This window comes from Hordeum vulgare, chromosome 7H (assembly GCF_904849725.1).
Source record: "Hordeum vulgare subsp. vulgare chromosome 7H, MorexV3_pseudomolecules_assembly, whole genome shotgun sequence".
NCBI classification, from domain to species: Eukaryota; Viridiplantae; Streptophyta; class Magnoliopsida; order Poales; family Poaceae; genus Hordeum; species Hordeum vulgare.
Window position 1 is genome coordinate 413,515,578 of NC_058524.1, and position 72,089 is coordinate 413,587,666.

A 72,089-nucleotide genomic window follows, 5' to 3' on the forward strand; every position below is an offset into this window, starting at 1 on the left:
AACTTCTGGGCTCCCTATTGAGGCACACAATGTAAAGTTTCTCGTTAGCGTGGAACTTGCCCCGGAACTTTCCTGGAACTTCTGCCCCTCGGAACTTTCGGGAGGCCCAAAACTTCTGCCCGCCGGAACTTCTGGGCTCCCTTTGGGCCAGATTTTCGCAAACTTTTCGTTTAGCCCAGAACTTTTCCCGAAACCTTCCTAGAACTTCCGCCCTCCAATAAACAGCGAGCATACCAATAGTAAAACATGCGTAACTTTTACATACGAACTCCGATTTTGATGATCTTGGGCTCATTTTGTAGCTATCTAAAAGCTCCACGTCCTCACATAGAGAACCATCCAATATCAAACAAATTGGATGATGCAAATGCTTGAGTATATAATTTGGCGAACCCTTTTTGGCTAATTGTTTTACTTTGGAATATATGATAGGAGTGGGATTTTTGTCGGGGGGATAACCCCGGGGTAGGCTCAACGAGCCTACTCCTTTATCTCCGCCCCCAAAGGAATGACCAGAAACCATTCTGCAAGGCTCAAGTCCTGTGGCCAGCTAGGCCACACCTACCGTCTAGGGGGTGAGACGGCTAACTCTCTGGACGGCCAGGCAACACCTGCCGGCTAGAGGTGAGACGACTACCTTTTCCTGACTGCCTAGGCCAAGCCAGCCGGCTAGGGACGAGGCGGCCGTGCCCAAGACGGCTAGCCAAGAGGGCTAGCCGACCGGGGATCTCAAGTCACATCAGATCGTAGGTCATGATGAGACCCTACGGTTAAAGGTGGCTACGAGTCGGCAAAGGTACTAGCGTCGGCAGCCACGCCGCTGGCCTACCCCGGCTCTGATCCATCACCCAGCATAGTGTCAGCCGTCAAACTCCCACTCCATTACTGCACTCGGCGTGGGAATAGTGGAGGCAACCGTACCATCTGCCCATGACGAATCTCGCAAGACGACGCTAGACGTACCGCTTGTGCCCTGCGTCAACCTTACGCGAGAGCTCCATTGGCTAGCCGGTGGGTCCCACAGCCAGACGGGACCTCGCAGTCGGCGGGCCCCTCAAGCGACAAGACAAGACCCTCGTGGGCCCCCTGTTCAACCGGCGAGGCTGCGAGCCGGGTCCCACTCTTGTATCCATTATCCATATTGTAGGCCAGTGGGTTCGTCTATAAAACCCCCCGGCCCCCCTCGATGCAGAGGGTCGGTCAACAGATTACACACACACACTCACCAACCACATAGGAGAGGCAGACACGAGCCGGTTGCTTCCCTCTTCCTCCTCCGCATCATAGCTCCAGGAGCAACCTTGTAATCCATCCATATACATCATACACTCCGGCAGGACTAGGGGTATTGTCTCTACGGAGAGTCGTGAACCTGGGTACATCATGCCTTCCATGCTTGTACCAACCTCGCCCCCAGCACCCTCCGTTGCCACTTTGGTTCTCACCGACTTTAGCCTACCTATGGCATATGTTGTGAGTATTCGCCGACATTTGGCGCCCACCGTGGGGCCGATCGCGACATCGGCTGGCTTTACGCATTGAGCGGGGGCCCGCACCTACACCACGGGATGCATCGTGTCCGGATCGATTTGCATGCCCATGGAGCCTGCCTTCGATGAGGCAATGCCAATGATGATCGACGTCTCGGTCCGCCATGCGGATTCGGACAAAGATTCCGATGACGAGGCACCTCCTAGCGTCGTCGTCGCTGCTATGGAGAACCTCGGCGTTCTCTTTAGCGACGTGCGTCTCAATGATGGTCCTCGCTACTTCGGCGAGGAATACGATGTTGAGGCACTGTGCGCCAGCTTCAGTAGGCTCTCTATCGCTGAGATGCCTGCACATGACGTGTACCCCAGCAACGTACTCGTCTTCGACGGCCCTCCGCCGTCGGTGAGGTTCTTCACCCCATATCATGTCGCCATCGTCTCCAACATCGTGGAGGTGATGGTCATCGGAGCTGGCACCAGCGCGGCTCATGGCAAGGCGTCAGCAGACGCTGGTGAGCGTGCTGCTGTCACCGCTGACACTCTTCAGGATGCGCTTGCCGGGCTGAAGACGCCCATCGCCGCCTCCACGAACTCTAACGATGCCCGAGCCTCGCAGGAGGAGGCTCGCAAGCAGATCTTGGAAGAGGGCATTGCCGTCGCCTCGGCAAAGCGCCGGATGGAGGCCACACAGCGCGAGTATAACTCCGCATACGGCCTCACTCCAGTTTCCGAGGCCCCTAGCCGGCTTGGGTCGGTCCGCTGCCGCGGCCAGTTCATTGCTGAGATTCTAGGCGGCAAGCAGCCCGTCTACGAGACCCCTCCAGCCAACTTGCGGGCGGCGCAGGCGGCCATGGAAGAAATGCCAAGCTTGGAGGGTGAGGAGCGCGCCTTCCAGGAGAAGCGAGTCAAGGATCTCCTTGATGCCGCCAACGAGCAGCAGACATGACTTGACCCTGGTCAGGCCCAGTCATAGTCTCCGGGACCCAACCCCGGAGCGCACCGCAACCGTAGCGGTCATCACCATGCGGAGGGATCTTCCTCGCATCGCACCTCCGGCCGGAGGGGCGAGGGAAGTCAAGACAGGCGCTCCCAGTGCAAGAGCAAGCATACTTCAAGCAGGTGTCGGGGAGGCGACGAGAGAAACACGGTGTATGAGGTTCCTCGTCCGGGGAGGACCCATGCCACCGGTTCGCAAGGTGCACTTCCGATCGCAACTCAAATCGGCGCTCGCGTTCCCCAGGGCGACCAGGACGCCCGCAAGCATCTCAACGCCCTGGCCCAGTTGGCCCTCCTGGAGGAGGACGGCCCCATCGGTCCGGCCTGCTTCGGCCCCCGGATCCGAGGGGAGCCGTTTCCCCGAGGCTTCACCTTGCCTCGGGACACTCCCAAGTACAACGGCACCACCAAGCCAGAGGAGTGGTTGATCGACTACACCACCGCCATTGGCATTGCCAGGGGCAACAAGCGCGTAGCATTCCGCTACGTGCCACTCATGTTGGCTGGCTCGGCTCGGACTTGGCTCAACAGCCTTCCAGCCGGCAGCGTCAACTCATGGCTGGATTTCGAGGAGTCGTTCGTCCGCAACTTCACTGGTACCTACAAGCGCCCTCGCCGGCCTCGTGAGCTGGCCATGTGCGTCCATACGCCCGACGAACCTCTTCACGACTACGTCACTCGCTGGACGGAGCTTCGCAACTCCTGCGAGGGGGTGCATGAGGTACATGCCATCCAATACTTCATCGACTGTAGCCGAGACGACACCCTCCTCAAGCACAAGCTCATGTGCTCCGAGCCCACTTCTCTGGCGGTGCTCAAGGCCAAGGCGGACAAGTATGCCACGGCCGACTCCGCGATGCGGGTCAAGGTAACCGCCTCGGACAAGTCTGTCCCTACGCCGGCTACTCCCAAGCCGGCTGGAGACCGTCGAGGCGGCCAGAACAACAACAAGCGCAAGGCGGATCGGCTAGATTCACGCTCCAACAACAAGTTGGTAGCCAGCATGGAGGGTGAGGCGTCGGCTTCTCAAGCCGGCTCTCAACGGAAGCGGCCCAACAGGGGCAATACAAACTGGTTTCCCAAGCAGACATTCGAGCATCTACTTGACGCCCCCTGCAAGATACATTCTGGGGCAAAACCTTCTACCCACACCCTTCGAGAATGCAGTTTCGCATGACGGCTGTCGCAAGGGGAGAGCCTGCCGGCTACCCCAGGTGCACAGGCTGCGCCTCAAGCCCCGGCTCCTGGTCCTGCACCGGCTCCACCGACGCCGCCTCGCGATGACGGCTGCCTCCACGACGACTACCCCATCAAGACGGAGCATTCATTGTCTTCACCAGTGAGGTCGACGACAAGCATAGCCTGCGCCAGCGACGGCGTGAGGTGAATGCCACGATTCCCCCGATTCCCCAATACATGCATTGGTCGGATAGGCCAATCACATGGAGCCGTGTAGACCATCCTGCGGTGATGCCCAACCCAATCTCATACGTGCTCGTCCTCGACCCCACCTTCGCCTCCAAGAGGCTCACATGTCGGTTCTCCCGGGTGCTGGTCGATGGCGGCAGCAGCATCAACATCATCTACCTCGACACTCTCTGCAAGCTCGGGCTCAAGGAGACGGACGTCCTGCCGACCAGCACTGTCTTCCACGGCATCGTGCCTGGGCAGTCCTGCTCGCCTATCGGCAAAATCCAGCTGGACGTCCTCTTCAGCGACAAGGCTCACTTCCGCCGCGAGTCCATATGGTTCCAGGTAGTGGACCTTCGCAGCTCGTATCACGCGCTGCTGGGCAGACCGACTCTGGCCAATTTCATGGCTATCCCAAACAACGCCTACCTGAAGATGAAAATGCCGGGTCCAAAGGGCATCATCACCATTGCTGGTGACTACAAGAAGTCGCTCAAGTGCGCCCAAGACAGCAGCCGCCTGGCCGACGCCATGGAGATTGTTGAGCAGAAGAGACAGATCGACCGGCTCGTGGCTCAGGCCACCGACCAGCTGGCGATCCCTTCTCCTCCGTCCCAGTCGGCCGGCGAAGGCTCCTTCAAGCTGGCTGACTCCGTAACAACAGACCTTCCCTTGCAACGGCACGAGAAGAATGCTGCTAGCACTCTCCGGCAATCGAAACAATAAGAATGTTGTTGACGGCCCACCAGCGCGTGGGATCGTAGCAGTTTTCGAGGGTAGAGTATTCGACACAAATTTGTTGGTGCGCCTATAGGAGGTGAGAGGACACTCTCAAGTATTAGCAGCTGAATATGTCAGATTCAACCACACCTGAAGGATTAGTATCTGCAAGCAAAGTATCAGTAGCAAAGTAGTATGATAACAACGGTGTCAGAAATGATCTGTTGACATGGCAGACTATTTCTGACGATTGTATCAATGGAGCCAAGTTGCCTCGTTGATGGAAATTGTGTGTTCCCGTCAACAACCAGCGAATCAAGATTGTAACAGGTAGCAGCAGTGTAACAAGCAACAGCAGTGGCAAGGAACGACAATAGTGACAGCAGTAGCAAGTAGCAACAGTAGCAAGCAACAGTAGTAGCAATAGTAGCAGCAGAGCAAGACAAGTAATAACAGCAGAGAAAGACAAGTAACAGCAGCAGTAGGACAAACTCGTAGGCAATGGGTCGGTGATTTGTTTGGATGATATTCATCATGCAACAGTTATAACACGGATAGATATGTGGCTAGCTACTGTTCGTCAATGTGATGTAGGCATGCATTCCGTGTGTCGTCATACATGCTTAGGGAAAAGAACTTGCATGACATCTATTGTCCATCCAACCCGTGGCAGCGGGGTCCAAAAGGAAACTATGGGATATTAAGGTTCTCCTTTTAATAAAGAACCGGACCAACACATTAGCACTTGGTGAACACATGAACTCCTCAAACTATGGTCATCACCGGGAGTGGTTCCGGTTATTGTCACTCTGGGGTTTCCGGATCATAACACATAGTAGGTAACTACAGCTTGCAAGATCAGATCTAAAACACACATATATTGGTGACAACATAATAATTTTAGATCTGAAATCATGGCACTCGGGCCCTAGTGACAAGCATTAAGCATGGCAAAGTAGTAGCAACATCAATCTCAGAACATAGTGGATACTAGGGATCAATCCCCATCAAAACCAACTCGATTACATGATAGATCTCATCTTACTCATCACCACCCAGCGAGCCTACAAATAGATTACTCACGAACGACGAAGAGCTTCATGGAATTGGAGAGGGAAGAAGGTTGATGATGATGATGGCGACGATTTCCCCTCTCCGGAGCCCCAAACGGATTCCAGATCTGCCCTCCAGATAAAGAAGAGGTTGTGGTGGCGCCTCCGTATCGCAAACGCGACGAAATCTTCTCTTTTTATTTTTTCTGGGACAAAAGTGAACTTATAGAGCTGAGGTTGGGGGCGGCAGAGCTGTGTGGGCCCCACAAGCTTGCCCACCGCCACCAGGGGGTGGCGGAGGCAGGGCTTGTGGCCCACTGGCTCACCCCCTCAGGTGGATCTTGGTGCAAATATTTTTCATATTTTCCAAAAATGCTCCCTGTAAATTTTCAGGACGTTTGGAGAACTTTGATTTCTGCACAAAAACAACACCAAGGCAATTCTGCTGAAAACAGCGTTAGTCCATGTTAGTTCCATTCAAACCAAGCAAATTAGAGTCCAAAACAAGGGCAAAAGAGTTTGGAAAAGTAGATAAGATGGAGACGTATCAACTCCCCCAAGCTTAAAACCTTGCTTGTCCTCAAGCAACTCAGTTGACAAACTGAGAGAGAAAAAAAAACTTTGACAAACTCTGTTTGATCTTGTTGTTGCAACTATGTCTAACTCATAACCATAATTTCAGCAATTTCACAAGTTAACCACATAAGCAAATGACACAAAGGTCTCACGGTAAACTAATATCAATGGTATAATCAGCTAACGAGCAAATAATATGAGTTTCAAATACCAAGAGTTCAATCAAAACAAGCATGAAGCAATATGAATATGTGGTATCTCGCTAGCTCTTTCTGAGACCGCAAAACATAAATGCAGAGCACTTTCAAAGATCAAGGGCTGACTAAACATTGTAATTCATAGCAACGAAGATCCAGTCATAGTCATACTCAATATCAATCAAAAGAAAAACATAAAAATGACAGAGGTGCTCTCTAATTGGTGCATATAAAAGAGGAGGATGACTCAATAGGAAAATAAATAGACAGGCCCTTCGCAGAGGGAAGCATTGATTTGCAGAGGTGCTAGAGCTCAAGCTTTGAAAACAGAGATAATAATGTTGGGTGGCATGCTTTCATTGTCAACTCAATGACCAAGAGTTCTCAATACCTTCCATGCTACTCATGCTATAGGCGGTTCCCAAACAAAAAAGTAAAGTTTTAACTCCCCCACCACCAATCAATCACACTCCACGGCTAGCGGAATCCTCGGGTACCGTCCATACTAACATCAATCCGGGGGGAGTCTTTTTTTTATAGTTATGTTTTCGATTTAAGCATGGAACTAGGCATTCCAATTACCGACCCCTTTCTCGTGAATGATAGTGAATAAACACATCTCGAGGATAACACTCCTAGCATGGAAGATACCAATAGCCCCTGTCACCACATGAGCGGTTCGGGCATGCAAAACAGATTATTTCTTGAAGGTTTAGAGAGTGGCACATGCAAATTTACTTGGAACGGCAGGTAGATACCGCAAATAGGTAGGTATGGTGGACTCTCATGGAAAAACTTTTGGGTTTATGGAAGTGGATGCACACGCAGTATTCCGCTTAGTACAAGTGAAGGCTAGCAAAAGACTGGAAGCGACCAACTAGAGAGCGACAACAGTCATCAAGATGCAATGAGTTTGAGTAACATTGAATGCAAGCATGAACATGATATAAATCACCATGAGCACGAACATCATAGAGGCTATGTTGATTTTGTTTCAACTACATGCATGAACATGCGCCAAGTCAAGCCACTTGAAACATTCAAAGGAGAATACCATCCTATCATACTACATCATAGTCATCTCAAAATCTATGTTGGCATTCAAGACAAACCATTATAAGCTCTCAGCTAAATAAGCATGGCATCAGAAACTATGATCTCTAAGTTGTCATTGCAAGCATGGTTCTCTCACAACAAAGCTAAATCTGGGACGACAAGCTAGTCATGTTTACAAAAACAAAATAGATAGAGTTCATACCAGCTTTTCAGTCTCAGTCACTTCATCATATATCATCATTATTGCCTTACACTTGCACGATCGAACGATGTGAACAATAATAAGAGTGCTCGTGCATTGGACTAAGCTGAATCTGCAGGCAAACACAAAAGGAGAAGACAAAGTAATATGGCTCTTTGAAAGCTAAACACGTAAGCATGGAAGAACCACTAAACATTGAAACCAATATCTTCTGCCTTGACCCAAAGAAAAAGAAAACTATTTACACGGGAAAGCTCCCAACAAGCAAAAGAAGAAAGAAAAATCTTTTTGGGTTTTCTAAAAAGGACAAAAAACAAGAAAACAAAAATAAACTAGCATGTATAATATAGTGGCAAAGTGTGAACACCGGCTAACAAAGTGAAAGCATAAGCATGAATGTAAAGTCGGGGAGAACACATACTCCCCCAAGCTTAGGCTTTTGGCCTAGCTTGGTCTACTCCCATGGTGGGAAATCACCAGCTCCAGGATACTCCGGAGCAGACTGTGAATGCCACTACTGTGTGAGCTCCTCTGGCTCCCACTGATAAACTGGTGTCTGGTACTTGACTGGCGGCTCGGACACGGGCGCCTGTGGTTGGGCCAAGCCCCAATATGCGTAGATGTCCGAGGGCATAATAGTGTACCTTCCTGCATGAAGATCGAACAAAGAAGGAGCAGGAAAAGTAATAGTCTCTCGATTACCCTGACTAAATACCAGGTTATAAATCATCCGTCTACTAGCATCTCTATCCAGAAAATCATGGCGAACCATGCTGTCATAATCCAGATATTTCTGTGGGAGAAGCATCTCTCCTTCCTCTCCCAGTCTAATGGGTATCTCAAAGTGTCTGGCAAGACGGGTAGCGTAGATACCTCCATAGACGACACCCTTGGAACGGTTGATGTTCAACCGCTAGGCCACTATATCACCTAGGCTGTAAGTCTTATTGTTATAAAGGCCCTCGCGCAAAACCGCAAGGTCTAGAGAACTAAGTGATCCAGCCTCCCCACGGCCAATCAAACATTTTCCCACAAATGGTGAGAAGTACCGAAGCACAGGAAAATGTATGCTAGCAATTCTAGCGCGAGACACTCCTCTCTGCTCTCCAACAGCAATAGTACCAATGAAATCCTCCAAGTCCTGTGGACGAGGGTCACAGATATCCCCAACATAAGGTAATTTGCATACATTGCAAAAATCCTATAGTGCCATGCACCGGGGAACATCGTATATCATGAACTCAACCATGGGAGGATTCTTCTTCGGATAAAAGTTGAAGCTTTGAACGAAAATATTGGTGAGGAGGAGGTATTGTGAGCACTTATCTGCAACGAATGTAGTAAGACCCGCGTTCTCCACCAAGTAATAAAAGTCTTCATAAAGCCCAGCGGCGCGCAAGAATTCATCACTTGGCCACTCGCACGCTCGAACTTATGTGACTCGAGGGACTACGTACTTGGGGTTGTTCTTCTCATCCTCCTTGGGGTTACGGCTTGAAGAGTCTCTCAAGAACCTCTTCATCTTTTCCTTTCTCTAACTCTGAAAAATTCTGAATTTTTTAGAGACTTCGAAAGAAAAGTGAATAAAGATTAACCCAACTTCTAGCAACTACTTCTACTAGTGCCTAGAGACCGTATCACACGCTAAAACTACTTGGGACCAGCTAAAATCAACATTTCTAGCTCAAGAACAGGGTCACCAAGGTAGCAAGAATTCGCGAAGGATAAAGCACTAGAGAAAAAACTAATTGGACCAATGGAGGAGTCACTTACCAAGGAGTAATTTCCCCAAAATGGTTCGGAGAATGGTGCTTTGAGCAAGGAGATCGAAAATTACAACCAAATGAGCAAAAACACGGGTTTGAGCTGCGAAACAATTTTTTTCTGGAGGTGGAAGAATAGGCTGGGAGCTGGAATGTGTGGAGGGGGTCCCTATGGGCCCGACAAGCTTGCTCTCCGCCACCAGGGGGGTGGTGGTGGCAGGGCTTGTGGCCCACTAGTCTGGCCCCCAGGCAAGCTCTCAGGCCCAGTAATTTTCAAAAATTCCAAAAAAATCATACTAAATTTTCAGGACCATCGGAGAACTTTTATTTTCGAGGTATTTTTCTCCGGGACGCTAAAACAGAAAACAGGAAAACCTAAACTAATTCTATCATTTTTCTTCTAAGCAACAGAAAATGAAAGCTCAAAACAGAGGTATGTGACTCTTTCATTCATCCGTTTCATGGTCATCGAAAGAAATCCGTCAATGGGGTTGATCAAGTCCTCATGACAAAACCTTCTCGAATTGCAAGAGAGAACGGAGAATTTTCAAATATCCACTAAGTCACCTCAATGGGGATATGTATCTCCCCAACAAGCAAATCATACTTCATCTTGACACGAGGAATAGGGCATTCAAAGCTCCCGATCAGAATCGATGAAGTCTTTTCGATAGCATTGATGCAATGTACTTGATATCGTTTCTTCGGAAAGTGCACTGTGTGCTCCTTACCGTTGCCATGGAAAGTGACATTGCCATTGTTGCAATTTATAACAGCCCCTGCAGTGTTTTAAAAGGGTCTTCCGAGGATGACAACCATGGCATCGTCCTCGGGAATATCCAAGATAACAAAGTTTGTTAAGATAGTGGTGTTAGCAACCACAACAGGCACATCCTCGCAAATGCCGATAGGGAAAGCAATTGATTTGTCGACCATTTGCAGAGAAATTTCAGTGGGTGTCAACTTATCCAATTCAAGTATACGATAAAGAGAGAGCGGCATAACACTAACACGGGCTCCAAGGTCACATAATGCAGTTCTTACGTAGTTTCCTTTAATGGAGCAAGGTATAGTGGGCACTCCTGGATCACCAAGTTTCTTAGGAGTTCCACCCTTGAAAGTGTAATTGGCAAGCATGGTGGAGATCTCAAGATCTGGTATCTTTCGTTTATTAGTCACGATATCTTTCATGTACTTGGCATACAAAGACATCTTGAGCATATCAGTTAACCGCATCTGCAGAAAGATGTGTCTTCTCATCTCAACGAAGCGCTCAAAATCCTCATCATCCTTTTTCTTGGATGGCTTAGGAGGAAAGGGCATAGATCTCTGAACCCATAGCTCCCTTTCTTTACCATGATTCCTAGCAGTGAAGTCATTCTTGTCGTATTTCTTAGGTTGTGGGTTATCAGGATTAACCATAGGTTCAATCTCCACATCCTCATCATTGCTAGGTTGAGCATTATTATGAACATCACTCTCCATATTGTCACCAGGTTCATGTTCATCACCAGATTGGGTTTCTGCATCAGACGCAGAAATATCATTAGGTTCTTCAGGTGTGACAGTATTTGGTGAATTGGCATGTAGGTTTCTATCATCCTTCTTCTTCTCCTTAGGATGACCAGGTGTATCAGCATTGATTCCTTGAGAATCTTGATCAATTCTCTTAGGATGACCTTCGGGATAGAAAGGTTCCTGAGTCATTTTGCCTCCTCTAGTAATGACTCTGATAGAGTTGTCATTTAATTCATTGAGCAGGTCATTGTGAGCTTTAAGTACTTGTTCTACCTGAGTAGTAATCATAGAGGCATGTTTACTCAGAAGCTTCAGATCATTGACATTTCTGTCTACACAAGCACTTAAATGGCTAAGCATACGAGTACTTTGTTCCAAATGTCTGCTAACATAATCATTGAAACTCTGTTGTTTGGCAACAAAGTTGTCAAATTCATCAAAGCATAGGCTAGCAGGTTTGTCAAAAGGAATATCACTCTCATCAAACCTACGCAGAGAATTCACTTCTACTACCTGTATCGGGTTATCGAGACCATGGATCTCTTCGATAGGTGGTAGATTTTTGACATCTTCAGATCTAATGCCTTTCTCTTGCATAGATTTCTTGGCTTCTTGCATATCTTCGGGACTGAGGAATATAATACCTCATTTCTTCGGAGTTGGCTTAGGAGGTGGTTCGGGAATAATCCAAGCATTATCGTTGATCAAGATGTTATTCAGTAGGGTCTCAGCTTGTTCTACAGTTCGTTCCCTAAAACCACAACCGGCACAACTATCTAGGTGGTCTGTAGAGGCATCGGTAAGTCCGTTATAGGGGATATCAAGTATCTCGTTCTTCTTAAGAGGGTGATCAGGAAAAGCATTTTGTAGCTGGATGAGCCTCCCCCAAGCTTGTGGGAGACTCTCTTCTTGGAGTTGAGCAAAGTTGTATATTTCTACAAGGCAGCTTGCTTCTTATGGGCAGGGAAATACTTCTCACAGAAGTAATAAACCATATCCTGGGGACTACTCACACATCGAGGAGCAAGAGAGGTGAACGAGGCTTTAGCGTCATCCTTTAGAGAGAAAGGAAACAACTTAAGGATATAGTAGTGGCGGATCTTCTCCTCATTAGTGAAAAGGGTGGCTATATCGTGTAGTTTGGCAAGATGGGCTACGACTGTCTCACACTCATAACCGTGAAAAGGATCAGATTCGACTAGAGAGATTATCTCAGGATCGACAGAGAATTCATAATCCTTATCGGTGATAAAGATAGGTGAAGTGGCAAACTTCGGGTCGTATTTCATCCTAGCTTTCAGAGATTTGTCCTTTCACTTGAGAAGTAATTTCTCAGCGTCATAGGCATCCTTACACGCAAGAAAATCCTCAGCTATCTCTCCCTCCATAACGTAACCCTCAGGTATATCACGCAATTCATATCTTGGAGAGCTAGATCTAGCAGGAGCAAAAGCAGGTTCTATCTCAATAGTATCGGCAGTTTCAAAAGCATCACGAGCATTGGCCGTAAATCTAGCAATATGAGCATCAAGGAATACCCCTAGTGGAACATCAGGCAAAGTAGTATCTCTAGCAATATCAAGCATAGCACCATCAGGCAAAATAGCATCTCTAGCATCATCAGGCAAAGCAGTATCAAGCATAGCATCTCTAGCAGTATCAAGCAAAGCAGTATCAGGCATAGTATCAAGCATAGCATCTCTAGCAGTATCAAGCATAGCATCTCTAGCAGTAGCATCATAAGCATCATCAAGCACAGGCGACATATCAAGATTTCTAGCACGAGGTGATGTCGCAAACTTACTCATAACTCAAGGTGAATCAAGTGCAGAGCTAGATGGCAATTCCTTACCTCCCCTCGTAGTTGAGGGCAAGACTTTGGTTTTTGGATCCTTCAAATTCCTCATAGTGATCAGCAGATATAAATCCCAAGTAACTCACAGAATATAGCAATACCTCCCCGGCAACGGTGCTAGAAAAATGTTGACTCTGTAACAGCATACCTTCCCTTGCAACGGCACCAGAAGAATGCTGCTAGCACTCTCCGGCAATCGAAAATAGAAGAATGTTGTTGACGGCCCACTAGCGCGTGGGATCGTAGCAGTTTTCGAGGATAGAGTATTCGACACAAATTTGTTGGTGCGCCTATAGGAGGTGAGAGGATACTCTCAAGTATTAGCAGCTGAATATGTCAGATTCAACCACACCCGAAAGATTAGTATCTGCAAGCAAAGTATCAGTAGCAAAGTAGTATGATAACCACGGTGTCACAAACGATCTTTTGACACGGCAGACTATTTATAACGATTGTATCAATGGCGCCAAGTTGCCTCGTTGACGGAAATTGTGTGTTCCCGTCAACAACCAGCGAATCAAGATTGTAACAGGTAGCAGCAGTGTAACAAGTAACAGCAGTGGCAAGGAACAGCAGTAGTGACAACAGTAGCAAGTAGCAACAGTAGCAAGCGACAGTAGTAGCAACAGTAGTAGCAGAGCAAGACAAGTCACAGTAGCAGAGCAAGACAAGTAACAACAGCAGTAGGACCAACTCGTAGGCAATGGGTCGGTGATTTGTTTGGATGATATTCATCATGCAACAGTTATAACACGGATAGATATGTGGCTAGCTACTGTTCGTCAATGTGATGTAGGCATGCATTCCGTGTGTCGTCATACGTGCTTAGGGAAAAGAACTTGCATGACATCTATTGTCCATCCCTCCCGTGGCAGCGGGGTCCAAAAGGAAACTACGAGATATTAAGGTTCTCCTTTTAATAAAGAACCGGACCAACGCATTAGCACTTGGTGAACACATGAACTCCTCAAACTATGGTCATCACGGGGAGTGGTTCCGGTTATTGTCACTCCGGGGTTGCCGAATCATAACACATAGTAGGTAACTACAACTTGCAAGATCGGATCTAAAACACACATATATTGGTGACAACATAATAATTTCAGATCTGAAATCATGGCACTCGGGCCCTAGTGACAAGCATTAAGCATGGCAAAGTAGTAGCAACATCAATCTCCGAACATAGTGGATACTAGGGATCAATCCCCATCAAAACTAACTCGATTACATGATAGATCTCATCCTACTCATCACCGCCAAGCGAGCCTACGAATAGATTACTCACGAACAACGAATAACTTCATGGAAATGGAGAGGGAAGAAGGTTGATGATGACGATGGCGACGATTTCTCCTCTCCGGAGCCCAAAACGGACTCCAGATCTGCCCTCCAGATGAAGAACAGGTTGTGGCGGCACCACCGTATCGCAAACGCGACAAAATATTCTCTTTTTATTTTTTTCTGGGACGAAAGTGAACTTATAGAGCTGAGGTTGGGGGCGGCAGAGCTGTGTGGGCCCCACAAGCTTGCCCACCGCCACCAGGGGGTGGGGGAGGCAGGGCTTGTGGCCCAGTAGCCCACCCCCTCAGGTGGATCTTGGCGCAGATATTTTTCATATTTTCCAAAAATGCTCCCCGTAAATTTTCAGGACGTTTGGAGAACTTTGATTTCTGCACAACAACAACACCAAGGCAATTCTGCTGAAAACAACGTCAGTCCAGGTTAGTTCCATTCAAATCATGCAAATTAGAGTCCAAAACAAGGGCAAAAGAGTTTGGAAAAGTAGATACGATGGATACGTATCGCCGGCCAAAGAGACCAAGCAGGTGCCACTCGACCGTGCAAACCCCAAGCAGTGCTTCACCATCGGGGCTGGCCTCAGCCCCAAATAGGAAGGCGAGGTCGTCGACTTCCTCTGTGAGAATCGGGACATCTTGGCATGGTCCCCCAAAGACATGCCGGGTGTTTCCAGGAAGTACGCCGAGCACAAACTTCATGTGCGACCGGATGCAAAGCCGGTAAAACAACCCTTGCGCCGCTTCGCCGAGGGGAAGCGGCGCACAATTGGAGAAGAGATTACCCGGCTCTTGCAGCCGACTTCATCATGGAGGTTTTCCACTCGGACTGGTTGGCCAATCCAGTCCCGGTGTTGAAGAAGAACAATAGATGGCGAATGTGTATCGACTACACTAGCTTGAATAAGGCCTGTCCGAAAGACCCTTTCACGTTGCCTAGGATAGATCAAGTGATCGACTCCACTGCAGGCTGCGAAATACTGTCATTTGTGGATGCTTATTCAGGCTACCATCAAATCAAGCTAGATCTAGCTGATCGTCTGAAGACCTCCTTCATCACGCCCTTCGGGGCCTACTGCTACACCACCATGACGTTCGGTGTGAAGAACGTTGGTGGGACGTTCCTACGCTGCATGCAACAGTGCCTACTACCATAGATCGGCAGAAACATCCACGTCTATGTGGATGACATCATCATCAAGACGAAGCAGCAGTTTAGCCTCCTCGACGACTTGCGGGAGACGTTCACCAACCTGCGCGAATACAAGATCCGGCTCAACCAGGAGAAGTGCGTCTTCGGGGTTCCAGGCGGCAAGCTATGGGGTTCTTCGTGTCCACTCGTGGCATCGAGGCGAACCCGAGAAGATCGACACCATCGAGCGGATGGTGAGGCCGGCTCGAATCCTAGACGTCCAGAAGTTTGCCGGCTGCCTAGCGTCCCTTAGCCGGTTCGTCAGCCGACTCGGTGAGAAGGCCCTTCCACTCTACGAGCTCATGAAGAAGACGACGAAGTTCGAGTGGAACGACCAGGCGGACGAAGCCTTCCGCGGCCTTAAGAGGGTCATCTCGAGCCTGCCAATCTTGGCAGCGCCGGCTGAAAGGGAACCCATACTTATATCCATCACAACGACCACTCTCGTGGTTAGTGTAGTGCTGGTAGTTCAACGCAAGGACCAAGGAGGAGGGCAAGGTACTGTTAGTGCAGCGCCCTGTCTACTACCTCAGTGAGGTCTTGTCCGCCTCCAAGCAGAACTATCCCCACTACCAAAAAATGTGTTATGGTGTTTACCTTGCTGCAAAGAAGTTGAAGCAATACTTCCAAGAGCATGCTATCACCGTGGTGAGCACTGCTCTGCTTTCAGAAATCATGGGCAACCGTGATGCAACTCGCAGGATCACCAAGTGGTCCATCGCCATGGCGGACCACGATATCCGCTACGAGCCTCGCACCGCCATCAAATCTCTGGTGGTGGCCGGCTTCTTGATCGACTGGGCTGAAACCCAGTTCGAGCCACCACCTCCAGACTCTACGCATTGGCGGATGCACTTCAACGGCTCAAAGATGCGGGCTGGTCTGGGATCCGGCATCGTTTTGATGTCTCCGAAAGGAGACCAGCTCAAGTATGCTCTCCAGATCCACTTCACCGCCTCCAACAACGTCGCCGAGTACGAAGCGCTCGCTCATGGCCTCCGGCTTGCCAAGGAGATTGGCATCCGGCGGCTCATCTGCTTCGGCAACTCAGACCTGGTGGTGCAACAAGTTTCTGGCGAATGGGACGCCAGGGGCGCCAACATGGCAACATACCGCTTCCTCATCCAGCAACTCAGCGGCCCCATGTTCCCAGGGCAGACAACGAGGCGGCAGATACATTGGCCACGATTGGCTCCATGAGACAGGCTATCCCACCCGGCGTCTCCCTTGAGCAGCTCCACAAGCCATCTACCAGGCCGTCTCCAGAGTCGGCATCAATCTTCGTGCCGGCTAATTCTTCGGTGCAAGCGTCGTCGGCTCCACCAGCTACACCGGCTACAACTCCTATGCCGGCTAAGCTAGCTCTACCGACTCCAATTGCGGCACCGGCTGAATCTTGGGTGCAAGCACCGTCGGCTCCACCAGCTACACCGGCTACAGCTCCAGCGCCGGCTAAGCTAGCTTTGCCGACTCCAATTGCGGCACCGGCTACAACAACAACTCCGGCTCCGCCCTTCCTCGAATCCTGTCGTCTCGACACCCAGTGGGTGGACGTCATCGAGGTAGACGGCGAGCCATCTGCCAAGACAGCATCAGAGACACCTTCTCTCGATCCCACGACTACTGCTTCATCAAGCGCGGGGGCTGCAAAAGCCCCTGATAGTCAGGTCGAGACGGAGCCAGCCCTTGTGTCGGCTCCGTCATGGGCTCAACCCATCATGGCCTTCCTCCTTCGCGGCGAGCTTCCTCAAGACGAGGCGGAGGCGAGGCAGATCGAGCGCAGATCTGCAGCCTACGCCATCATCAATCGCGAGCTGGTTCGGCGTAGCGTGACTGGCGTGTTCCAGCGTTGCGTCAAATCAGAAAAGGGACAGGAGATCCTCAGAGACATTCACCAGGGGGAGTGCAGGCATCATGCTGCCTCTAGAACCCTGGTGGCCAAGGCGTTCCACCATGGATTCTACTGGCCCACGGCCCTCGAGGAGGCCGTGGAGTTGGTCAACAAATGCGAGGGCTGCCAATTCGTTGGCACACAGAGCCACATGCCGCCTTTGGCCCTCAAAGCCATCCCCTTGTCATGTCCTTTCGCCGTCTGGGGGCTGGACATGGTGGGGCCTATCAAGACGGCTCGTGGTGGAATGACGCACCTCTTGGTGGCCGTCGACAAATTCACCGAGTGAATCGAGGCTAGGCCCATCATGAATCTTGATGGCTCCACGGTTGTCAAGTTGATCACAGACATCTCTGTTCGATATGGCGTCCCCCACAGCGTCATCACCGACAATGGCACTAACTTCACCAAGGGCGTTCTGGCGCTCTACTGCTCCAAGGCAGGCATCCGGCTCGACTTGGCGTTAGTGGCACATCCCCAGTCCAATGGCCAGGTGGAGAGGGCCAACGGCCTGATCCTGGCCGGCATCAAGCCAAGACTAGTGGCACCACTCGTCAGGTCAGCCGACTGCTGGATCGAAGAACTGTCGGCTGTATTGTGGAGTCTCCGCACCACGCCCAACCGGTCAACCGGCTTCACTCCATTCTTTCTTGTATACGGGTCCGAGGCCATCATCCCTACGGATATTGAGTTCGACTCGCCTCGAGTCACCTTGTACAGAGAAACGGAGGCAAAGGAGGCAAGAGAAGACGGTGTTGATCTCCTCGAGGAAGCAAGGGACTTGGCCTTGAGCCGGATGGCCATCTATCAATAGAAGCTGAGATACTACCACAGCAAGAAGATCAGGCCTCTATCTTTCAGAGAGGGAGACTTGGCGCTCAGAAGAATCCAGCGCCCCGCCGGCCAGCACAAGCTCTCATCCCCATGGGAGGGACCCTTCATCATCAGTAGGGCATTACACAACAACACATACTACTTGATGGATGCCCAGAAGCCAAGGAAGCGCAAGAGGGATGACTCCGGCCAGGAGACGGAACGTCCATGGAACGCGGTGTTGCTTCGCCCGTTCTATTGCTAGAAGGCAAGTATCAAACACAGAAAGAGCATGGACATATGTATCTTTCTCCGTCTTCAGGGATTTCTAATGAATGCAATGGAAAGAGCATGCACCTATGCTTCTTTTCAAGTTCATATCTAGAGTGCTCACTCTGTGAAGCCCCTTGCTGGCTCTAATAAGCTCGGGGGCTCCCTAGCCGCCCAGACGCCTTCCTTATGTTGTAGAAAAACACATAGCGTACGCCGGACCGATCCCTGGTCACCTCGTAACAGCTATAGACCGGCTCCCGGCTGTCCGGCTAACGAGGCGACGCCAGGTAAGGCCGGATGCATGTAAAGTTTGACTACAAAAAGGTTGCCGGCTCGGGTTGGCTTGATCTATTTTACGATCTCATTCTAGCCGGCCTCTGCTGGTTTATGTCTGAATCTTTAAGTCTTGATGGCTTCGAAAAATCCAAGTTTTATATTCTCAAAGTCAGAAACCTCGACCCAGTCACAGACCGGCTCCCGGGTGTCGGGCTGGCGGGGTGCAAACTTGGGGGGTACAGGAGTTGGAGAAAAAGAAGTCAAACAGGAATCAAAAGATAAAGATACAAAACAACACGCATGGCAATACGAATATAATGTTGAATCCATACATTCAAAATGCATTGGCCCACGACCGAAGTTCATTACACCCCCAGTGGGTGGAACTGTTGGACAGACAAGACAACTGTAGACAACAAAAAGAAAAAACATGATCGGCTAAGGGGCTGTGGCCTCATCGGTCGCCCCGGATGCTGCTCCTGAAGTGGTGGCTTCACCATTGCCGGCTGCTCCCGAGGCAATGGCGCCATTTCCTCCGCGAGGGCTCCCGGCTCTGTCCGCGTCGGGGTTGGCATACGCCCCGCTGCTGGAGGCGGCAACATTCTCCACCTCATGGGCCTCCTCGTCGGAGCTGCCCTCGGCGTCATAGGGCTGAAGGCCATGCAGATCCTTAGGGATCACATTGCCGCCTTCGCCCCGCTCCAAGTTGAGCTCATCCCACGCGGCGTACGAGGCGATGTTGTTGGCCCTCACGCGCAGCTCCTCCTCCACGGTCTGCAGCTCCACCTTCGAGCCGTCGCGCTGAGCGACGAGCTTGCCCAAGTCCAGGTTTCGGTACCAGGACTTGGCTCCAGCGCGCGCGACTGAAGTGCACCAGGCGTCAAGATGGTCCTCACCAGCCGCAAGCCAGCGGGAGAGCCGGCTCATTGATGCCGGCTCCACGCCTTCAGGCCATAGGGATGCCACCATTGACGAGCGTGCGATCTGGAGCCGAGCCAGGGACTCGCCCACGACGCGTAGGCGGGCCCCGAGGCCCACGCCGATCTCCTCCATGCTCTAGCCGGAGGTAGTGTCTACCTCATGCCCGGCCGCGCGGCGCTCCTCGCGGCTCACCTCGACGGCCATGTCAGCCGCGTCCCGTGTCACAGGGAAGAGGCCTGAGATAGGGGAGGGGGCGCAAAGTCGAGTAAGAAGAGGAGACGGCAAAGAAAATTCAAGACAAAACAAAAGAAGACTCACGGTCGAAGTCGCTATCAGTCTCATGGGCGCTCTCCAGGGCCTCGAGATCCCGCACCTTGCTCGCTTGAGTGAGGCGGGCGACTTCGTCCTGGAGGGCCGCCACCGTGTCCAGGGCCTTGGCCAGCTGTGCCTGCTTGTGGACCAGGGCGCCCTCCTTCTCCTTCAAGGCAACGTCCTTGAGCTTCATCTCCCCAAGATGAAGCGTCTCAAGACGCTCCACATCGGTAGTATGGGAGGCGTCCTTCTCCTGCACAGAGGTGCGCAGGTGCTCCAGCTTGGCCAGGCTGGCCGCCTCGAGCTCCTTCTTCTCCGTCTAGAGAAGAGCCAGCTGCTACTGGAGCCGGACGTCCGCATCGCGCAGGGCGTCTTGCTCCATGACAACCTCGCCCAACCGGGCTTGAAGCTCGGCAACCTGGCCATCGGCCGCCTGGTTTTGAGCCCGCAGCATGTTGTAGGCTTGCACCTGGGCATCATAAAGATCGTACAAAGCAAGGAAAAAGTTGAAGTAAGATTTGGCCTAGTGAAGTCATAACCAGCCCGATTCTCGGGGGCTACACCTAGCGCGCCCCCACTAAAGAAGCAAAGCAAGAAAAGAAGCTCAAAGAGATTCGGCCCGGCCGATGCTCGGCCGGCCCGACTCTCGGGGGCTACACCCAGTTGGTGCGCTGGCACGCCCCCACTGATTCAAGAAAAGAAAAAATTAAATACAGAGGCGAGGCATTTACCCTCGTGCTCTCCTCTAAGTGCTCCAGATCGCCGCTCACCATGCAGGCTGCGTGGTCCACCTTGAACCGACTGTTGGTAAACATCGACACCAGCTCCGGGACGCCGTGGAGCACGGTGCCTGTGGGCAGCTTCGAGCGCTCTAGGTTAGCCGCTCGCCAAGCCTTCATGGGCCGGCTCCCGACTCTGGGACCGGCTCCTGGAGCAGCTGGACCGCGGTTGGAGACGACGATGGTGCCGTCTCCACGTGCTGGCATGGCGGCCGGCTCTGCCGACATCCCAGCCAGCGCCGCCTCCTCAGCAGGAGGTGGATGGGCTGCGTTCGGCACATCCATGTTCACCCCTGGCGTGTCCAGGATCAGTTCCGACGCATCGGGCGTCGCCTTGGCCCCAGGTGAATCAGGGATCACCTCTTGATCCACCGGCGCAGAGGCGTCCGGCTCCGAGGGACGGGCCTCCTCGGTCCTCGGGGCGCGCCTCGGGGCCGCCTCTCTAGCTGGCTCCTCCACGCGAGCACGTGTGGAGGGGTCATGTCTAGCCTTCATATGCTTCTCTGCCGGCTTCTCGGCCCGGCTAGGGTGAGACCGACCCTCGACCGTTGATACGTTCCAGCGTATCTATAATTTTTGATGGTTCCATGCTATTATCTTGTAAAACTTTGGATGTTTTGTATGCCTTTTATATCTTTTTTGGGACTAACTTATTAACTCAGTGCCAAGTGTCAGTTCCTGTTTTTTGTGTATTTTTGACCCTTTTCAGAGGAGGATTTTAAACGGAATAAAACTTCCGAAAAGTTTTTTTCCGGAATATAAGATACGCACGGGACGTGAGAACCAAGGCAGAGGCCACCAGGGGACTTCACGAGCCCCCTAGGCACGTCCAAGGGGGGGCGCGCCTAGCAGGCTTGTGGGCCCCCTGTGGCTCGTCTGCCCTACCTCTTCCGCCTATAAATTCTTGAAAAATCCAAAACTGCGCGAGAGATCCTAGCTAAGGGCGTTAAACAAGAGCGCTTGTTGGGAGGCAACCCAATGAATTTATCCTTTTCTTTCTGTATTGTTGCGTCCACACCATCATAATTCTGTTATGATTGTGTTTTTTTGTTTCTTTTTGTGTTTGAGACAAGGAAAACCTTTATGATTGCTTTGGTGATGGTTGTTTGATCCTGCTGGAAAAAGACAGAAACTTTTCGCTCACGAAATTATTTTTCATTTTTATTCAGAAAGAGATTTTGAGTTGATTATTTTTGCTGCTAGTTGATATGTCTTCTTCCCAGGCTGTCGTAAAGTTTCAGAATTTTTGAGGTACCAGAAGTATACGAAGTATACAAATGGCTACAAGCTAGTTTGTTTTTGACAGATTCTGTTTTTGTTGTGTTGGTTGCTTGTTTTGATGAAACTATGGATAGTATCCAGGGGGGGGGTACTAGCCATGGAAAAGTGAGGATACAGTAATATAACACCAATATGAATATAAATCAAGATTTCTATAGTACCTAAAGAGGTGGTAGTTTGTTTTCTTGTGCTAATGATATCACGAGTTTCTGTTTAAGTTTTGTGTTGTGAAGTTTTCAAGTTTTGGGTGATGTTCTCATAGACAAAGGGATAAAGAGTGGAAAGAGGACAAGCTTGGGGATGGACAAGGCACCCCAAGCCAAATTCAAGGACACCAAAAAGCCTAAGCTTGGGGATGCCCCGGGAAGGCATTCCCTCTTTCGTCTTCACCACATGATATGTGTTTTGCTTGGAGCGTCTTGTATCGTAGGAGTCTTTTATTTTTGTTGTGTAACAATCATCCTTGCTGCACACCTTTTGAGAGATACATGCACTCATCATGAATTTGCTAGAATACTCATTGTGATTCACTTATATCTTTTGAGCTAGACAATTTTGCTCTTTGTGCTTCACTTAGATCTTTTAGAGCATGAGGGTGCATAACTTGGTAGTTGGCTTGTGCTATGAAAGTATGGTGAACCGCTATGGTAGGAAGTTGGAGCATACTTGATCTATTGATTGTCATCCTTTGTGTTGCGGTCGGGATCGCGCGATGGTTTACACCTACCAACCCTTCCCCTAGGAGTATGCGTTTAGCACTTTGTTTCGATTACTAATAAAAACTTTCACAATAAGTATGTGAGTTCTTCATGACTAATGTGAGTCCATGGAATAGATGCACTTTCACCTTCCACCATTGCTAGCCTCTCTAGTGCCGCGGAATTTTGCCGGTGCACAAACCCACCATATGCCTTCCTCAAAACAGCCACCATACCTACCTACTATGGCATTTTCATAGCCATTCCGAGATATACTGCCATGCAACTCCCACCGTTCTGTCTCATGACTTGTGCCGTCACTCTCATATTGCTATTGCATGATCGTAACATAGCTAGCGAGATGTTTCAACGTCATACGCCAAGCTAGATCGTTGCACATCCCGGTACACTGCCGGAGGCATTTCCTATAGAGTCATCATCGTTCAAAGCTTTGAGCTGTGAGTAAATAAAAGTGTGATGATCATCATTATTAGAGCATTGTCCCATGTGAGGAAATAAAAAAACAGGCCAAAGTTGCCCACAATAAAAAAAGAGAAAAAAATAGGCCAAAGAGCCCAAACAAAAAAAAGAGAGAAAAATGGAGAAGGGACAATGCTACTATCTCTTTCCCCACTCGTGCTTCATAATAGCACCATGTTCTTCATGATTGAGAGCTTCTCATTTTGTCACCACCATATGCTAGTGGGAATATTCATTATATAACTTGGCTTGTATATTCCAATGATGGGCTTCCTCAAAATTGCCCTAGGTCTTCGTGAGCAAGCAATTTGGATGCACAACCACTAGTTCTCCTTTTGAGATTTCACATACTTATAGCTCTAGTGCATCCTTTGTATGGAAATCCCTACTCATTCACATCGATATCTATTAATGGGCATCTCCATAGTCCTTTGATACGCCGAGTCAATGTGACCATCTCCTCCTTTTTGTCTCACAATCTCCACCACACTCTATTCCACCATAGTGCTATATCCATGGCTCACGCTCATGTATTGCGTGAGAGTTGAAAAAGGTTTGAGAAAGTAAGAGTGCAAAATCAATTACTTCGCCAATACCGGGGTTGTGCATGATTTAAATTAGTTGTGTGGGGATGATGGAGCATTGCTAGACTATATGATTTTGTAGGGATAACTTTCTTTGGCCTTGTTATTTTGAAAGTTCATGATTACCTTGCTAGTTTGCTTCAAGTATTATTGTTTTCATGTCAATAGCAAACTATTGTTTTGAATCTTACGAATCTGAACATTCATGTCACATGAAAGAAGTTACAGAGGACAACTATGCTAGGTAGCATTCCACATCAAAAGTTCAGTCTTTATCACTTCCGTACTCGAGGACGAGGAGGAGTTAAGCTTGGGGATGCTTGATACGTCTCCAACATATCTATATTTTTTTATGGTTCCATGCTATTATCTTGTCAAACTTTGGATGTTTTGTATGCCTTTTATATCCTTTTTGGGACTAACTTATTAACTCAGTGCCAAGTGCCAGTTCCTGTTTTTTCTGTTTTTTGACCCTTTTCAAAGGAGGATTTTAAACGGTGTCGAAACGGAATAAAACTTCAGAAAAGATTTTTTCTGGAACAGAAGATACGCGCGGAACGTGAGAACCAAGGCAGAGGCCACTAGGGGACTTCACAAGCCCCCTAGGCGCGGCGAGGGGGGCCGCGCCTACCAGGCTTGTGGCCCCCAATGTGGCTCGTCTGCCCTACCTCTTCCGCCTATAAATTCCTGAAAAATCCAAAACTGCGCGAGAGATCCACGAAAATACTCTTCAGCCGCCGCAAGCTTCTGTCTCCGAAAGATCCCATCTGGGGCACGTTCTGGTGCCTTGCCGGAGGGGGATTCGGATACGGAGGGCTTATTCATAATCACCCTGACCTCTCCGATGATGCGTGAGTAGTTGACCATGGACCTTTGGGTCCATAGCTAGTAGCTAGATGGCTTCTTCTCTCTCTTGGATCTTCAATACAAAGTTCTCCATGATCTTCATGGAGATCTATCAGATGTAATCTTCTTTTGTGGTGTGTTTGTCGAGATCCGATGAATTGTGGATTTATGATCAGATTATCTATGAATCTTATTTGAGGTTCTTCTGATCTCTTATATGCATGATTTCATATCCTTGTAATTCTCTTCGAGTTGTGGGTTTTGTTTGGCCAACTTGATCTATGATTCTTGCAATGGGAGAAGTGCTTGGTTTTGGGTTCATACCGTGCGGTGACATCTCCCAGTGACGGAAGGGACAGCGAGGCTCAAATCGTGTTGTTGCCATAGAGGGTAAAAAGATGGGGTTTACATCATTGGTTTGAGTTTATCCCTCTACATCAAGTCATCTTGCTTAAGGCGTTACTCTGTTCGTCATGAACTCAATACACTAGATGCATGCTGGATAGCAGTCGATGTCTGGAGTAATAGTAGTAGATGGAGAAAGTATTGGTCTACTTGTCTCAGACGTGATGCCTATATGTATGATCATTGCCTTAGATATCGTCATGACTTTGCGCGGTTCTATCAATTGCTCGACAGTAATTTGTTCACCCACCGTAATATTTTCTATTTTGAGAGAAGTCTCTAGTGAACACTATGGCCCCCGGGTCTACTTCACATCATATTTTCAGCCTTACACTTTTACTTCGTTGCACTTTCCGCCTTTAGATCTCACTTTGCAATCAATCTTGAAGGGATTGACAACACCTTTATAGCGTTGGGTGCAAGCTCTTTGTGTTTGCGCAGGTACTCTGGACACTTCGCTTGATTATCCTACTGGATTGATACCTTGCTTCTCAAACTGAGGGAAATACTTACTGCTCCTGTGCTGCATCACCCTTTCCTCTTTAAGGGAAAACTAACGCAAGCTCAAGAGGCAGCAGAAGAATTTCTGGCACCATTGTCGGGGAGGATCAAGTTCTAAGTGAAGCTCATCCAAGTAAGTGTCGCAAACTCATCTCTTGCATTTACTTTTTTGCCTCTTGTTTTCCTCTCCCCCACTTGTGAAAAACAAAAATTTACAAAAATATTTGCCTTTTTCGTTCGCCCTTTTCTGTCGCTTGCTTTCTGTTCGCTTGTGTGGGATAGTCTACCTGTCCTCAAGGCTAGACCCACCACTTCGAACGATACTCCCGAGAACGAAGTTCTCAATTTCAAGCAAAATGAGGAAGAAAACTTAAAGGACGCTTGGTATAGGATTTGCAATGCTCAGAGTAGATCTACACGTAAGCAATCTACTACCGTCCTGCTTCACAACTTTTATGTGGGTATTTCCCCTTGGAATAGGTATGTTGTTGACACCATCGTAGGCGGAAATTTCTTGGGTAGCCATACCGTTAATTATTATGGAGCGGTAATAAATTTGGTAGGCTCACCCCCACTCATGGTTAATGGAACTACCTTAACTCTGGAACATGTGATGCGTAGGCTAGATATCATTGAAAATAAAGTTGCTACGATTGAACTCATTGAGAATTTGGATAAAAAGATCAACAAGAAAATCACTCAGTATGGATCCAAGGTGGGAATGGCTTTGAAAAATGTAAAGGAGAAGGAACCCACAGTTAACGAAAAACTAGGTCATGATTCCGCTAGGATTGGCAAACTAGAGGATGTTATAACCAACTTGGGTTCCGCTTTTGCCGCTGTGCAGAACACTCCAAATTTTGCCCACAATAAGGCCACCAAGTATGTTTTTGTTCCTAAAAATAGTGGTGAACCATTTAGTAAGAGAGATGAAGATGTTAAGATGATGAGTGATCACTCTACTTATGGTTTGAGTACCAAAGACGACGATACGTGATTCTATCACCTTATGCCTAGCTAAGGGCGTTAAACAATAGCGCTTGTTGGGAGGCAACCCAATGAATTTATCTTTTTCTTTCTGTTTTGTTGCGTCCACATGATTGTGTTTTTTGTGTTTCTTTTTGTGTTTTAGCCAAGCAAAACCTTTATGCTTGGTTTGGTGATGGTTGTTTGATCCTGCTGGAAAAAGACAAAAACTTTTCGCTCACGAAATTATTTTTCATTTTTATTTAGAAAGAGCTTTTGAGTTGATTCGTTTTGCTGCTGGTTGATATGCCTTTTGCCCAGGATGTCGTAATTTTTCAGAATTTTGAGGTACTAGTAGTATACGAAGTATACAGATTTCTACAGACTGGTTTGTTTTTGACATATTCTATTTTCATTGTGTTGGTTGCTTGTTTTGATGAAACTATGGATAATATCGGGGGGGGGGGTACTAGCCATGGAAAAGTGAGAATACAGTAATCTAACACCAATATGAATAGCAATCAAGATTGCAGGACGAAGAAGTGGAGCCATTCAGAGAAGAAGGGGCTCGCCGGGAGCCCAAAGCCCTTGTAGAAGTGCTCATCGAAAACGATGATCTCTCCCTCTACCGGTGTTGGGGTTGTCTCAGCTCCAAGGATCTGCACGAGCACGTGGGAAGCCGGGGACAGCATCCGGCGGTGGCGAAGCGCCTCGATGCGGCCTTCGCAGATCTCGCTGCCAAGCCAGGCTCCCTGAGACGAAGTCTTCTTCGAGGAAGAGCCGCCGGCCATGGCTGCGGGCGGCGGAGCTCGGGAAGGTTAGAGGCTCGACGGCGACGGAGAAGAAGAAGACGAAGTGGACGGGCTCTTTCTCTCTGGGCTCAGGGAGGAAGAGGGTGTCGATGCGGGGCGAGAAGGGGGCAAGTGGCCTCCTCGGAACCCCTGCATCCCATTTAAACCCCACGAAGCGTCATGGGGAGGGGATCCGGTGCGCTCGGAGCCCCACTAACCCCCGTGTATTACGGGCGGTAACGCTTCCCGAAACCCAACCGTCGCGGAGTAAATCCACAGAGGATCTTCCCCGTGGAGGCCAAGGGGGCATCATGGCGGGACCCAAGGCCTAGGCCTGGTCCCATCACCAGTAATAACCATCATTACGTCAAACCGGGCCTGACACGTGGCGCGTTCTACGTAGCCTATGACGGAGCCGAGGCGTTGCTTCGAAGCCAGCCGGCTTCGGAGCCGGCTTTCCCTGTCGCAAATGGCGACAGGAATACAAAGACAGAAAACAAGCCGGTGAGGCCACCCACCAGCATGAGGAGGGCCTCTCCAGCTTGGGGGACTACTGTCGGGGGGATAACCCCGGGGTAGGCTCAACGAGCCTACTCCTTTATCTCCGGCCCCAAAGGAATGACCAGAAACCATTTTGCAAGACCCAAGTCCTCTGGCCGGCTAGGCCACACCTATCGGCTAGGGGGCGAGATGGCTAACTCTCTGGCCGGCCAGGCCACACCTGCCGGCTAGAGGTGAGACGGCTACCTTTTCCTGACCGCCTAGTGTTGGGGAACGTCGCATGGGAAACAAAAAATTTCCTACGCACACGAAGACCTATCATGGTGATGTCCATCTACGAGAGGGGATGTGAGATCTACGTACCCTTGTAGACCGTACTGCAGAAGCGTTAGTGAACGCGGTTGATGTAGTGGAACGTCCTCACGTCCCTCGATTCGCCCCGCGAACAGTCCCGCGATCAGTCCCACGATCTAGTGCCGAACGGACAGCACCTCCGCGTTCAGCACACGTACAGCTCGACGATGATCTCGGCCTTCTTGATCCAGCAAGAGAGACGGAGAGGTAGAAGAGTTCTCCGGCAGCGTGACGGTGCTCCAGAGGTTGGTGATGATCTTGTCTCAGCAGGGCTCCGCCCGAGCTCCGCAGAAACGCGATCTAGAGGAAAAACTGTGGAGGTATGTGGTCGGGCTGCCGTGGAAAAATCGTCTCAAATCAGCCCTAAAACCTCCGTATATATAGGTGGGAGAGGGGGAGCCTTGCCTTGGGGCTCAAGGAGCCCCAAGGGGGTCGGCCGAGCAGAGGGGGGAAGGTCTCCCCGCCCAAACCAAGTCCTACTTGGTTTGGTGGGAGGAGTCCTTCTTTCCTTTCCCACCTCCTCCTCTTTTTTCTTTTTCTCTTTGATTTTTCTTCCAATGCGCCTAGGGTCCTTTTGGGCTGTCCCACCAGCCCACTAAGGGCTGGTGCGCCAACCTCAAGGCCTATGGGCTTCCCCGGGGTGGGTTGCCCCCCCCCCCCCCGGTGAACTCCCGGAACCCATTCGTCATTCCCGGTACATTCCCGGTAACTCCGAAAACCTTCCGGTAATCAAATGAGGTCATCCTATATATCAATCATCGTTTCCGGACCATTCCGGAAACTCTCGTGACGTCCGTGATCTCATCCGGGACTCCGAACAACATTCGGTAACCAACTATATAACTCAAATACGCATAAAACAACGTCGAACCTTAAGTGTGCAGACCCTGCGGGTTCGAGAACTATGTAGACATGACCCAAGAGACTCCTCGGTCAATATCCAATAGCGGGACCTGGATGCCCATATTGGATACTACATATTCTACGAAGATCTTATCGTTTGAACCTCAGTGCCAAGGATTCATATAATCCCGTATGTCATTCCCTTTGTCCTTCGGTATGTTACTTGCCCGAGATTCGATCGTCAGTATCCGCATACCTATTTCAATCTCGTTTACCGGCAAGTCTCTTTACTCATTCCGTAATACAAGATCCCGTAACTTACACTAAGTCACATTGCTTGCAAGGCTTGTGTGTGATGTTGTATTACCGAGTGGGCCCCGAGATACCTCTCCGTCACACGGAGTGACAAATCCCAGTCTTGATCCATACTAACTCAACGAACACCTTCGGAGATACCTGTAGAGCATCTTTATAGTCACCCAGTTACGTTGCGACGTTTGATACACACAAAGTATTCCTCCGGTGTTAGTGAGTTATATGATCTCATGGTCATAGGAACAAATACTTGACATGCAGAAAACAGCAGCAACAAAATGACAGGATCAACATGCTACGTCTATTAGTTTGGGTCTGGTCCATCACGTGATTCTCCTAATGACGTGATCCAGTTATCGAGCAACAACACCTTGTTCATAATCAGAAGACAATGACTATCTTTGATCAACTTGCTAGCCAACTAGAGTCTTGCTAGGGACAGTGTTTTGTCTATGTATCCACACATGTAAATGAGTCTTCATTCAATACAATTATAGCATGGATAATAAACGATTATCTTGATACATGAATTATAATAATAACTATATTTATTATTGCCTCTAGGGCATAATTCCAACACCTAGGCCAAGCCAGCCGACTAGGGACGAGGCGGCCGTGCTCTAGCCAGCTAGCCAAGCGGGCTAGCTGGCCGGGGATCTCAAGTCACATCAGACCATAGGTCATGACGAGACCCTACGGTTAAAGGTGGCTACGCGTTAGCAAAGGTACTGGATCGGAGTGCACGACAGGTATTAGCTTCGGCAGCCACGCCGCTGACCTACCCCGGCTCTGATCCATCACCCAACATAGTGTCGGCCATCAAACTCCCACTCCCTTACTGCACTCGGCGTGGGAACAGTGGAGGCGACCCTACCGTCTGAAATGACGAATCTTGCTGGACGACGCCGGACGTACCGCGCATGCCCTGCGTCAACCTTACGCGGGAGCTCCATTGGCTAGCCGGCGGGTCCCACAGCAAAACGCGACCTCGCAGCCGGCGGGCCCCTCAAGCGACAAGACAAGACCCTCGTGGGCCCCCTGGCTAGCCGGCGAGGCTGCCAGCTGGGTCCCACTCTTGTACCCATTATCCATATTGTAGGCCGGTGGGTTCGTCTATAAAACCCCCCGGTCCCCCTCCATGCAGAGGGTCGGTCAACAGATTACACACACACACTCACCAACCACATAGGAGAGGCAGAGACGAGCCGGCTGCTCCCCTCTTCCTCCTCCGCAACACAGCTCCAGGAGCAACCTTGTAATCCATCCATATACATCATACACTCCGGCAGGACTAGGGGTATTATTTCTACAGAGAGCCCTGAACCTGGGTACATCGTGCGTTCCATGCTTGTACCAACCTCGCCCCCAGCGCCCTCCGTTGCCACTTCGGTTCTCACCGACTTTAGCCTACCTATGGCATATGTTGTGAGTATTCACCGACAATTTTGTATATAAGAAGTTGACTTGAGCAAGTCCATTTCGAAACCCTTTGATCCCATCTTAATAGTGTGGGATCCCCAGAACTCAAGAATCATGAAAAAGCTACACCACATAGCTTCCGATAATCCATTCTTGAGTGTATATGATTATTCGGTGATCATCACTCCACACCACTAACGTCAAAGGAACTAATACCTTTGATTCGAGCCTTTCACTTGAGATTGATGTTATTGTTTATTATTGGCTCAAGCTAAAGGCAAGAAATTGATGAAGTCTTCAAGTAGGTCTCCCATACACAATGTGGAAAGCCTTGCTTTGTATTTATGTTCACTTGTGCATCATGTGAACATCCACAAGCTTCAAGCTTGTAAACCTTAGGGATGGTTATCTTGAACTTTCCCTTGTCAAACTTGATCACAAACATTTGATGTCATCGTCTCATGGACACTTGTAATCTCTCTCTTGATGCGAGCCCATGAGAATTACCTAACCCTCATAGACATAGACAAACATAGTATGGGTTAGTACACAAAGTGCAATTGACAATTACTTACCATACTACAAGATCCCATGTGCTACCTCATTTGCGCTTGTGTGATGACCAACTTTGAGTTAACTCTTTGATCTTCATCTTGGTCAACATTTATCTTTGATCCATGATTAATCTTGATGTCTTGAAGGCCCTATTGATGTCTTATTAGGCTTGATTGCTTTAAGAAATGATTACCAATATCTCAATTCACCATGACCATATCAATATTCTCCATGAATCTCATATTGGCTATCACTTGCTCGTCTTCATGATACAACATAGTTTCTTGAGAGGCACAATGGATTCTTCACTTGAATTACTTGCTTTAATACATAGTCATCAAAGACTCAACATATAAGCTTATCTTGATCCTATTTTCAATACATATGTAGAATTCTTCTCTTTAATTATTCTCTCAAGATCTTGATCCATCATGGTTACAACCATAACCCAAAGCATGAGAATGTGTGAGATCCTTAATGAACTCCACATAAATCAAATCTTGTTCATCACATGGAATTCATCTTGATCGTATCATATTTGATTCAATCATTGAGCTCATCCTTGGTGCATGCACAACAGTATGTATATGACATTCATTTAGAATTCATTAGAGCTCCTTTTTGCATATTCATGGAACAAAGATACTTCAATTCATCCAATATTATTCATGTATTGCAAATAGAACATTCCTTGAAATGTATAACTCAAAGCAAACATGAGTCCATTAGGATTGTCATCAATTACCAAAACCACACATGGGGGCGACATGTACTTTCACTATAGGTGTCACAAACAACCCTAGAGTTCGTACCAAAATAACACCAATGATACATTTCAATCAACCCTAATGTCACCTAGATACTCCAATGTAACCAAAAGTATCCGTGAATTAATTATTCGACATGCATCAAACAATTTTAGATTCATAATATTCAATCCAACATAAAGAACTTCAAAGAGTGCCCCGAGATTGGAGAAGGTAGGACAAGAACGTGTATCAACCCTATGCATAGATTACCCCATTGTCACCACATAAATCCGCAAGTTGAATACCAATACATACATCAAGTGTTCTCAAACCCAATATTCGATCCAACACAACAAGATCTCAAAGGGAAAGATTAAATTCAATACAACAAGATAGCAAGGGACAAACACCATATGATCCAACTATATTATCAAAGCCTGTGATACATCAAGATCGTGACATCTCAATAACACAAGAGAGAGAGAGAGATCAAACACATAGCTACTCGTACATACCCTCAGCCCCAACGACGAACTACTCCCTCCTTGTCATGGCCTCCACCGGGATGATGAAGATGGTCACACGTGATGATTTCCCCTCTTCAATAGGGTACTCGAAAGGCTCTGAATGGTTTTTTCTTTGATAGAGAGAGTTGTGGGAGTTGAGCGGAAGTTTTAGGTTAACTTTGAGAGTTTTTTGTATATATAGGATTTTTCAACGTTGGAATCACGTCAACCGGAGACACGTGGTCCCCACCACACAACAAGGAAGCGCCCACGGGGTGGGTGTATTGTAGCCCACAGGTGGATCACCTCTGGTGGTTATTTGCTCCGGTATTTCGTATTTTATCATAAAAATCATAAAAAAGTTTTGTGTGATTCCGAAAACTTTTATTTTCTGCACAAAAAACAACACCATGGTAATTATGCTGAAAACATCATCAGTCTGGGTTTGTTCTAAATAAATCATATAAACTGCATCAAAACCATATAAATGTATTGTAAATGTAGTCAAATATGGCATGAATACTTCATAAATTCTCAATACGTTGGAGACATATCACGGGGCCATAATGTTCTCTAGTGGCATGTCTCTCGAAGAAGGCATATGGTGGGTAAACAAATTACTATCTGGCAGTTGATAGAAAGGCGCATAGCTATGCAATATTTATTCATGGCAATGATTATTTATATATAGGTATCACGTCCATAAGCAAGTAGACCGACTCCTCCCTGGATCTACTACTATTACTCCACCCATCGATCGCTATCCAGCATGCATCTAGAGTATTAAGTAAAACTGAGTAATGCTTGGAGAACAATGACATGGTGTAGAATATGAAAACTCTATTTGTATGAATCAACCCCATCGTTTTGTACTTAGTGGAAGCAATACAAATATATGTCTTGTCCCCTACTTTGTCACTAGGATATAGAGCACCTCAAGATTGAACCCACTACAAAACAACCCTCTCATTGAAGATAGATCAATCTAGTTGGCCAAACCAAATTAATAGATTAGAGAGATTTATGACACTATAATAATCATGCAAATAAGAATCACAAATAACTTTAGACAAGACTCAAATCTTTATCATGAATAATCTGAACATAAACCCACAATTTAACATATCCCCACAAACACACCGCAGAAAGTGATTACATTGAATCGATCATCCCGAAGATGCGATGAAATTTATGTTGAAGAACATAGAGAGAGAAAGCCATCTAGATACTAGCTATGCAACTGTAGGTCTGTGGTAGACTACTCATACATCACCATGGGAGCAGAAAGGATGATGTAAAGGCCCTCGTGATCGGTCCCCTCTTTGATAGAGCACCAGAACAGGGCTCCAGATGGGCACACAACGGAATAGAAACTTGCGGCAGCGAAAAAAGTGTTTTGGGAGCCCTCCTAGGGTTTTTAGAATATATGGGAATCTTAAACCTGAGAACAAGGTCAGGAGATGAGGGTGTGGCCCACAAGCTAACACGGTGCAGCCACCCCCGTGGGCGTGCCGTGTTGGCTTGTGGGTCCCTCGTGTATCCCCTCACCTCGTCCTGAAGCTTCTAAGTCTCCTTTTGGTCCACAGAAAATCATCAAAAAGTGTTGTGGTATTTGGACTCCGTTTGGTATAGTAAACCTGAAAAGCCAAAAATATGCAGAAAAAAACAACTGGAACTTGGCACTAGGTTAATAGGTTAGTCCTCAAAAGTAATATGAATCAACAAATAAATGCCCAACGAGTATCCTAGAATGATAATATTACAATATGGAACAATAAAAAAATTATAGATACGTTGGGGACATATTGTTGGAAATATGCCCTAGAGGCAATAATAAAGTGGTTATTATTATATTTCCTTGTTCATGAAGATCGTTTATTATCCATGCAAGAATTGTATTGATTGGAAACTCAAATACATGTGTGGATACATAGAAGACACACTGTCCCTAGTGAGCCTCTAAACGACTAGCTCGTTGATCAAAGATGGTCAAGGTTTCCTAGCCATAGACATGAGTTTTCATTTCATAATGGGATCGCATCATTAGGAGAATGATGTGATGGACAAGACCCAAACAATGAACGTAGCATATGATCATGTTAGTTTATTGCTATTGTTTTTTGTATGTCAAGTATCTGTTCCTATGACCATGAGAACATTTAACTCACTAACACCGGAGGAGTACCTTGTGTGTATCAAACATCGCAACATAACCGGGTGACTATAAAGGTGCTCTATAGGTATGTCCGAGGGTGTTTGTTGAGTTGGCATGGATCAAGACTCGGATTTTTCACTCCGTGTGACGGAGAGGTATCTCGGGGCTCACTCGGTAATTCAACATCACAACAAGCTTGCAAGAAATGTGACTACAGAGTTAGCCACGGGATCTTGTATTGTGGAATGAGTAAACAGACTTGCCGTTACGAGACTGAACTAGGTGTGCAGATATCGACGATCGAATCTTGGGCAAGTAACATACCGATGGACAAAGGGAACAATATACGGGATTGGTTGAATCCTTGACATTGTGGTTCAACTGATAAAGATCTTTGTAGAATATGTAGGAGCCGATATGCACATCCAGGTTCCGCTATTGGTTCTTGACCGGAGAGTGCCTCAGTCATGTTTAGACAGTTCTCGAACCCGTAGGGTCTGCACACTTAAAGTTCGGTGGTGATTTGGTTTTAATGATTTATGTGTGGTGGTAACCAGAAGTTGTTCGGTGTCCCGGATGAGATCTCAGGCATGACGAGGTGCTTCAGAGTGGTCCGGAGGTAAAGATTGATATGTAGGAAGTTGGTTTTCAAGGTCGGGAAAAGTTTCGAGATATGCTAATTTTGTGATGGGAGTGCCGAAAGTGTTTCGGGGGCCCACTGGGAGGGTCCAGCTACCCCGGAGGGCCCATCGTCTATGAGAGGGTGCACACCAGCCCCTCCCACCAAGGCCCATGTGGCGGAAGGTGGGGGCTAAGCCCACATACTCGTCGGCCACCCTTGCCTTGGGTGGGAAGGCACCCTAGTGTGCCGCCGTGACCCACATCCCTTGGCCGCCGCCCCCAAGGGGGGAACCCTATCCGATCTGGCCACCCTCCTCTCCTCATATATATATGACAGGGGAGGGAGTTCTGAACAACACATGCCACAGTGTAGCATCTCCCTCTCCCTCTAGTTCGTCTCCTCCTCTAGTTTTCTCGGTATAGCTTGGTGAAGCCCTGCCGGGACAACTACTCCACCACCACTATCACGCTGTCGCGCTGCCAGGGAGTGATGACCCACAAATATAGGGGATCCATCGTAGTCCATTTGATAAATAAGAGTTTCGAACCCAACAAGGAGCAGAAGGATTTGAAAAGTGGTTTTCAGCAAGGTAAAATCTGCAGGCACTGAAATTGTCGGTAACAAGTGATTGTGTGGCGAGATGATTCGTAGCAAGAAACAAGTAACAAAAGTAGCAACGGTGCAGCAAAGTAGCCCAATCCCTTTTGTAGCAAGGGACAAGCGTGGGAAGAGTCTTATAGGAGGAAAAACGCTCCCGAGGACACAAGGGAATTTCTGTCATGCTAGTTTCATCATGTTCATATGATTCACGTTCGTTACTTTGATAGTTTGATATGTGGGTGGACCGGCGCTTGTGTACTGCCCTTACTTGTACAAGCATCCCACTTATGATTAACCCCTCTCGCAAGCATCATCAACTAGGAAAGAAGAATTAAGACAAAGTCTAACCATAGCATTAAACTAGTGGATCCAAATCAACCCCTTACGAAGCAACGAATAAACTAGGGATTAAGCTTCTGTCACTCTAGCAACCCATCATCTACTTACTACTTCCCAATGCCTTCCTCTAGGCCCAAATAATGGTGAAGTGTTATGTAGTCGACGTTCACATAACACCACTAGAGGAAAAACAACATACAACACATCAAATTACCGAACGAATACCAAATTCACATGACTAGTATTAGCATGAATTATCCCATGTCCTCAGGAACAAAAGTAACTACTCACAAAGCATAATCATATTCATTACCAGAGAGATAATGAGTAGCATCAAGGATCTGAACATAAACTCTTCCACCAAATAATCCAACTAGCATCAACTACAAAGAGTAATCAACACTACTAGCAACCTTACAAGTACCAATCAGAGTTGTGAGACGGAGCTTGGTTACAAGTGACGAACTAGGGTTTGGAGATGACATGGTGCTGATGAAGATGTTGATGGTGATGAGTCCCCTCCGATGAGAGGAGTGTTGGTGATGCCGATGGCGATGATTTCGCCCTTCGGGAGGAAATTTTCCCCGGCAGGATCGTCCTGCCGGAGCTCTAGATTGGTTCTGCTCAAGTTCCGCCTCGTGGTGGCAGCGAAACCACGAAAAAGCTCCTCCTTGATTTTTTTCCTGGACGAAACCCTTCATATAGCAGAAGAGGGGGGGGCAGTGGGCCAGCAGGCTGCCCACAAGCCCTTATGGCGCGGCCTGGGGGGTTGCCGCGCCGTGCAGGCTTGTGGCGACCTGCACGCGCCACTTTGGCACTTCTTCGGCCCAGTATTTTTTATAAATCCGGAAAAAAATCCTCGTTGATTTTTACGACGTTTGGAGTTGCGCAGAATAGGTATCTCAACTTTTCTCCACTTTCAGGCCAGAATTCCAGTTGCCGGCATTCTCCCTCTTCATGGAAACCTTGCAAAATAAGAGAGAAAAAGCATAAGAATTGTACCGTGAAGTGAAATAATAGCCAAAGAAGCGATAAATATCAACATGAAAACGTGATGCAAAATGGACGTATCAACTCCCCCAAGCTTAGACCTCGCTTGTCCTCAAGCGAAAACCTAGCTCAATAAATATGTCCACATGTTTAGGGAGAGAGTTGTCGACAAAACAAGATATGAACATGCATGCATCATGATCATGACTAGAACAGCAATACCAACATATAATCTCTCATGCTAAAGTGATAATTCCTTTACAAAGTAAAGCATGGATCAAGAACCTTACCGAGAAGTAACAACCGATAGCCTTTAGTCATTGAAGCAATTGCAATTTATCACAACATCAAAAAGAGTCAAATAAGAGCTTGTAAAGCAAATCCACATACTCAATCATTCTTTCGTTCTCTACAATTGCTACAACTCACGTGGTACTCATGAGATCAAAGTTTCAGTTGGACACAGAGAAAGATAGGGGCTTATAGTTTTGCCTCCCAACTGCTTACCTCAAGGGTAATGTCAACAATAATACTTCATGAATGCTTATCTCCAAGTTGACATATGAATATAGATCTTTCCTAAGCATATGACGTTAGCCAAGATAAAGGCGAAACAAGGAATCCGTGAAGATCACCATGACTCTTTCAAGGGCAAAAAGTAAACGTACAAGATAGGTCCTTCGTAGTGGGAAGCAGAGGTTGTCGTGCGCTTTTGAGGTTTGGATGCTGATACGTCTCAAACGTATCTATAATTTTTGATGGTTTCACGCTGTTATCTTGTCTTCTTTTGTTGTTTTATGTACCTTTTATATCTTTTTTGGGACTAACTTATTAATTCAGTGCCAAGTGCCAGTTCCTGTTTTTTCCATGTTTTTGACTCTTTTCAGATCTGATTTTGGAACGGAGTCCAAAAGGAAGAAAAACCACGAAATGATTTTTTTCCCGAACGGAAGAAGACCGGGGGACTTTTGGGCCAAGCGAGGTGGGCTCCAGGGAGCCCACAAGCCCCCACTCCGCCACCAGGGGGAGGCGGCGGTGGGCATGCCTGCGGCCTCCCTAGCCGCCCCCTGACCTAGGTCTTTGACCTATAAATTCCCAAATATTCCGCAAAAAATCAGGGGAGCCTCGAAAATACTTTTCCGCCTCCGCAAGCTTCCGTTTCCGCGAGATCTCATCTGGAGACCCTTCCCGGCGCCCTGCCGGAGGGGACTTTGGAGTTGGAGGGCTTCTTCATCATCATCATCGCCCCTCCAATGACTCATGAGTAGTTCACTTCAGACCTACGGGTCCATAGTTAGTAGCTAGATGGCTTCTTCTCTCTCTTGGATCTTCAATACAAAGTTCTCCATGATCTTCATGGAGATCTATCCGATGTAATCTTCTTTGGCGGTGTGTTTGTCGAGATCCGATGAATTGTGGATTTGTGATCAGATTATCTATGATATATATTTGAGTCTTTGCTGATTTCTTATATGCATGACTTGATATCCTTGTAAGTCTCTCCGAGTCTTGGGTTTTGTTTGGCCAACTAGATCTATGATTCTTGCAATGGGAGAAGTGCTTGGTTTTGGGTTCTGCCATGTGGTGACCTTTCCCAGTGACAGTAGGGGCAGCAAGGCACACATCAATTAGTTGCCAACAAGGGTAAAAAGATGGGGTTTTTATCATTGGTTTGAGATTATCCCTCAACATCATGTCATCTTGCTTAAGGCGTTACTCTGTTCTTATGGACTTAATACACTAGATGCATGCTGGATAGCGGTTGACGTGTGGAGTAATAGTAGTAGATGCAGAAAGTATTGGTCTACTTGTTTCAGACGTGATGCCTATAGAAACAATCATCGCATAGATATCGTCACGACTTTGCACAATTCTATCAGTTGCTCGACAGTAATTTTTTTACCCACCATCTATTTGCTTTCATGAGGGAAGCCACTAGTAAACACTACGGCCCCGGGTCTATTCACATCCATCGTTTACACCTCCGCTTTTACATTGATTTGTTACTTTGTTGCTTTCAGTTCTCACTTGGCAAACAATCTATAAGGTATTGACAACCCCTTCATAGCGTCGGGAGCAAGTTTTTGTGTTTGTGGCGGATCTTGAGATAGTCCTCCACTGGATTGATACCTTGGTTCTCAAACTGAGGGAAGTACTTACCACCGCTATCCTACAGCACCCTTTCCGCTTCGAGGGAACACCAACAGAAGGCTCCAAGGCCACGGGGGAAATCATTTGCATACTTGCCTAGGAAGTCCCTTAGGGCGTAGGAGCAGCTGAAGGATTCCTGGTGCCGTTGCTGAGGAGTATCAAGCAACACTCATATTTCTGGCGCCGTGGGAAGGTCTTTTGTTGCAGTAGCAGAAGTATTTCTAGCACCGTTGCCGGGGAGGAGAACGTCAAGATAATTTCCCGGCAATGTGCATATTTCTGGTGCCGTTGCCGGGGAGGGTAAATCAAGATCTATCCAAGTAGGTCTCACAAACTCTTCTCTTGCATTTACTTTTGTTGCCAGTTGCCTCCCGTTTTCCTCTCCCCCACTTCACATTTGCCGTTTTCTCCTTTGCCTTTTTTGTTTGCCCTTTTCTCTCGCTTGCTTTCTATTCGCTTGTGTGCCATGTGCCCTCAATATGCTTGCATCTTCGCTTGCTGAAAATCTAGTGATATGGATCCTCATCCACTTGCTAGTCTCTTTAAGAGACCCACTCGTGTGGAACAAATTGCTAGTGAGTTGAGGGCAATTGACTATTTCTTTGGAGTTTTGCGTAAGATGCGTGAATCTGAAAATTGTGAGGAAGAAATTCATGAAGTGATTCACGAGGTCTCCTTGGATGAGAAGCATGATTGCAACGATTTCACTATAAATCCTATTAGTGACAATCATGCTAAAAATATGCAAAACCCTAAGCTTGGGGATGCTAGTTTTGCTATGACCACTACTTGTTGCAATAATCATGATTGGGGTGATGATCTTGGAAATTTGTTCAAACCTCATGATGAATATGATATTTGCAACAATACTGAAAGTGGGTTTGGAGAATTCATGACTTTAGATGATAATCCCACTATTTTTGAAGAGCGTCAACTTTGCATGCATGTGGATCATGAAAAGAATATCCTATGGGATAGCTATATTGTTGAATTTGAATATGATCCCACATGTAATTGCTATGAGAGAGGAATATATTGTGGTACAAACTCGCATGTTACCAAATTACCTCTCGTTAGGTTGAGATTGCTATTGTCTCTTTCTTCTTCCTTGAATATGGCAACTATTGGTTGTCTTGACAATCTGTTTTCCTATAAAATGCCTATGCATAGGAAGTATGTTAGACTTAGATGTGATTTTCACATGCTTTATGATGCTCTCGTTGTGCCTCAACTTCTGTCTTTTGTGTGTGCATCATTGAATGCCTAGCTAAGGGCGTTAAACAATAGCACTTGTTGGGAGGCAACCCAACGAATCTATCATTTTTCTTTCTGTTTTGTGCTTTCCACACTTTCATAATTCTATTATGATTGTGTTTTTATTGTGTTTGTTTTTGCGTTTGTGCCAAGCAAAACCATTATGATTAGTCTTAGGGATGATCATTTGGTCATGCTGGAAAAGACAGAAACTTTCTACTCACGAAAATAATTTTCATTTTTTTCTGTAAGAGCTTTTGAGTTAATTCTTTTTCTGCTAATTGCTACGCAAATTCTTCAGAATTTCGCAATTTTTCAGAATTTTGGAAGTACCACAGGTATACGAAACATACAGATTGCTACAGACTGGTCTGCTGTTAACAGATTATATTTTTGTTGTGTTGGTTGCTTATTTTGATGAAACTATGGATAGTATCGGGGGGTATTATCAATGGAAGATTGAAAGTATAGTAACCCAACATCAGCACAAGTAGAATTTAAGTTTGCTACAGTACCTGAGGAAGTGGTGGTTTGCTTTCTTGTACTAATGTTATCAAGAGTTTCTGTTTAAGTTTCGTGTTGTGAAGTTTTGATGTTTTGGGTGAAGTTCTTATGGACAAAGAGATAAAGAGTGGCAAGAGCTCAAGATTGGGGATGCCAAAGGCACGCCAAGAGATTCAGGGATGCCGTAAAAGCCTAAGCTTGGGGATGCCCCGGGAAGGCATCCCCTCTCTCGTCTTCAATCCATCGGTAACGTTACTTGGGGCTATATTTTTAGCCACCACATGTTATGTGTTTTTGCTTGGAGCATCTTGTATCGTAGGAGTCTTTTTTGTGTGTCACAATCATCCTTGTTGCACACCTAGAGAGAGAGACATGCACACACCGTGATTTTGTCGAGCTTCACTTATATATTTTGGTAGACAATTCAGCTAACATGTGCTTCACTTATATCTTTTGAGCTAGATACTTTTGCTCTATGAGCTTCACTTATATCTTTTAGAGCACAGTGGTGCATGGCTTGGTAGTTGACATATGCTTTGAAAGTAGTCTCAAAAGGGGTAGTTATCCAAAGGGATGCGAAAACTTCCACCTTCATGTGCATTGAATAGTTAGAGAAGTTTGATTCATCTCAATTAGTTTTGATTTGTGGTTATGGTAATATTGAAGTCATGCTAGTAAGGTGTTGTGGATCAAGAAATACTTGTGTTGAAGTTAGTGATTCCCGTAGCATGCACGTATGGTGAACTGCTATGTGATGAAATCTGAGCATGATTAGTATATTGATTGTCATCCTTTGCGTGGCGGTCGGGATCGCGCGATGGTTTGGAGTTGGAGGGCTTCTTCATCATCATCATCGCCCCTCCAATGACTCGTGAGTAGTTCACTTCATACCTACGGGTCCGTAGTTAGTAGCTAGATGGCTTCTTCTCTCTCTTGGATCTTCAATACAAAGTTCTCCATGATCTTCATGGAGATCTATCCGATGTAATCTTCTTTGGCGGTGTGTTTGTCGAGATCCGATGAATTGTGGATTTGTGATCAGATTATCTATGATATATATTTGAGTCTTTGTTGACTTCTTATATGCATGATTTGATATCCTTGTAAGTCTCTCCGAGTCTTGGGTTTTGTTTGGGCAACTAGATCTATGATTCTTGCAATGGGAGAAGTGCTTGGTTTTGGGTTCTGCCATGTGGTGACCTTTCCCAGTGATAGTAGGGGCAGCAAGGCACACATCAAGTAGTTTCCATCAAGGGTAAAAAGATGGGGTTTTTATCATTGGTTTGAGATTATCCTTCTACATCATGTCATCTTGCTTAAGGCATTACTCTGTTCTTATGGACTTAATACATTAGATGTATGCTGGATAGCGGTCGACGTGTGGAGTAATAGTAGTAGATGCAGAAAGTATCGGTCTACTTGTTTCAGACGTGATGCCTATAGAAACAATCATTGCATAGATATCGTCACGACTGTGCACAATTGTATCAATTGCTCGACAGTAATTTGTTCACCCACCGTCTATTTGCTTTCATGAGAGAAGCCACTAGTAAACACTACAGCCCCCGGGTCTATTCACATCCATCGTTTACACCTCCGCTTTTACTTTGCTTTGTTACTTTGTTGCTTTCAGTTCTCACTTGGCAAACAATCTATAAGCGATTGACAACCCCTTCATAGCATTGGGAGTAAGTTTTTGTGTTTGTGCAGGATGTTGAGATACTCCTCCACTAGATCGATACCTTGGTTCTCAAACTGAGGGTAGTACTTACCACCGCTACGCTACATCACCCTTTCCTCTTCGAGGGAACACCAACGCAAGGCTCCAAGGCCACGGGGGAAATCCTTTGCATACTTGCCTAGGAAGTCCCTTAGGGCGTAGCCGCATCTGAAGGATTCCTGGTGCCGTTGCTGAGGAGTATCAAGCAACACTCCTATTTCTGGCGCCGTTGGAAGGTCTTTTGTTGTAGTAGCACATGCATGTCCTCTTAGTGCGGAGGAACGTCACTTTATATTGCCTCCTGTGATAAAGAACTTTATTATTCAGTCTGTCGCTTTTAATGCTTCCTCATCACAGGTTCATATAAAGCTTATTTTCCACACACTAATAGATCATACATATTAGAGAGCATTTTTTATTGCTTGCACCGATGACAGCTTACTTGAGGGATCTTATTCAATCCATAGGTAGGTATGGTGGACACTCATGGCAAACCTGGTTTGAAGGTTAATGGATGCACAAGTAGTATCTCTACTTGGAACGAGAGGTTTGGCTAATATGAGGTGGAAGCAATTGTCACATGCTAAGGGATCTCTAAATATATAACATTGTTCAGAGCCAAGCAAACACAATTTATTATATGGCTCACGAGCTCGAATACATCGGGGGTGACACAAAGCAAAACTCAAGACTAAAACACTAAGACTTTTAATCTACTAGAGAAAGAGAAAACTAAAAAGGAAAACTAAATCAAAGGTAAAGGCAAAAGATGTGATGGTGATACGATACCGGGGCAACTCCCCCAAGCTTGGCACAAGCCAAGGGGATTGCCCATACCAATGCTCAGTTGTCTTCCTTTGGTGGTGAAGGTGGAGGAGTTGTTGCAATCTTTGACTCCAAGAGGGCCATTAATCTTTGATTTATACCTTGGAGATGTGCAATATGTTTTTCGAGCAAAACAACTTCACGAGTGAGACAAGTATTGCGAGCACGAGTTGTTTCACAAAACATCAAGAGTTCAATCAAAGATGGAGACAGTAGGTGGAGGTAGGGTTGGAGTAAATCCACTTCTTCAACTTCTTCCTTGTTGAGCACAGATTGCACTTCATCCCATGCCTGATCCCTCTCCTTAGCTTTGCCCTTGGTTTCTTTATGTAGCCTTTCCTTAGCCTCCATGACCTCCATCCTTTTCAGATCAGCATGAACTTCTCCATAGATTTGACGGAGGTTGTTCTCCCCCACAGATTCCTGGGACGACATCTTGACTTAGATCTGCGGCAGAAAACAGGCTCAAAACGAAAAACAGAGGAAATATGCGTGATGCAGGGGTCAGACCAAACGAGAGTATATATAATGATTTTTCAGACCAGAAGGAGTACCCCGCACGAAAACGGAGTGCGGGAGGCGCATGAGGTGGCCACAAGCCCTCACGGCATGGCCAAGGGGTGGGCCCGCGCCGTGGAGGCTTGTGGCCTCCTCGCGCACTTTCCGGACTACCTCCAATTTTTGTATTTTTTCAAATATTCCAAAACGGAGAAAATTTCCTACTGGAAAAGTTTTGGACTCTGTTTTCTTACCGAATAACATACCTCTTCGTTTTCGGAGTCTGAAACAGGCTGATAAATATCCCTTAGGTATTCTTCCGGAGTTATGGTATTGATAATATTGGTTTCAACATTTATGGGAGTACCTGAGATATAATGCTTGATTCTCTGCCCATTTACGACTCTCCGACAATTACCTTTCGTGTTGTTGATCTTGATAGCACCGGAACGATATACTTTCTCAACAACATAGGGACCTTCCCATTTAGAGAGAAGCTTTCCTGCAAAGAATCTTAAACGAGAGTTATATAGCAAGACATAATCACCTACATGAACTCACGCTTTTGTATCCTCTTATCATGCCACCTCTTAACCTTCTCTTTGAACAGCTTGGCATTATCATATGCCTGAGTTCTCCACTCATCAAGCGAGCTAATATCAAATAACCTCTTCTCACCGGCAAGTTTGAAATCAAAGTTGAGCTCTTTGATTGCCCAATAAGCTTTATGCTCTAGATCAAGAGGTAAATGACATGCTTTACTGTACACCATTTTGTACAGAGACATGCCCATGGGATTCTTATAGGCAGTTCTATAAGCCACAGTGCAGCATCGATCTTCTTAGACCAATTCTTTCTAGACCTGTTGATAGTATTTTGCAGAATCAGTTTAATCTCTCTATTACTTAGGTGTACTTGACCACTGGACTGAGGGTGATAGGGAGACGCAATTCTATGGTTGACATCGTACTTAGCAAGCGTTTTACGGAAAGCACCATGAATGAAGTGTGAACCACCGTCAGTCATTAGATATCTAGGGACTCCAAATCTAGGGAAGATAACTTCTTTAAGCATCCTGATAGAAGTGTTGTGATCAGCACTACTAGTGGGGATAGCTTCTACCCACATAGTGACGTAATCAACAGCAACTAAGATGTGCGTATACCCGTTGGATTTTGGAAAAGGTCCCATATAATCAAAGCCCCAAACATCAAATGGTTCAATGACAAGTGAATAGTTCATCGGCATTTCCTGACGTTTGCTGATATTACCTATTCTTTGACATTCATCACAAGACAAGACAAACTTACGGACATCCTTGAAGAGAGTGGGACAATAGAAACCTGATTGCAATACCTTGTGTGCAGTTCTTCTCCCGCATGGTGTCCTCCGTAGTCCTCAGAGTGACACTTACGTAGGATCTGTCCCTGTTCATCTTCAGGTACACAACGTCTAATAACACCATCTAGTCCTTCCTTATAAAGGTGAGGATCATCCAAAAAGTAATGTCTCAAGTCAAAGAAGAATTTCTTCTTTTGCTGGTAGGTGAAACTCGGTGGTATATATTTGGCAACGATATAGTTTGCATAATCAGCATACCACGGTGCACTACGTGAAGCATTGATGACATTCAATTGCTCATCGGGAGAGCTATCATCAATAGGTTGTGGGTCATCAAGAATGTTCTCCAACCTAGACAAGTTATCTGCTAGTGGGTTATCAGCACCCTTTCTATCGACCATATGCAAATCAAATTCTTGTAGCAAGAGAACCCATCTGATAAGTCTAGGTTTATTGTCTTTCTTCTCCATGAGGTACTTAATAGCAGCATGATCAGTGTGAATAGTGACCTTGGAATCAACTATGTAAGACCTGAACTTTTCACATGCAAACACGACTGCTAAAAACTCCTTCTCCGTAGTAGCATAGTTTCTCTGGGAAATGTCTAGAGTTTTACTAGCGTTGTGAATAACATTCAACTTCTTATCGACTCTTTGCCCTAGAACAGCACCAACAACATAATCTCTAGCATCACACATGATTTCAAAAGGTAAGTTCCAATCAGGTGGTTGAACAATAGGTGCAGTTATCAAAGCCCTCTTAAGTATTTTGAAGGCTTCCTCACAATCATCGTCAAATACAATGGAATATCCTTTTGCAAGAGATTGGTAAGAGGCCTAGAAATCTTAGAGAAGTCTTTAATGAACCTTCTATAGAAACCAGCATGACCAAGGAAACTTCTTATACCTTTGATATCTATGGGGTATGGCATTTTCTCGATTGCATCAACCTTAGCCTTATCGACTTCAATACCTCTTTCAGAAATTTTATGTCCTAAGACGATGCCTTCATTAAACATAAAGTGGCACTTCTCCCAATTCAAGACAAGATTGGTGTCTTTACATCTCTGCAAGACTCGATCAAGGTTGCTCAGGCAATCATCAAAAGAAGACCCGTAAACGGAGAAGTCGTCCATGAAAACCTCAACAATCTATTCACAAAAGTCAGAGAATATAGCCATCATACATCTTTGAAAGGTGGCACGTGCATGTAGCGACCCGACTCAAAACGAGTCAAGCCTCTGTGTATCTGTGCCATCCCTGGATCAGTATGCTGGCACACATAGTACATCAATGTATATATCAAAGTGCAATCACATGTAAATAGCGTAAAACTGATATATACCTTAAATATCTCAGCAGAAGCAGTCAAGGGAGTGGAGTCCCAATAAACACCAATGGCAAGTTGAGTGTAGACCGTAACCCTGAATCGTACTCTTACTCGTCGAAGAAAAATATCTGCAACATAAGACGTTGCAGCCGCAACATAAGACGTTGCAGCCGTGTAGGTCAGCATATTGAATATGCCGGCAAGTCACATATGAGAGGGGGTAAAATATCATCTATACTATATGCATATATGCCAGGTGGGGCTATAAGTTTTTAGCGAAAAGCAAGTTTTCTCCTACATCAAGAGAGGGCTAAAAGCAAAATGTTACTACATTGTTGGTTGTTAACGAGATGGTTCCACCAACCAATTCTCGTACCCATGTTGTCAATAATACCCACATCAATATTATTATTTGTGTTGAGAATTTCAGATAACTTCAGTTCCTTTGGCTCAAGTTGTCCATGACCGTGGACACGGCTAATCGATTAGGTTTTGAATACTCTGCAGAGTTTTGCACACGTTCCCCACAAGATTTGATCGCCTCCGTGTATGTCCTCGCACTTCAGGGTGTTTGAAGACCGGATGATCAAAACATGGTCTTTCAACGGGTCCCTCTGAATCCCTGTCGGTGCCCATCCAATCCTACCGTTCTTCTACATCTGCTAGCACCGCCTGTCCAGAGTCGCCGCGTTGTCCAACCAAGCCAGAGCCCATAATGACTTGTGGCTGTGCTGGTAAGCCTTGGGTCTTGAAAATATCCGTCCGTCTCTTTGAGCCTGGGTGAAGCTTTCCGCAAGATGTCATGGCCGTCTCCAGCATCACGGGTCATCCAATGGTTTCTCCAGGGAGCCGATCAACCGTCCTTCACCCAGAGTTGCATTGCATCACGAGGTCTTGAAAAGTCTTGCTTACCGGTCTTGGTTATTAAATTATTCTCGCATCACTCGTGGTAAACTCTCAACCAGAATCCCGTCTACTCAAGCATAGCAATATGAAATTTGTCGTCCCGGGCCAAGTAACGGGGTTGTTGGGTGCCTACCACATGATACTACAATATGTAACCATAATTTCCAAGTACCTACTTAGCATGCAATTGGGCATAGGATGGTAGAACTACGATGCATAAAACATAGGTGATACATGATCAAATGACTTGCCTGGTATTACTTGATGAAGATAGTCGCTCTCAAAATCCTGATAATTCTACTCGCCACACTCCGGGCAATCTATCGTAAATGAATAGCATTCAATAAACATTCATCCCAAAAAGGAAGAACCAAGAGAACATAAGAACAAAGCATGTCTTGGTGAAAAATAACAACGTACTAAGGTTTAATAAAAAGGTCCTAAGTGTGTTGTAAAGTGAGAAGCGCCCAACCAAGGAAGAAAAATCATCATAAGTGAACATTAGACATAAGTAACACCGAATAATGCAACACAAGTAGGATGTAATATAATAGCATAATTATTGATTTCATGTGCATGTATAGGGAATCACAAGCCTTAACACTAATATTCTTACTAGAGCATAATTACTCATCAACATAACTCACATATCACTATCTTCATATCCCAAAATTATTGCGAAGAGTCAAGCTTAATATCCAATGATCTTCATGACAATTTTTATTATATATTTCCTGGACATTCATCACTTTGGAACTAATTTTAAGCAAATTACCATTGCAAATAACAAGATCTCAAACAAATATAAGTGAAGAACGAGAGCACAAGTTTCTTTAAAATTTTCAACTCTAAAAATTATATAAGTGAAGTAGGAGAGGATTTCCTCGAAATTTTAGCAACTCTCAAAATAATCTAAGTGAAGCATGAGAGCAAATTTCATCAAAATAACAACACCACCGTGTTAAAAAATATATAAGTGAAGTACTTGAGCAATTCCATGGGTCAAAAAATTTAAGTGAAGCATAAAGAACGATTCTAACAAATCATAGAATAATTTAGCTCTCTCAAATGGGTGTGTCCAGCAAGGTTTATTATTACAAACTAATCAACGAAGAAATCAAAGACACAAATGATACAAGACGCTCCAAGCAAAACTCATGATATGTGATGAATAAAAATATATCTCAAAGTAAACTTTCCAATTGTTTTTAGAAGAAAGAGGGGATGCCTTGTGAGCCATCCCCAATCTTATATACTTGGTACTCCTTAGATATTACCTTGGCGTGCCATGGGGCATCCCCAAGCTTAGGCTTTTATCACTCCTTAGTCCTTCATCCATCGTGATCTCACTCAAAACTTGAAAATTTTCAATCACACAAAACTCAACAAAAATTTCGTGAGATTTGTTAATATAAGAGAACCAATCTTTACTATAGGTACTATTGAAAACCTATTCCAATTTTGTTTTTTAATTATACCTACTATATTCTAAATTTACCATGGCTTACGCCCCAGATATAAATCTTAGAATCATTAAAATAAGCACATAACACAAAGAAAAACAGAACATTATCTAAAGATTCAAAATTTACTTATTCTTCTATGACTCCAAAACTTCTGAAAAATTTGGACAACATAGAAAATTTGTATGTTAATCTCGTGTAAAAAATGCATACACTTTCGACGTTCCTATGAGTTTTAGGATTTTTTCTATTGGACGCAAAAGTTTCTGTTTTCCAACGGATTAAACAACTAAATCCCCACATGATCCCAAAGGCTTTACTTGGCACAAACACTAAATAAAACACAAAAAACACAGTTATAACAGTAGCATAATTGTGGAAACACTCAAGAAGAGAAATAAAAAGTGGAAAAAAATATATTCATTGGGTTGCCTTCGAACAAGCTGTTTCTGTATAGCCATTAAGATTGGCTTGAGATTTTATTGATGCTCACATGAAAGATAGTAGTTGAAACACAAAGAGAGAATCATGTAGCATAAGTCAAACATATTTAAGTCTAACATACTTCATATGCATAGGCATCTCATAAGAAAACAAATTATCAAGAGAAGAAATATCTAACATATGCATGGAAGAGTAAAGAAACAATAGCAATCTCAACATGAAGATAGATAATTTAGTAACATGAATATTTATGTAACCATATTTCCCTCTCTTATAATAATTAAATTCAGGATAATATTCAAATTCAACAATATAGCTATCACATAAAATATTCTCTTCATGATCCACATGCATAAAAGTCTTATAATCTTCCAAGGTAGTGGGATTAACATTAACTAAAGTCACGACCTATCCAAACCCACTTTTATCAAAAAATTCAAGAGATAGATAATTCTCCAAAATATTAGGATCATTATTACCTAAAGTTTACACTCTTCCAAACCCACTTTCAATACTATTGCAAACATTATTATCAATATCATATTCCTCATGAGGATTAACTAAATTTTCAAGATAATAAGAAGCATCACCCCAATCACGATCATTACAATGAGTAGTGGACATGACAAAATTGCCCTCCCCAAGCTTGTATTTTTGCATATTATTGGCACAATTGACCTTAATAGAGTTGATAATAACATAATTACAATCATGCTTTTCATTCAAGGAGATATCATGAATCACTTTATGAATTTCTTCTTTTAACACTTCATCACAATATTCAGATTCACGATTTTCAAGCAAAACTTCACAAAAATAATAAAGAGCACTCGAGTCACTAGAAATTGGTTCAATATAATTATATCTTTTGAAAAGATTAGCAAGTGGATGAAGATCGACATGTCTTTACTTTTGCTCTTTATTTTTCTGCTTTTGAGTGTTATCATGAAGGCAATAGAAGCAGGCAAGCAACAAAAAGGAAAATGGAAAGAATGCAAATAAAAAGGGAATTTTTTGTGAAGTGGGGGATAGGAAAACGGGAGGCAAATGACAAATTTGTGTGTAGGAACCTGATAGATCTTGACTTGATCTTCCATGACAGTAGCAACACAAATCTTGCTTAGTCTCGCTGTTGCGTTGGTTTCCCTCCAAGCTTAAAGGGTGATATAGCACAACGACGTCAAGTATTTCCCTAATTAAGAAACCAATGTATCAATCTAGTAGGAAGATCCACAAGACAATGTAAGAAGCCCCTGCACACAAATAGCAAATCCTCGTAACCCAACGCGTGGAGGGGTTGTCAATCCCTCGTGAGTAAAGTCAGGATAGATTGATAGAAGCAAGTAAGAGTGATAGTAAATAGAATGAAGGAAGACAATTTTGGGTTTTTTTATAATATATATCTGAAAACAAGAGAGAAAATAAAGTAGAAAGGCAAATAGAATGTAGAGATTGCAAATAGATGATGTGAAGTACACCCCGGGGCCGTAGGTTTCACTAGTGGCTTCTCTCGAGAAAATAGAAAACGGTTGGTAGACAAATTATTGTTGGGAAATTGATATAAGAGAAAATAATTATGAAGATATTCAAGACAATGATCATGCATATAGGCATCACGTCCAAGATAAGTAGAACGACTTCTGCCTGCATCTACTTCTGTTACTCCACACATCGACCGCTATCCAACATGCATATAGTGTATTGAGTTCACGGAGAAACGAAGTAATGCCTTAAGAACAATGACATGATGTAGACAAGATCTATTAATGTAGGAATAGACCCCATCATTTTATCCTTGATAGGAACGATACATGCGTGTCATGTCTCTTTCTGTCACTGAGATTGAGCACCACACGATCGAACTCATCACGAAGCATCTCCTCCCATTCCAAGATAAAAGATCAAGTTGGACAAAAAAACCAAATATAAGAGAAGAAATACGAGGCTATAATAATCAAGCATGAATATGTTTTCATAGATCTGATCATAAACTCACAATTCATCGGATCCCAACAAACACACCGCAAAAGAAATAGTTACATCATATGGATCTCCAAGAGACCATTGTATTGAGAAACAAAATGAGAGAGAAATCCATCTAGCTACTGCCTACGGACCCGTAGGTATGATATGAAATACTCATGCATGATCGGAGGAGCACCAATGAGGATACTGAAACCCTCTGTGATCGTGTTCCTCTCTGGAACATGCTCTAGATTTGATTTCGTGGCTTTGGAACTTGCGGCGGCTGAAATGATTTTTCATCGACTCCTCTAGGGTCTTCTAAATATTGGTGTACTTATAGAGTGAAAACGCAGTGGAGGGGGTGCCCTAGGGACCCACTAGACACCAGGTCGTGCCAAGGGCCTCTAGCGTGGCCTAATGTCTATTGCCCCTCTGGGCCTCTTCTGCTACTCATTCTTGGCTCCCAAGTTTCCTTCTTGTCCAAAAAAAATCTACGTAAAATGTCATAGCAATTGGACCTCATGTGATATGGATTTTGTGCAAAGGAAAAAACAGCAACTCGCACAAGGAACTATGTCAATAGGTTAGTCCCAAAAAATGATATAAAATTACTATAAAATGATCTTAAAACATCCAAGAATGATAATATTACTACATGGAACAATCAAAAATTAAAGATACGTTGGAGATGTATCACTCTCTACGTGATTCGGTAAGGTGATGTTATGGCTACCACACTTGGTCGTAGGACCTATTGTTATAGGATCGTGCTCCTCTCCTGATGGATCCTTTGTGTACCCAAAGTCTGACTTTTACCGGTTGACCATGTCGAAGCTACCCCGAAGCACGAATGTGGTACTTCAAATGCAATAGGAACACTGGAAGTGTAGTGCTAAAATGTTCTTGATCAATTATCCAAACATTATTGTATGGGTAAACATCAGGATTTCCCTAGCCCCTTTGTCTAAAATGATTATTTACTTGGTGACCTATCATGTGTACCATGCTCTGTTTTCTGTCGAAAAGGTATACTCTAATACTTGTGTGTGAACACATTTTCCTTTCCATTGGTTTGTTTGACATGATAAACACATTTTCCTTTCCATTGGCCTGTTTAACCTTTCTTTTGATCTAACTTAAATGAGCAGTGGTAATTCCCTTCTTAGGTGAAAACCTTAGTGTAAAACTCTGTCAGCAAGACCCTATTACTAATGTTGATAACATTCCAGTAACTGTCAATGGACGAGAACTTTGCCTATTGGTCCACCTTGTTTCAACGAGCAGGGAAATGATTCTATTCGTCCCCCGCCCTTCGTACCAACGTTGTTGCCAACATAACTAACATGCTATCCTATGGCATGTCTTGCTACCAAGACCATGCAAGATGTCACCGCTCTGCCTACTCTTGAACCCCATGGTGGGCCCATAATCCACAGTTCCATAGGATCAAAACCTAACTCTCATGTACATCTTTGATTCCAAAGTATCCTTTGCACTTGGCTTTTCATGTAATTCCTGAGCCCCCATCCAATGAATGATTCATGTATTCTTCTCCGAGTTCATCGTGAGGTGCCCAACTTTGTGGAGATACGTTCTTCTAGAGTTTTCACTCTTATCACATTCGTAGGACGATGAAGATCCCAAAGGATGATGACTCCATCAGGTTGACTTGAATTAGAGTGGTGAATACATCAACGACAAGGGATCAACCTCTTCGATGAGAACAAAAAAGACAAGAAGACTCGTTAGAATTTCATAACCAAACTTTTCCCCTTACTTCTACCTCCTAATTCTCGGGACGAGAATTTCTTTTAGTGGGGGAGAGTTCTAACACCCTTGGATTTTAGCTACAATAACCTATGTATTCAAGCTACAATGATGGCCAAGATTAAGCTAATCCATTTTGCTAAAGAGTGCTTGATCAATATTAGAATCATATATTGTTTCAATTTCCTTTTGAAATTCAACTCCAATTAATAAGTGTTTTAAATACTTTGGGAAACCTGAAAACTGAAATTATGGCTGGGTTGCAAATATTTACCTAGTAATTATCAAATAGGAACCAACTTTTTGCAAGGTATTTAAATGCCCTAAAATATTGAAAATAGAGGCCAATATTCATTATAATGCCTTTTATAATTTACGAAAATCCAAACTTATTTCAAATGCCCCCCAAACAATTAGTTGCGGTGCCTAAATTCACGATGTGAATAATGGGCCTGGCCCCATATTTTTCAATGGTCAATTGGTTGAAAGTAATTCAAAATAGAAAAGGAATAAAAGAAACAAAAAAAGAAAAGAAAACTTGGCTACTGGTGGGAAATACTTACCCACATCATGTTGCAATAACCCGTTCCTCTTCACGGAAAACCCAACGCTGGTCACAAGTATGAGGAGGGATTTCTCGTGCTGTTGCCGGGGAATATCATCACCAACTACCAAGTAACTCCATATGAAATTTAATACACTTGTAAATCTTTTTATTTGATGCTATATTTAGTCTGTCTCATGAAAAATAAAAATACCAAAAATATATTTATATTTGCTTGCTTAGCTTGTCACTAGGTTGCATCTTCGCTCTCTAGTTTGCTTGTCTTACTTGTTACTTTGCTTGTCACCATGTCTCAAGATACTACTAAGTTGTGTGACTTCTTAAATACTAATAACAATGATTTTGATAGTACTCTTATACCACCCGCCACTAGTGCGGATGCTTTTTATATTAATGCTACATTATTGAATCTTGTCATGAAAGAGCAATTTTTGGGAAGTCCTCATGAGGATCTTGCTTCTCATCTCAATACCTTTGTTGAACTTTGTGATATACAAATGAAAAAGGTCATGGATAATTATATTGTGAAAGCTAAGAGATGTTTCCTTTTTTCACTAAGAGAGAAATCTAAAGCTTGATTTTCATATTTACCACGTAATAGTATTGGAACATGGTATAAGTGTAGAGATGTTTTTATTGCCAAGCATTTTCCTCCTACTGAGATAATCTCCCTTAGAAATAAAATAATTAATTTTAAACAGCAAGGTCATGAACATGCTACACAAGCTTGGGAGAGCAGGAAATTGATGATAATAAATATTCCAACGCATGGCTTAAACTTGAAAATGATTATCCAAAATTTCTATGCTGGACTAAACTTTGTGTCTAGAAATCTTCTAGATTCTGTCGCAGGTGGTACCTTCATGGAGGTGACCTTAGGAGAGTCCACCAAACTTCCGGACAACATCACGGCCAACTACTCTCAAGGGTATATTGAGAGAGCTCCAACTGGTAAGAAGGTAAATTCTGTTCAGGAAATTGCTACCTTGAGTGAAAAAGTGGATGCTCTTATGAATTTGGTTGCTACTAAAAATACTCATGTTGATCCTAATGATATGCCCTTGCCTACCTTGATTGAACAAAATAATGATGCCATTGATTTGAACTTTGTCTCGCGAAATAATTTCAACAACTATGCTTATAGGGGTAATTTCAATGCTAGGTCGTATCCCGGCAATAATCCTAATGGTTATGGCAATTCTTATGGTAATTACTACGGAAATCCCTCTACAAATTCTAATAGGATACCCTATGATCTTGTGAACACAATAAAGGAATTCATTAATTGTCAAAAAGTTTTCAATACTATGGTAGATGAAAAATTGCATGTTGTTGATACTTTGGCCAAAAACAAGGATAGGATTGTTATTGATGTAGAAACTCTTAAAAAGATTTGCCTCCTAAGCATGATTTTAATGATATTGTTAAATCTATCCAAGTTTTTATTAATGAAAGTAAGGAGAGGACCGCGAAGTTGAAACCTAACCATGAATTCTTAGAAAAAGCTCTCCCACCCGGTTTTTACCGGATTCATCATGAAGATCTTAAAATGATTGGTACTTCTCCTATTGAATCTTTGTGTACTTATATGAATGTAATGATTAAGGGACTAGAGATGAGTCAACTCTAGTAAAGGAGCATCTCATTTGCTTGGAGGGTGATGATTTTAATGCTAAAACTGAAAAAGTGGATTTGGGGAGGTTAATACTTGAACTAGTGATGTGCCCACTATTTTGGATTACAAGGACTTGAGTTATGATAATTTTTCCTTTGTAGAGTGTATTTCCTTGCTACAATCCATTATCATCTCACCCAATGCATATGAACAAAACAAAGCTTTTACGCAACATATAGTGGAAGCTATGGGTGAAAGCTTATGATGAGAAACTTGAGCTTCAGGTTTCTATTCCTAGTAAGTTGGATGATGAGTGGGAACCTACTAATAAAATTAAGATAAATAAATATGAATCAGGACAACATTAAAGAAAGGAATAGAACAATTCCCTAGAAAGATAATTAGGCCACCAATGAATCAATCACGAGAGACACTTATGGGTTCAGTGTCAAAGATGACAACACTTGAAACTATGCAATATGCCTAGCTAGGGGCGTAAAACAATAGCGCTTGTTGTGAGGCAACCCAATAGTTATCCTTATTTTTGCTTTTCACTTTCTGTTAGTTTGTGATAACATGATTATTTCATGTGTAATGATTGTGTTTTTATGTTTTAGTTAGTGTTTGTGGCAAGTAAAGCCTTTGGGATGATTTGCATGTTGAGTAGAATTGATATAGTGCAAAAATAGAAACTTTGATGTCCACTGCAAAATTTCTCTGATTTCACTAGAACGTTTTTTAAGATGAATTGCTAACATAGTGTTGCTATACAAATTCCTCAGGTCTTTCTAATGTTTCATTATTTTTGGAGTTATACAAGTACAGGTTCATTACACATTACTACAAACTGTTGTGTTTCAGGGAGATTCTTTTTTTTGCATGTGTAGTTTGCTTGTTTTGTTGACTCTATGGATTGTATCGGGGGGTATAATCAATGGAGGAGTTAATATACAGTACTCTATGATAAAATAAAATAAGAATCAATTTGTAACAACACTTGAAAGTATTTGATATGTTGCTTATACTAACGGATCTCACAAAGTTTTGCTGAGTTTTATGTGATTGAAGTTTTCAAGTTTTGGGTATTCTCCCGATGGACAAAGGATTAAGGAGACGCAAAAGCCTAATCTTGGGGTTTCCCAAGGAATCCTAAGGTAATATTTTAGGAAGACTCAAGCATCTAAGCTTGGGATTCCCCGGAAGGCATCCCCTCTTTTCGTCTCAATTCATCGGTATGTTTCCTCGACCTATATTTTTATTCATCGCATGATATGAGTTTTGCTTGGAGTGTCATTTGCTTTTGTTTGCGTTTACTTTAAGTTTATCACAATCATTGTTTGCTAGATACACCAATTTGAGAGAGATACCACATCATCACAATGTGTTAGAATACGCTAAGTGCTTCACTTATATCTTTTGAGCTTAGCAGTTGCTCTAGTACTTCACTTATATCTTTTGAGCATGGTGGCGTGTAGATTTTATAGAAATATTACGCTCTCGCTCTTTACTTATATTTGTTTTACAACTGGAAAAATAGTGACGGTAATTTGCGTGGGTCATAAGACTAGATCAAAAATAATGAATATTCATTGAGTGATAATTAAAACCATCATGTAGCACATATAGAGAAATTGTGGGTTAGGGATATTGTTGTGGTGATTGGAGAAAGGTGTGAATGCAGCATTATAAATTCAGATGGGATTCGATATTAAGATATGTTAAACTTCTGGTTCATCTAAAAGAATTAAAATGGCATGGTGATGATGTGTGAGCATTTCCATTCCTCGTTGAAATCCTTGTGTTGTTTTGAGTCGGAGTCGCACGATGGTTAATCCCTACCAACCCTCTTCCTCGGGACATGCGAGTAGTACTTTGATTTGTGATAAAACTAATAAAACTTTGCAATAAGTATATGAGTTCTTCATGACTAATGTGACACCATGGACATACGCACTCTCACCTCCTTATATTTGCTAGCCTCTTCGGTACCGTGCATCGCCTGTTCTCACCATGAGGATCGATGCAAATTTCATCGGTGCATCCAAACACCGTGACATGACACGCTGTGTTGCACATGAATAATTTTATATACTCCTCAAAATAGCACCATATCTACCTATCATGGCATTCCATAGCCATTCTGAGATATAGTGCCATGCAAATGCCATCGTCACTTCACATGACTAGTTCGTTCATCAACATAATGCTTTGCATAATCATATGGAGCTAACATAGTATTTGTGGACAAGCCACCATTCATCATATTTTTGATACATGTCACGCTAGATCTTTGCACATCTTGGTACACTGCCAGAGGCATTCATTCAGAGTCATATCGTCCTATCAGTTTTCATATTGAGTTGTAAGTAGATAAAAGTGTGACGATCTTCATTATTACAGCATTGTCCTAGTGAGGAAACAAAAATGGGGGAGGCCAATGGAGCCCACCATAAAAAAGAATGAATGAAAGAAAAAGACAGAAGGGACTTTGCTACTATCCTTTACCACTCGTGTGCCTCAAAGTGGCACTTTGTTCTTCATATAGAGAGTCTCATGTTATATCATTCATATGCCAGTGGGAATCACTTTTTCATAAACTTGCCTTGTATATTCAGATTGCGGGCTTCCTAAAAGGCTCGAGGTCTTCATGAGCAAGCAAGTTGGATGCACACCCCACTTAGGTTTAGTAGAGCTTTCATACACTTATAGCTCTTGTGCATCATTTGCATGGCAAGCCCTACTCCTCACATTGATATCTATCGACGGGCATCTCCATAGCTCGTTGGTACACCTAGTTGATGTGAGACTATCTTCTCCACTTTTACCCCTTTGAAACCTACCACCATATTCTATTCCACCTTTATGCTATGTCCAATGGTTCACGCTCATGTATTGCATGAAGAATAAAAATTTGATGCATATTGAAAAAGTACAATCCAATTGCGTGACTTGGGCACTATGGTGCGTGACATCTGAATTAATGTGGTGAAGATGGAGCCATGCCTTGCTAATATAAAAAAGATGGATGGAGGTAAAATAATCTTTGAGGATCGTATACTTTGAAAGATTAATGATTTGCTTCTTATACCTATAAGTATTTTTATGTTAATATTTGTTAATTCATAATTTCTCAATGAGCATACGTGCATACGGATACATCACGTTTAACATGTCACATCAAAAAATTCCGTTTTTATCATTTACCTACTCGGGGACGAGCAGAAATTAAGCTTGGGGATGCTTGATACGTCTCCAACGTATTTATAATTTTTGATTGTTCCATGCTGATATATTAAAATTCTAGAATACTTTCGGGTTATTTATTAACCATTTATATTATTTTGAGCACTAACCCATTGAGCGAGTGCCTAGTGTAAGTTTTTGTTTTCTGCCTGTTTTTCACTTTTCACGTTTTCTATACCTAACGAAGTCCAATTGTCGTGTAAATTTTTGGTGATTTTTTCTGGACCAAAAGAAGACCAACGAGCATCGGAAGAATATTGGAGGCCCCATGAGGGGCCCACAAGCCAACATGGCGCGACCTGGGGGGCTCTTAGAGGGCTTGTGCCTCCCTCGTGGCCCTCCCGACTCCGTCATTTGGCTTATAAATTCTCATCAACCATAAAAACAACAGAGGGAGTCTCGAAACACTTTTTACACCACCACAAGTCTTTGTTTAGATGGAAGGCCATTTGGAGCACCGTTCCGGCACCCTGTCGGAGGGGGGTCGATCACGGAGGGCCTCTTCATCAACCTTGCTGCCCTCACGATGATGTGTGAGTAGTTCATCATAGACCTACGGGTCCATGGCCTATACCTATATGGAAATCTCTCTCTCTCTCTCTTTGATCTTCAATACAATGATCATCACATCTTTGCTTTAAGCCTTATGATGTAATTCCTTTTGTGCGGTGCATTTGTTGGGATCCGATGAATTGTGGGTTTATGTTTAGATTATTTATGATAAATATTTGAGTCTCCACTAAATAATTATATGATTCTTCTGTGCATGATTATGATAGCTTCATAATTCTCTCCGATCTATTGAAATAGTTTGGCCAACTAGATCGATATTTCTTCGATGAGAGAGGTGCGTTGTGGTAGGTTCAACCTGGCGAATTTCTTTATCCCTGTGAAAGAAGGGGACAACATGCGTCTTTGTGTTGCTACTACTAAGGATAAAACGATTGGGGTTTATTCATTTTGCTTGAGTTTACTTTGTCTACATCATGTCATCGTTCTTCATGCATTACTCTGTTTTAATTAATACTCTAGATGCATGTTGGATAGGGCTTGATGAGTGGAGTAATAGTAATAGGTGCAGGTAGGAGTTAGCCTATTTTTTATGGATGTGATGGCTATATACACAAGAGCATTGCCGTCAATATCGTATAACTATCCCCTTTTGGTCAATTGCCCAACAGTAATTTGTTCACCTACTGTATGCTATTTTTCATGAGAGATGTCATTAGGGAAAGCTATGGCCGCCGGGTCTATTCACAACATATTGATAAAACCTTCATTACCTTATTACCATTTACTTATTTTTATTTTATCTTCCTATCTACAATTATTTGCACACCTCACTTGCTTGCAAATAACAAGAGATGAGGATTGACAACCCTCTTGCCCGCGTTGGGTGCAAGTTGTTTGTTCTTTTGTGTGCAGTTGCTGAAGACGGTTATGGATGATATTCATATTGGTTTGATAAACCTTGGTTTTAAAACTGAGGGGAATACTTACGCACATTATGCTGCGATAACCCGTTCCTCTTCATGGAAAACCCAATGCAGATCACAAGTATCAGTCTGAGTAAGCATTGATCTTGTATAAGAGGTGCTAGGACTGACACCGGTCGTCCTCGCAACGCGCATGATTGTGAAGGGAGATGTCCCATGACCCCTTTTGTGATTAGGATGTAGATCGGAGTGTCACCTTTTGTGATTAAGACTACAACGCGCTGATCGGCCAAGGCCAGGCATGACCCAGGAATGTGTGTCCGGCCGGAGTTGATCGAGTGTTTTGGGTAAATTTGTGCACCCGTGCAGGGAAGTATATTTATTCGGATAGTCGTGTACATGGTAACGGACAGTCGGAGTTATATCATGATCTAATACAACTAGAAGTGTTACTTAATTTGAAATGTGGCACTGAGATTGCTTTCTCGCGGGGAGTGAATGAATGATCTCTGGGCGTTACTTAATTAAGATTGTACATTATACTTATGTTATTCTTCACTCTTCTAATGCTGCAAGACACGGACAATGCTAGTCTTCGATACAACTAGGCCTTCTATCTATTCTGGCATATTTGCAGTCAATCCAAAGATATAGCCCCATTCCTTTGATAGTGATGCATACTTAGCATAGTTCTGATGTCAGTCTTGCGAGTACTTTGGATGAGTATCGACCGTTGCTTTGCTCCCCCTTTTACCTCTTCATACAATTTTCGTGACCAAATTACGGAGCCCAGGAGCCAGTTAACCCCGCTGACGACTACTACTACACCGACGGAGCCTACTACTACGTGGAGACCGCTGACGACTAGGAGTATGGGAGGCTACCAGACAGGAGGCCTTGCCTTTTCGATCTGTTACTTATGTTTGTGCTAATCTTCTTAAGGCACACTTGTTTACTTATGTCTATACTCAAATATTACTTGCTTCCGCTGACTCATGTGTATTCGATCTTATGTATTCGATCCCTCGAGGCCCGTGGCTTGTAATATGAAGCTTGTATGACTTTAATTTGTGTCTAGAGGTGTCTTGTGATATCTTCCCATGAGTCCCTAATCTTGATCGCACACATTTGCTTGTATGATTAGTGTATGATAAAAATGGGGCACCACATTACTCCACAATGACTTACCTTAAGCCCATAACATGGTGAAGTGTCATGTAGTCAACGTTCAGGTGCCACTACTAAGAGAAGTAACAACATCCATATCATCAAAATATCAAATGACAACTTTATATGATTACTTATAACAAGACATCTCCCATGTCCTCGGGAACAATAATTACTACTCACACAACATCAACAGGTTCAAGATAAGAGGTGTAATAAGAACAATTAAGGATCTGAACATAATATCTTCCACCAAGTAATCCAACAAGTATCAACTTCAAGCTGTAGTGAACACAACTAGTAACCCACATGTACCAATCTAAGGTTTTGAGGCACAGATTGAATACAAGAGATGAACTAGGATTGGAGATCAGATGGTGCTGGTGAAAATGTTGATGAAGATTAGTCCTCCCGTGAAGGAGGAAGCATTGGTGATGACGATGGCTTTTATTTCCCCCTCCAGGAGAGAAGTTCCCCGGCAAAATCTCTCTACTAGAGAGCAAAAGAGCCTCTGCCCAGGTTCCACCTTGAGACGGTGTAACTTTGTCCCGAAAGATGACTTACGATTTTGTCTAGGGTAAAACACACCAAAAAGGAGAAGATGGTCGCTAGAGGGCCAGCAGGGGCGCCACAAGCCATCAGGGCGTGACCTGGGGGATCATGAATATTCCATACAAATTCTGAAATATTCCATAAAAAGTCTTAGGAAAGGTTTAGGTCGTTTGGACCAAGTCGATTTTTCTTCCTTTTTCTCGGTTTCTCGGTCCAGAATTCCAGTTTCCAGATATTTCCCTCTCAGTGATGTACCTTGCATATTCAGTGTGAAAGAGCACAAGACTTGTACGATAATAAGAAATAATGGACAGGATCGACACAAATATCAATAGTAATTCGTGATGCAAAATGAGCGTAGAAACTCCCCCAAATTTAGACCTCGCATGTCCTCAAGTGAAAGCCGATCTCGAAAATAATGACCACATGATTTGAGAGAGAGAGAGAGAGAGAGAGAGGTGTCGATAAAAATAGAATACGAGCATGAGAGCGTCATGAATATTAGCATAGCAGAAAGTATTGTATCATATAACTTCTCATAAAGAAGTAACGGTCCATTCACAACTATTGGAGTATGAAGCATAAACTTTACTTATAATCAACAAACTATGTTCTCAGTCATTGGACAATCATAATTCATCATAATTTAGATGAGAGTCTATGTAAGAGCTTTATTTTTGGAAAGTTCACATACTCAACTATCATTTAATCTTCTACGGTTGCTCACACTAAAGGCATATTTCTAGAGCTCATGTTTCCATAGGAAACATAGGAAGATGGGGGGATTAAATGGCTAGCCACCCAACTTATTTATCTCAAGGATAATGTCAACAATAGTAAATCATGATCATCTACATACACTTGGATATATAAATCTAAATCTTACATCAACACATGACGCTTCGGACTATAGGATTAATAGGTTGGAGGAGGAATAAACTTTATTGACTCGAGCATAGGATTGCACTACTGAAAATAAGTCCCTTTGACTCTTCGTTGATTGTGTTGGTTTCCCATCAAGCTTAAAGGGTGATGTAGCACAACAACGGCAAGTATTTCCCTCGGTTATGAAACCAAGGTATCAACCGAGTAGGAAGATCCACAAGACTATGTAAGCGGTACCTGCACACAAATAACAAATCCTCGCAACCCAACACGTGTAGGTAGATTGATAGATGCAAATACTTGTAGGTCAATCCCTCGTGGGTAGAATGAAATGGTAAAAGGGTAGATTGATAGATGCAAATAAATTAATGGTAAATGAAACACAACAAGGTGTTTTTGGGTTTTTTGATAATATAAATCTGACAATAAAAGAGAAAATAAATTGGAAACACGAATAGAAAAATAAATCTTACAAATAGATGATGTAAAATAGACCCGAGGCCGTATGTTTCACTAGTGGCTTCTATAGAGAAAATAGCAAATGGTGGGTAGACAAATTACTGTTGGGTAATTGATGGAAGAACGAATAATTATGACAATAAGCAGAGGTTGTGATGCACATTTAATTTGTTGGATGATTAAACTCTTAATGGAAGGGGACATCACTTTATATTGGCCCTTATGATAACAAACTTTATTATGCACTTTGTTGCTTTTATTTCTTTGCCATCACAAGATTGTACAAAGCTTATTTTACCTTGCAATAAAATATCATACATATTTAGGATAAACTTTTATTGCTTGATGCACCGATGACAAACTTACTTGAAGGATCTTACTCAATCCATAGGTAGGTATGGTGGACTCTCATGCCAAGAAAATAGGTTTCAGGGTTATGGATGCAGAAGTAGTATCTCTACTTAGTGTGGAATTTTTGGGCTAGCAAAGGATCTAAGGCACGCATCACATGTTGAAGGAACCAAGACAATATAACTTCTATGTGAATTTAGACTACCATGATCATTACTTTGTCTTCTATGTCCAACATCAATGTTTGATAATTATATAATATTTGATGAAGGCTCACAACCATAAAAGATGTCCAACGTAATGTATTTATAGATGAGTCTCCACTCCTCTATCGTAATCTTGCTTAGTTTGCAACATCGACTAATACTATGTTTGTTTACTATCAACAACTTTTATCACTTATACCCGTGAAGTCATTACTTCTCATGATATGAGCATATGATCTTTGAATTTATTTGTATTGCCGTGCTATGATGATGGATGCACACAGTTAAAGCACAAAAACTCAACTACTCTTTATTATATAACTCGCATACTCAATTACAAGGATAGATGGAACTCAAAGCAAAGAAAATCTAAAATTGATTTCTCTAAATCACGAAACAACTAAGGATTGAAGTAAGATAGATAGTAATGATGGAAGTGATGGTGATACAATACCGGGGCACCTCCCCCAAGCTTGGGACAAGCCAAGGGTGGTTCCCATACCCATGCACTCAAGTGTCCTCCTCACATGATGGTGATGGTGTAGTAGGGGTGTCCTCTGTACTCTAGGGCATAAACTCCCCATCATAGAAAGAAAATTTCGTCTCAAGAGTCCTGAAACCGGCAGCGAAGCTCATCCTTTGAAACCTAGATTCATATTCGCAGTTTTATCCTTGTACTTCATATATTTGATCTTGGAATAGATCAATCGAGTCTTGGAGCTTAGAGAGGATCTAACACCTGTTCTTCGTGTCCATCTTGTTTTCCCGGATGAAATACATGATCATAGAGTGGTTAGCACTCACACCACACTCAACCATCCCTTGGCACTTGAAGATCTCCTGCTCCACTGATGCAAGCCCGGCCTTCTCACTTCCCTACTTCTTGGGACCTTGAACATCCCGGATGTGAAGAACCCCTCATGAATCTCAATGGCTTGAGGGTTCTTCATCACCTCCGGCAGGTAGGGCTTGATGACCTTCTCGAAGAACTTGTCTTTAGCAGAGCTTGGTGAAGTCATGGCGATCTAAATCTACCAGAAAAACAAGTCGGAACTAGAACAGAGGAAAATCTCGTGACGTGGTGGTAAAAACACACGGCAGTGTATATAATCATGTTTCCATGTCAGAATACGTGCTCGGGAAGAATTCGTAGTCCGGGAGGCGCACGAGGGCCCCACACGCTATCAGGGCGCGGCCTAGGGGGCTCACGTCCTGTTGGCTCGTGCCTCCCTCGTGGGTCCCATGGACTCCTTTTTATTTTTATATTTTTTCTAAATTACCAAAACCAGCAAAAAAAAATTGAATTTTTGGAGTCGGTTTACTTACTGTACTACATACCTACCCCTTTTCAGGTTTGTGTAGTGTTCCGGAAGACTTCCTTTATGCGCTCCTCCGGTGTTATGACTTGGATGACATTAGTTTCCTCATTAATGGGTGTACCTAACATATAATGTTTGACACTTTGCCCATTCACCACTCTTGGGTTTTTGCCTATGAATTTATTAGTTTTTATAGCGTCGGAGTAATAAACCTCCTCGACGACATAAGGTCCTTCCATATGGAGAGGAGTTTCCCTACAAAAATCTAAAACGAGAATTGTATAAAAGCACCAAGTCTCCTACATTGAATTCTCATTTTTAGATTCTCTTGCCATGCCATCTTTTAACCTTTCCTTTAAATACCTTAGCATTTTTATAAGCTTGTTCTCTCCATTCATCAAGTGAGCTAATATCAAATAACCTCTTTTCACCAGCAAGTTTAAAATCATAATTAAGTTATTTAATTGCCCAATAAGCTTTATGTTCTAACTCAAGAGGTAAATGACAAGCCTTTCCATAGACCATTTTATATGGGATTCTTATAAGTATTTCAATAGACCCATAACGCATCATCAAGTTTCTTAGACCAATTCTTTCTCGATCTACTCACAGTCTTTTGCAAGATTAATTTTATTTCACGGTTGCTCAATTCAACTTGACCACTAGATTGAGGATGATAAGGTGATGTAATCCTATGGTTAACATCATACTTAGATAAAAGTTTACGAAAAGAACCATGAATAAAATGAGAACCACCATCAGTCATTGAATATCTAGGGACTCCAATTCTTGGAAAGATAATGTCTTTAAGCATTTTATTAGAAGTGCTATGATCCACCCTACTAGTTGGGACAGCTTCCACCCACTTAGCAACGTAATCAATAGCAACTAAAATATGAATTTATCCATTAGAGGAAAGAAAAGGTCCCATAAATTCAAACCCCCACACATCAAATGGTTCAATAGAAAGTGAATAGTTCATAGGCGTTTCCTAATGTTTACCAATATTACCAACTCTTTGGCATTCATCACAAGAAAGCACATACTTACGAGCATCTTTAAAAAGAATAGACCAATAGAAACCAGATTGTAATACCTTGTGTGTAGTTTTCTCAATGATATGGTGTCCTCCATAGGCCTCGGAATGACACTTCCTTATAATTTGTTCCGGCTCATGCTCAGTTACACAACGTCTAATAACACCATCTACTCCTTCTTTATAAAGTTGTGGGTCATCCAAAAACTAATGCCGTAAATCACAGAAGAATTTTTTTCTTTTGTTGATAGGTGAAGCTAGGCATAATATATTTAGCAACAATGTAATTAGCATAATACGCATACCAAGGAGTACTATGTGAAGTGTTTATAACAGCAAGTTGCTCATCAGAAAAGTTATCATCAATAGGGAGTGGGTCATCAAGAAAATTTTCCATCCTAGACAAGTTATGTGCTACAGGGCTGTGAGCTCCCTTCCTATCAACTATATGCACATCAAATTCTTCGAGAAATAACACCCATCTAATGAGTCTAGGTTTAGCATCTTTCTTTTCCATAAGGTATTTAATAGCAACATGATAAGTATGAATAGTTACTTTAGAATCAATAATATAAGGTCTAAACTTATCACATGCGAAAAGAACTGCTAAAAATTCCTTTTCAATAGTAGCATAGTTTCTTTGAGCAGTGTCTAGGCGCTTGCTAGCATAATGAATAACAATAAATTTCATGTCTACTCTTTGCTCTAGAACAACACCAACATCATAATCACTAGCATTACACATAATTTCTAATGGTAGGTCGCAATGAGGTGGTTTGACAATGATTGCAAAAATTAAAGCTTTCTTAAGTATTTCAAAGGCTTCTACACAATCATCATCAAAAACAAAAGGAACATGTTTTTGGAGAAGATTAGTTAAAGGCCTAGAAATCTTTAAGAAATCTTTAATGATACGCCTATAGAAACCAGCATGACCAAGGAAACTCCTTATACCTTTGATATCTTTTGGGCAAGGCATTTTCTCTATTGCATCAACTTTGGACTTATCCACCTCAATACCTCATTTGGAAATTTTATGCCCAATCACTATACCTTCATTCACCATAAAGTGGCACTTCTCCCAATTTAAGACGAGATTAGTTTCTTCACATCTCTGCAAAACTCGGTCAAGATTTCTCAAGCAATCATCAAAGGAGGTCCCATAGACGGGAAAATCATCCATGAAAACCTCAGCAATCTTTTCACAAAAGTCAGATAATATAGTAGTCATACATCGTTGAAAGGCAGCTTGTGCATTGCATAGACCAAAAGGCATACGCCTATAAGCATAAATTCAAAACAGGGCAAGTAAAGATAGTTTTCTCTTGGTCCTCTTTTGACATAGGTATTTGACAGAATCCAGAATATCCATCAAGAAAGCAAAAGATTTGCGTGCAAGGGATAATGATCTTTTCTAGTAGCCTTATGCAATTTCCTGAAATCAATTACCATCCTTTAACCAGTTACTATCCTTTGTGGAATAAGTTCATTTTTACCATTAGGAACAATAGTTATACCACCTTTCTTAGGAACACAATGAACATGACTTACCCATCTACTATCAGCAATATGATAGATTATACCTGCATTGAGAAGTTTTAGTATTTGACGGTGTTGATGATCAACAATTGGTTTACATCAGGTTCCATATTAATCTTGTGCTGACACAGAGTGGGGCTTATGCCCTTAAGATCATCAAAAGTATATCCAATAGGAGCCTTGTGCTTCTTTGAAGTTTTGAGTAATCGCTTTTCTTCATGTTTTGAAAGGTTAGCACTAATAATAATAGGATATATCTTCTTGTCATCAAGATAAGCATATTTCAAAGTATCAGGTAAAGCCTTCAGCTCAAATACGGGATCTCCCCTAGGTGGAGGAGGACCACCTAAAATTTCAAATGGTAAGTTGTGCTTAAGGATAGGTTGTTGATCAAGTAGTATCCTATCTATTTCATTCCTTTCATGCAAATGAGTATCATTCTCATGGCCTAGCAAATATTGTTCTAGTGGATCGGTAGGAGGTACAACAATAGAAGCAAGACCAATTATTTCATCCTTACTAGGCAATTATTTTTCATGTGGTTGTTTTCTAAACTTGGAGAAATTAAACTCATGAGAAATGTCACCAAAGCTCACTTTGACCTTCTCAATGGCACAATTAATTTTAGCATTAACCGTATTCAAGAAAGGTCTACCAAATATCATGGAACAAAAGTTATCTTGTTCCGAACCAAGTACTAGGAAATCAGTAGGGTACTTCACTTTTCCGCACAAGACTTCAACATCTCTAACAATCCCAAGTAGTGAAATAGTATCATGGTTTGCAAGCTTAATAGTGACATCAATATCTTCAATTTCAGAGGGTGCTATATCATGCATAATTTCTTTATATAAAGTAAAAGGTATATCACTAATACTAGCACCAATATCACAAATAACATGATGGAAACGATCTCCAATTTTAACTGAGATAACAGGTGTGCCTACTACTGATTTGTTTTTATCGAGTTCAACTCATTTGTTTCTAACAGGTTTTGCAAATCTAGCAGCTTCACCGCATATATAAATAACATGCCCATAAAAATTATCAACTAGGAGATCTTTAACTATAGCGATGTTAGGCTCAACATTTATTTGTTCTGAAGATGGATGTGTTCTAACATAACTCTTATTAACCATTGTTGTAGCCTTAGCATGTTCTCTAATCCTAACATGAAAAGGAGGATTTCCAATGTAAGCACTAGGAACAATTGGATCAACATGGTTAACAATTATTTCTTCCTTCTTAATTCTAACAGGTTCCTCAGGTAATTTTTCAATGGAAGGATGATATTTAAAACGCTTTTCCTTCGGAAGGTCAACATAAGAAGCAAAATATTCGTAGAAAGTATCTACAATCTCAGTGTCAAGGCCATATTTATTGCTAAACTCGTGAAAAGGAGAAGTTTCCATGAAATATTTAACGCAATCAAAATCAAGCTTTATACCTAACTCTTGACCTTCATCGAGTTCCCAATCTCCAGAGTTGCATTTAATCCTTTCCAAAAGATCCCATCTGAATTCAATAGTCTTCTTCATATAAGAACCAACAACACAAGAATCAAGTAACGTTTGATCATCATGAGAAAGTCGAGCATAAAATTTCTGTATAATAAATTCTCTTGGAAGCTCATTGTTGGGGAAGGTGTGCATCATATATTTAAGCCTCCCCAAGCTTGAGCAATACTTTCTCCTTTGTGAGGCCAACAATTATAAATAAAATTCCGACCATGATGGATTAGATGCACATGATAAAATTTTGGATGAAATTCCAGCTTCAAGTGATTCCAGTCCCATGACCCAATATCATCCAATAGCCTATACCACAATAATGCTTTCCTCTCCAAAGATAAAGGGAAAATTTTCTTCTTCACTTTGTCTCCGGATAGACCTGAAAGCTTAAACAATCCCCAAATCTCATCGAAAAATATCAAATGGTAATCAAGATGGGTTGTACCATCATATGGAGTAGATAACAGTTTTTCAAGCATACCTGAAGGAATTTCATAATAAATATTTTCAGTAGGTTCAGTAGGTTGAGGAGCAATTTCCTCATCTTCAGTTAGAGGTGAAGATGCCCCGAACAAACCACTCAAAAGGTGGTCGTTCATAGTGACAAGCATGAGTAAATTTCAGCACGTGTAGAAAATGTTTCCTTACCAATTCCAACTTACCATAGGCACTTCATTCCCCGGAAATGATTTCAAAAAAGAGTCTTGATGAAAAAACGGTATAGGGGATTAATCGTAGTCCTTTCAATAAGTAATAGTGTTGAACCAACGAGGAGCAGAAGGAAATGATAAGCAATTTTCAGCAAGGTATTTTGTGCAAGTGTTGTAGGTAATAATGATAGATTGTTTTGTAGCAAGATAATTCGTAACAATTGACAAGTAACAATAGTAGAAAAGGTGGAGCAATGTAGCCCAATCCATTTTATAGCAAAGTACACGCATGAAAGTACTCTTATATAAAGCAAGCACTCCCGAGGACACATGGGAATTTCTGTCTAGTGATGTTCATCATATTGAGTTGATTCACTTTGCTACTTTGATGATTTAATATGTGGGTGGACCAGTGCTAAGGTTCTGTTCTTACTTGAACTAACACCCTAGATATGATTACCTCCTCTCGCAAGCATCCGCAACTATGAAAAAAGAATTCAGATAAATCTAACCATATCATGAAACATGTGGATCTGAATCAGCCCCTTTTGAAACAACGCATAAACTGGGGTTTAAGCTTCTGTCACTCTCGCAACCCATCATCTATTTGTTACTCCACAATGACTTCCCTTAGGCCCATAACATGGTGAAGTGTCATGTAGTCGACGTTCACATGACACCACTAAGGGAAGTGACAACATCCATATCATCAAAATATCGAAAGAATACCAACTTTATATGATTACTTATAACAAGACTTGTCCCGTTTCCTCAGGAACAACAATTACTACTCACACATCATCAACATCTTCAAGATCAAAGGTGTAATTATAGAAATTGAGGATCTGAATATAATATCTTCCACCAAGTAATCCAACAAACATCAACTACAAGATGTAATCAACATAACTAGTAACTTGCAAGTACTAATCTGAGGTTTTGAGACAGAGATTGAATACAAGATATGAACTCGGGTTGGAGATGAGATGGTGTTGGTGAAGATGTTGATGAAGATTGGTCCTCCCACAAAGGAGGAAATGTTGGTTGTGACGATGGCTTCTATTTCCCCCTCCCGGGGAGAAGTTCCCCTGACAGAATCTCTCTGCTAAAGAGCAAAAGGGCTTCTGCCAAGGTTTCCTCCTCGAGATGGTGGCGCTTCGTGTGAAAGATGACTTATGATTGTTTTTAGGGTAAACCACTCCATATAGGAGAAGATGGTCACTAGAGGGCCAGGAAGAACATTAGGTGGCGACGGCTCCATCTTGTAAAATGCGATGAAAACTTCTCTCTTATTTTTTTCTCGGGGAATAGGCCTCGAATCAGCGTAATGGAGCCATGTGGGCCCCACAAGGCATCAGGTTGCCTTGGGACAAACTAGTGGCCACGTCCGGTGGATATTCGCTCTGGTATTTTTTATGATCACTAGAAAGATTCGTCCAATTCCAAGAACTTCTATTTCTATGAAAAAATAGCATGGTAATTTTCCCAAAAACAACGTTAGTACGGATTAGTTTCATTCAAATCATGCAAATTATAATCCAAAACGAGAGAAAACGTGTTTGGAAAAGTAGATACGTTGGACACGTATCAACTCCCCCAAGCTTAACTCATTGCTTGTCCTCAAGCAATTCAGTTGACTAACTAAAGTTGGTACAGAAAACTTCTACAAACTCTTTTGTTCTCGTTGTTGTATATATACTTAGCTAGTGTTTAAGTTTTTGGCATAATGATAACTAACCATATGAATGATAATACTTAAACATTATATTCACTCATGGCAATAACATAACCAACTAGCGAGCAATAATAAAATATCTCATATGCCAACAATTTGTCTAAACAATCATGATGTACTATGAGGATATGGTATTTCTTTAGACCTTTCTAAAATTCAAAAATATAAATGCAGAGCACCTTTGAGGTTTAAGCAACGACTCAACATTGTAATCCAGAGTAGAAAAGATCCAGTCATGGTCACATTCAACATTAACTAGACTCGGTGCATAAGAATGACAATAGTGCTCTTAGGTCTGGTGCTTTGATAAGAAGATTATGAATCAATAATAATAGAAAATAACATAAAAGTAAATAACACAAAAGTAAACAGAAAGGACTTTCGCAGAGGGAAGCATTAACTTGCAGAGGTGCGAGAGCTTGAGGTTCAAAACCTTGATGAAATTGTAATTTTTGGTGATGTGCTTTTCTGTCAATGTCACAAGAGAGATTTTGATATTTCCAGCCTAAACATATTATTGGCGGTTCCCAAGTGGAAATGTAAAGTTTACTCCCATCCACCATACA